This window comes from Podarcis liolepis (genome assembly GCF_965112155.1).
Source record: "Podarcis liolepis genome assembly, chromosome: 8".
Taxonomy (NCBI): Eukaryota; Metazoa; Chordata; class Lepidosauria; order Squamata; family Lacertidae; genus Podarcis; species Podarcis liolepis.
Window position 1 is genome coordinate 61,060,867 of NC_139560.1, and position 71,780 is coordinate 61,132,646.

The 71,780-nt window shown below is 42.5% G+C and overlaps 2 protein-coding genes and 1 long non-coding RNA gene across 44 annotated transcripts in view; 2 read left to right on the forward strand and 1 right to left on the reverse strand.

Annotated features, from left to right (window-relative positions):
• The first annotated feature begins 5,560 nt into the window (after positions 1–5,560).
• GMPR (guanosine monophosphate reductase) lies at positions 5,561–33,786 on the forward strand. 7 transcript variants are annotated; one of them, XR_014529620.1, is made up of 10 exons: positions 6,094–6,219; positions 12,868–12,987; positions 13,445–13,528; positions 15,516–15,689; positions 16,681–16,762; positions 18,720–18,826; positions 23,446–23,488; positions 25,552–25,711; positions 26,864–28,013; positions 28,146–33,786. XR_014529620.1 is itself a non-coding variant. In XM_083519613.1 (9 exons), exons 2-9 carry the CDS (start codon positions 12,877–12,879, stop codon positions 27,039–27,041), a joined length of 939 nt encoding a protein of 312 aa, XP_083375739.1. In that variant the 5' UTR covers positions 5,561–5,581; positions 12,868–12,876; the 3' UTR covers positions 27,042–33,786. The 7 variants fall into 7 exon arrangements, 5 of the variants coding, with proteins under 5 accessions (XP_083375739.1, XP_083375735.1, XP_083375736.1 ...); XR_014529621.1 differs by lacking the exon at positions 6,094–6,219 and adding an exon at positions 6,288–7,276; XM_083519613.1 differs by lacking the exon at positions 6,094–6,219 and adding an exon at positions 5,561–5,581 and having other exon boundaries at positions 26,864–33,786.
• A 1,355-nt stretch (positions 33,787–35,141) lies between these two features.
• ATXN1 (ataxin 1) overlaps positions 35,142–71,780 on the reverse strand; it is a 300,198-nt gene continuing 263,559 nt past the window's right edge. For 29 of the 36 annotated variants that reach the window (XM_083519211.1, XM_083519243.1, XM_083519240.1 and 26 more), the window contains 2 exons: positions 45,157–47,194; positions 35,142–41,140 (listed from right to left, as the gene is read on the reverse strand). In XM_083519211.1, the coding sequence (XP_083375337.1) occupies positions 40,610–41,140; positions 45,157–47,037 (2,412 nt within the window). In that variant the 5' untranslated portion in view covers positions 47,038–47,194 and the 3' untranslated portion in view covers positions 35,142–40,609. Of the gene's footprint in view, positions 41,141–45,156; positions 47,195–66,549; positions 66,942–71,780 lie in introns of those variants that run through there. The other 7 variants (XM_083519227.1, XM_083519219.1, XM_083519221.1 and 4 more) reach the window with 2 other exon arrangements.
• On the forward strand, positions 66,178–67,531 carry LOC310714421. The gene is made up of 2 exons (XR_014529737.1): positions 66,178–66,513; positions 67,426–67,531. It is a non-coding gene; the product is annotated as an uncharacterized lncRNA (long non-coding RNA).

Here is a 71,780-nt window from a genome sequence, read left to right on the forward strand (position 1 = left end):
TTACCTAGAAAAAAGAACCACAAGCTATATTTTCTGTCTCTCTTAGGCATAGCCAGTGTGGTCTCCTCCAGATGTTATGCATTACAATTTCCATCACCGCCACCATTGATCATAGTCCATAATGTCAAGAGTGCACCATGTTGACTACCTTTGTTCGCTTTGATAAAATAAAGTGGGTAGCCAATTTTGTGCTCTCCAGATGTTGCACCACAATTCCCACCTGCCCTAGTCAACATGGCCAATGGTTAGGAGTGATGGGAGTTGTAGGGTAACATCTGTAGGGCACCACATTGGTTATCCCTGAGATAAGGTATAGTGCATTGTTACAATAATGCAAAGCACAGGGACCTACAGTATATGCGATAAAATTTTAAGAAGTACAAGCACACTTTTTAAAGTCCATTAATTGTGCTTTTAAAACTGATGGCAGTGCTTGTAACCATGTTGCTACCACAAAATCAATAACAGGCAGGCACATAAGTTTGTTTATTGAACCCATTAATCGTCTAAGAGGCTGAAGCTATTGAGTTGCAGAAACAGTGGTGGTATAACTAACATTGCATCCTACTGAAAACCCAGGAAACAGAGCACCTTCCTGGTACCCAGAGCCCATTTAAGAGTTTAAATCCCACTCTTAGCTGATTCAGTCAAATAAAATCACTAACAATGTATAGGGAGCATTGTATTGACATTTTAGTGCAGATAATTCCAACAGAGCTCTCTGTTACTGTGGATCATTATTCCTACTTAAGTTTTAGCATGCCTCTGCTGCAGCATAACAAAAATTCTTACCAAAGTCACAAAAAATGATGGTAAAACTGAAATTTTAAACATACCCCCAATCCCACTAACAACACAATCCTTGCTACAATCACTCGGAAATCCTGTTAAAGTCAATGGGACTTACTCCCAGGTAAGTGGGCTTAGGATCACAGCCTTAAGCACCTTCTGTAACAACTTGAACACCAGGAAGAATGATACAAGAAGGAGCTCAAAAACTAGAATTTGTATCCTACTCATCCATTCAAAAGTACTACCTATGTAATCGAAATAATCAGTCCCTGGATTTCTCCAATAATGGGCACAATCAGTGTTGCTCTACTACTGCTGCTGAAGGCCCTCTTAGATTTAGATATGGAAATAGATAAATGTATCTATGGCATATCAGCAGATAGAGCCAAATTTATGGCATGGAATCAATTTGCTCACACATAATTACGTCTTAATTAATGGTAATTTCATTTGTCAAGCTTCATACCAGCAGATGGTGCTATTGGGCATGTAGAGGAATATTTTGTTGATCACTCAAACGGTAGCCTGTAAAACCAAGTACAGAGCTGTAGTGAATCACAGAATTGAAGAGTTGGAAGGGATCCCAAGGGTCATTTAGTCCAACCCCCTGCAATGCAGGAATGCTGCCCACAACCATCCCTGGGTGGGCACGAATTCACCTGGAATTCCATTGTGAAGGCCATGAGGTTGTGCCACAACAGCACTCTAGAAAATAATATATGTACTATATGAAACTGCTGAGAGATGTCATCAGAGGTTTTGGAGCACAGTTTCATCAGTATGTGGATGACACCCATGACCCAGCTCTATCTTTCCATTCCATTTGTGCTGTGCGAATGCTGAACTGGTTCTTGGAGGCAGTAACAGACTAAATGAGGGCCAGTAAACTGAAACTAAATCCCAACAAGGTGGAGGTACTCTTGGTAGGTGGTTTCCATGTCAAGGAGTTGCAAAGATGACATGTTCTGGAGTTTGGATCTGGTGTAATTTTACACCAGCTTGCTTTATGCCGGTTTCTTGTGCATAGGACTGTTCTCTTAATCTGTGCCCTGTTTCAGTGCTCCACATTCTAGTTCTGTCATCTTGGCCTTGGGGCGACTGGCATTAGTATATAAATATAATGTACATTGTGTCCCTTTCCAAATGTCATTTTGATGTTATTTCTCCCCCTCCCCAAAAAAGAAAACTGTTTGTCTCATCAGACAGCTGTTACTTGGCTCTCTATGATGCTGACAAATTCTACCCTATAGCCACTTAGGGAACCCAAAATATTTACACCATCATTCCTAAGGGATGCTATTGTGAATTGGGTACTTTTAAGCTTCTATCTCGATGTTGTTGTTGTTCATTCTTCTGTGTTAAATCACTTTTGATTAGGGAAAGGGGTCATTTTCCTACAAAACCGAAAAGCTGAAATCATATAAAATGGTTAAAAATATAGCATTATCCAACAAAGTTCTACTGAAAGTAGATATGTAAAAATTAATGGTCATGGTTAAAACATGCCAATTAATTTCAATGAGTTTGCTCTGAACATAGTTGGATATAATCCACAGCACATAAACAACTTGTGGAAGATACAGCAAAATTGTTGTTCACAAGAACAGTGCCGTAAGATTGAATAAAAAATAAAGGCAGCTAGACATTAGATTGCATCAGGATTCTTCATCTTCAACTCTGTAAAACTCATAATTAAAGCATAATGGATAGTTCAAGAAGTTGAACTAAAAATAAGGTGCTCAAATTATCAGGACAATGCCACAAGTTGCTGACAAAATAGGGTTGTGCCTACAATACTGCAAGGAAGGGACAGATAATGCCAGTACAGGGCATGACTACAGAAAATCAACGGCTTATCATTTATCTTCAGCTCTCTATGTCTGCAAAGGGGAGTCTTGCTCTGCTTCCCGGCTAGGAGCCTTGCCATTTTCCATGATGGAAAGTAAATGGCATCTTTACACTGTCTTTGAAGGAACCCAAAGGCATCACATTTATCCTTTTTTTAAAAAAATGCATAATGCAAGTTAGCAGAAAATGGAAAAGCAGCAATGAGAGGCATGTGAGTAGACTATCCCCCTGCTTCTTACCTGACCTTTGTTTTGCACTGTATCAGTTTATTGGATTTGTTTACTAAGAAAATTGAGTTATGTAAGATCAAAGTGGTGGTGGTGGGACAGGACTTTTTTGGCCTCCTTGCCCTGTTCTCAGCTCTCACAAGTGACTTTTCCTTTATGTAGGTCTGGACAGTGGACCTTTTAGATGTAGAACTATTTGTACTAGCTTTTACCCCCTTTCAAAAACTGTCTTTATTCTAGATTTCTGGTTGAGAATTACTACAACCAACAAAGGTTCTATTGCTATAGCGGAAGTGGGAAGGGAAACCCTAACTTTCTACAAAATTTCCCCTAGGATTCAGCTCCTGAGCTTTACATTTCTGGAAGATTATCCTTCTGGAATTTAGTTCTTAGTGCACAATGTACTTGTTGTTAGGGTTGCCATACTGCAGTTCCCAATATCCAAGTGACCTATTTGGCATATTATGTAAATTATTTGCCATTTATGCAAATCATATTCTAGGTTGGGAAGAAAGTTTAGCAACACCCCCTATCAAGTTTTAAGTTACCTCATTGCTTTTTTTGTTCCAGAAAATTCATATATTCATTTATTTTTATTTCTTAAACTTATACCCCCTTTTTGTGGTAGCAGCCAAGGTGGCTTGCAGCAGTACAAATAAAAATATACAACTAATATACAATCAAGATATACAATTTATAAACATACAAATAAAAAATAAGTAATAAAAAAACAATAAAATAAACCAAGAGCTAGTTAAGGCCATTTAAATGTACTACAACAGAAGAAAACTGGAGAACTCATAGACTAATGGCCCATTTACTGAAAAAGTGTTTGTCTATCTGCAGCCATCAGTAACAGGGCTAGACAGGCTCCCCATAGCCATAAAAACAATAAAGCTATTGGATATTATGAAATGTGTGAAGGACAAAATATTGTTCCTGAATTGATGGCAGGACAATATACCTTTCTTTGCAAAAAAATTACTTATTCAGATGGTAATGGAGGAAATTCTTGTAGACTTTATTAAGTTAGAATTTTGTACTGATGTAAAGTATTAGGTTACACAGAGGCATGCTGGGGTTAAAAGAGACAATGACATTAGAAAAATACTGTTGTTTTTGAGATAACTTCAGAGAAAAACCCAGTGAAACTTTTTTATGTCTCAGTGTAAGTCAGCAAAAGTGCATGGCTGAAAGTTGGTTCATCCAAAGGTTGGATGTCTCACACTTTCTAGCCAATGGGTTTCAAACCCTTGGTGAGTTAGGGACTTCCCCTGCAGGAGAAGACATGCTTGGGTAGATTGAGCAGATGAGACCAATAGGGGTCCAAGAAGGCAGCTTCTATTTCTGCTTAATCAGATAACTGCATCTTTTCCTAGGAGCAGAGCATGTATTGTATGCAGTGCTATTTTTCTGGAAAAAGAGGTGCCAGAATTCACTATGAACACCTCCCTTGTTCTCTTAGAATGGCAATGGTGCTCACCTGAGAAGTGCCGGAACAGAGTTCCTGTAAGTCCTGGGAAAATAGCCCTGGTTGTATGGAACTGCCACACCAAGCTGCCTGCGTTGTAGTCAAATCATGTCTGACTAAAGCTTTTACAGGTTGAGACACAGCATTAACTCAAAAGATCCTTCCTGAAACACAGCCTACTGTTTTCCTTCAGATATTCACTTTTGCCAGATACATAGCTGTCAACTTACAGATTTGAAAATAAGGGACCAGCAGCCTTGAAAATAAGGGACCAGCAGCCAAAATAAGGGACCTGCAGCCTCACCTGTTCCAGGCACTCCAGTCTTCCTGTCCTCCTGCAGTCTGGTCAAACTCATGCTGGTAGCTTCGAGAACACTGTCCAACCAACTTTGTAACCAGAGGTTCAACTGAATAGAATCTGAATCACATGCACCACAAGGCCTATGCAGCCTCAACTTAAGATGGCTCCCCGGCCTGACTTTGCACTGCAAAGTTTGCAGCAGCACGTGCAACAAAATGGCGTCCAGCATTCAAAAACCTCCTCAGCTTGCATTAACTAGCCACACACACACAGCCTCCCCCCCTCGCCACGAGATCGCCAGTCACCCACCATTTTAGTCAACCAGCTCCTTTCTTTTCCCCCAATAAGTCAATCGAAGGAGCCTCCAAAACAAATTCAAAAGCCCCCCTCCCACGAGATCTCCTTTCCTTTCCCCCCCACCATGTGCCCCCACTCCAGACAGACCTTTTCGCCGGCAAGGGTGAGTGGGCCGTTGATGACGTATCCACCTGATTCCGATCCGAGCACTCAGCACAGGTATGTTCAACTTCTGAGCCCCTCTGAGCCAAAGGCAGAAAGCCCAGGCAGCAGCCAAACGAAGCCTCAAGGAAAACCACCGTCACCTCTCCACTGGGAAGCGCTGAGCAAAGACGAGTCCCCAGGGAACGCAGCCGATTTGATCAGCACAAGGCATGCAAGCTCCACCCCCCAGTCGTTCTTAGACTTCTTATTGGGTGAGCAACACAGCCAAGCAACACAGTTGGAGCCTCCCTCCTCCCTGGCCAGCAAGGAGGGAGGGAGAGGAGCTGCTTCCTTTGAAATTTTAGGGACATAATTTAAGGGACATCTATCAATAAGGGACATGGCGCTAGAATAAGGGACTGTCCCTTCAAAAAAGGGACACTTGACAGCTATGGCCAGATAATTTCTTGGGGCCCAAGTTGCTGGAACTCTTAGCTTTAGGTAAGCCAGGCTTTTCAGTGACATAAACCTTGGTATGTAATTAATATGGCAAAATGTTATTAATCATATTCCACATACTACAGAAGTAGGTGTGAGCTCCCAAATGTGCAAAATAACCAGGGAAAATAATCTGTGTTTCTGCATTCTTGTCAGGGCGATGGTAGTGACTAGAACTCAGGTTCCCATTCACACCATACAGTTAAAGCACTATGATATCATTTTGATCAGTCATAAGAGCTGTTTGTTAAGGGTGCTGGGAGTTGGAAGGAGGTCCCTATTCCCCTCACAGAATGTCAATTCTGAGTGGTTTTTCTGGGGGGTACACATACCCCTAAACATTTAGTCAATCTAAGTTTGGCCTCATTGAGGGGCAGCATTTAAATATGAGCAGGAAAATGAGAGTACCCCTAAACATTTTTTTTTTTTTAGAAAAATGGGTTTAACAATCAATCCCTCTTTACAGCAACTCAAGAGTTGCAGCTCTGTTAAGTGCAAACGGGGCCTCCTGACAACGCTCAGCAACTATAATGAACTACAGCTCCCAGAATTCCTTGGGGGAAGCCATGAGTGCTAAAAGTGCTATCATAGTGTTTTTAAGTGAATGTGGCCTCAATAACCCTCACAGCCCACGAAGCTTGGTGAGTGGTGACAGAGTCAGTGTAACGTTCCTCACGTGCTCAATTGATAATACTGGGGTGGGGGAAACTAGTGTGCCTGTGGTTTTGCCTGCAACTGTGGTCTATTTCTTTAATGAATGAGAGAGAGAGAGAGAGAGAGAGAGACGCTGTTTCATAACTGACTGGCAGAGCAGCAAATGAAGAAAGCTGGAATTAGGGTGAGGGATCCCCCCAAGGAGCTAACACACAAGAAACTGGAGCAGGCTGAGGGTGGGCAAAAGAGAAAGGGAGGACGAAGCACAAGTGCATAAACGCAGAAGATTTGGGGAGGGTCACATGGCCGCGCGCTGTTTCCTCTGCCCTTGGGTTGCCCTTAATTCTCCTCCTCCTCCTCCAATTTGGAGCTGCGTTCGCCCACTCCGCTTCTGCCCCGGTGCCTGATTCCCTCGCCTGAAAGGTCCCTTCTCCCCCGGCCCCGGCCTTATCGATCACGTTAATGGTGCTGCTGCTGCAAGCTGCAGCTGCCGGCGCCTGGAAGTGCTGCAGCGTCTCCGGCTCGCCTCCCCTGGAGCTGCATTGCTGTAGCAGCGCGCAGGCACCCACAGAGTCACGGAGCAGCCGGCGAGCCGAGGGGGGAAAGGAGCCGGGCGGCGAGGCCACCTGACCTGCCCCGCGCCGCCTGTGCACATTCCAAAAGCAGCCCGTTCCTAATAAAGAAGCGATGGGGATCCGGCACCGTCTCGCGCGCCTTCGGCTCTCCCTATAAATACTCGCCCTGCAAAGAAAACAAGCTTCGGTTGCTTCTGTCCTGCCCGCCCCAGACTCGGGCTGACCGGCAAAAAACCCAAAGCAAACCTAGCCAAAGCAAAACAAACAAAAAGAGAGAGAGAGCCGTCGCCGCCGCCGCCGGAGGAAAGAGAAGCCAAAGCAACTGCAGCCCGAGAGCCTGAGGCGAGGAGCGCCCTTCCTGCACCCGAGCTGAACCGGCGAGATGCCCCGAGTAGATGCCGATCTCAAACTGGACTTTAAAGATGTCTTGGTTAGACCTAAGCGAAGCAGCCTCAAAAGCAGAGCAGAGGTGGGGGCCTTTCCAAACGAGCATGCTTTTTTCCCCTTAATACTTCGCATCTAACTCCGGTAGATAACCTCTTTTTCTCTTGGTTTTTGCATTTCCCAAGTTAACGGGTTAATGAGCTCTGTCTGTCTGCTTCTCTCCCGCCTCTTGTCTTTCCCGCTGCGGCCCCGAATAAAGCAATCCAGGAACCCCCCCCCCCATTTGTTACCTCACGGGTGAGGTTAGGTGGACTCTCGCGTACTAAGATAAAATCACACGGCAGGCAGCACCCCCCCTTCTCCTTTGCAAGAGCTTTTGCCTCCTTGCAAGGAAAGAGCCCTTGCAAACGTGAAACGTGAGCTCCTCGCTTCCCCCTAAGAACTGCTTGTGCTGTCCTGATAGGGGCATCTGCCTAAAACGGTTTTAATTATTATTGTTGTTGTTGTCCCTGCTGCTGCTGTTACTTTGCAAGAAAATACAGTGGATGGAAGAAGGTGACCTAGAGTTGGGAATTGTTTTGCAGAGAGGCGCGGAGAAACTGCCGGCGTGACACATCATTTGCTGGCTAATGGGTGAGCGGGAGGGGGGGCCCCGGTGACTCAAATTACAAGCCATGCATCGCAAGCCTGCAGTTTCCAGGGAAAGTAATATCAGGGAGAAGCTGTTTTGTGAGGACAAGGCAGGTCAGGACACACATACACAGCGGAGGGGAAGGCAAATACTTCTGTGTTTTTGTAAATTGACAGCCAAATTAAAAAAGCTTCCATTTTTATTTTTTGAAACTAGCTTGAACTTTTAGCTGTAGCTGTGTGTGTGTATGTGGTTGCAAAGCATCAGTTTATGGGATGTTCAACATCTAAAGCAGATTTAATTAACTTTTAAATATAAATTGACATTTAAGATCCCATATTAAATAAGACTTTGAAAAGGGTGTGGGTGGGTGGAGGGAGGGGAAGAATAGCTACATCCATGAAGAATAGGTCTGCAACGTAGATCTTGCCATGGTGGCTAAATGGAACTTCCATGCTCACAGAAGGAGTGTGCCACTCAATGCCAGTTCCTGGGGGGCAACAGCTAGAGAAGGCTGTTGTGCACCTGCCTTGTTTAGTTGCCCAGTTTGGGTAGCAGGATGCTAGGCTTTGATGATGTGCATTTGGTCTGATCCAACAGGTTTCTTAATGCACATGCATACAGTGGTATCTTGGGTTACATACGCTTCAGGTTACATACACTTCAGGTTACAGACTCCGCTAACCCAGAAATAGTACCTCGGGTTAAGAACTTTGCTTCAGGATGAGAACAGAAATTGTGCTCCGGCGGCGTGGAGGCAGCAGGAGGCCCCATTAGCTAAAGTGGTTCTTCAGGTTAAGAACAGACCTCTGGAACGAATTAAGTACTTAACCTGAGGTACCACTGTACTCAGGTTTTCTTCTGGGGGTGGGTGGGTGGGAATAGCTTGGTCAGCTGTCAATAAAAGCAGCAATCTTCTTCCTTGTGTTATTAAAATCCCTGAAATCTAGTTTGTGGTTGGATAATTCACACCATCATATTGGAACGAATGCTTTGTGACTGCAGGCTGTGTAGAGACATTTGTTCTCTGACCAGCAACCATTGCTACTGGTAAAGGCATTTTCAAAAAAATACTGCAGGCATTAAATCTCTGTAACCAGAATAGTATTGTAGGAAATCCCTCTGGAATGTGGAGTTGCATATCTGTTGACCCAATAGGCTTACCATGAACTACATGGTTTGATCTACCTATTAACTTGGAACAACATTCCAAAGATAAGTGGCACTTTTGTATTGCCTATTCTATGGGGTACTGTAAGGACTAAATAAAAGTACCCAGTTGTTTTTTAAATGAGAAAAATAGCTTTAATTTAAAACCAACTTTTTGTAGCTATCATTAACATAGATTTCAATGGAAGAAAGTTTAGGCTGCTTTAAGATCTACATGCCATCAGGTGTTTTGCATCTACACCCAAAGTGTTATATGTAATGTTTCCAGCTGCGTATAGCATACAAGTAAACGAGCCAACAGCATTTTCCTGCAAAACAAGGCCACATGCTTGTTTATTTTGGTGTAATGGGTAGAGCGGTTATTGCATCCAAGTAAGAATTCAGTCTGTACGTATTTACTTTAGAATAAGGCTTCAACCCAACCCCTGTTTAGGCCCTATTTCATTTAGGATTTTCTTCAGAGTAAACATGGTTAGGATTGTGCTGACTTACTTAGAGCAGATTCTCTGAAATAATTGGTGTAGGTTAGTCAAGACTTACAAGTCCATTGATTTTAATGGGTCTACTCAGTATGACTTAGTTGGCTACCAATCTATGGGTTGTAATTGTGTATAGAATTGGGTAGCATGTTTGTTTAGGATTGACTTCTGTTTTGCTTGCCACATTCCGTTCTGAAACAAAGGAGAATATTCTAAATTAAGGGATATTTGGCTGCCTAGTTTGACCCTACTGCTTATGGTAACATGCAAGTTGCTTTCTTAAACAATTTCACAATGGTAGAAGGTAGAGAAAATGTGGGAATTTAGCCACAGAAATTATGGGTAATTAGAGTAACTCTGAATATGCTGCTTCTCTCTCAGGAAAATGAATTTGTACAATTCATAGGAGATTCTTCATGGTCCACAAGCTAGCTCTCAGATGTATGGGATAAGAGTGGGGAAGGCAGGTGTGAGCCTGCTCTTAGATCAGGCATCCCCAAACTCGGCCCTCCAGATGTTTTGGGACTACAATTCCCATCATCCCTGACGACTGGTCCTGTTAGCTAGGGATGATGGGAGTTGTAGTCTTAGTTGTTGAGTTGAGGATATTAAAAGGGGAGAATGCTACAAAGCAGTGACCAAAGAACTTGTATATATATGTGCGTAACAAATATTTTAAACCTTTTCAACTCTTCCATTTATATTTGGTTGGCTATTGGATTAATTCTAGGTATCGCTTTACTCATGAGTTAAGAGGGAGGCAGACATTATGTCCCCCTCTGTGACTTCTGTTTTCTTTTAATTCCTGACTTGTAAGGATGAGTCTAGGTTGCTGCCAACAAAAAATCAGGGAGGTTGGGGAGACATTGGATACAGGTCCTGCTTGTAATGAATGAGGTCCAGCATTATACAATTACCTGTTAATTATTTATTTGGGAGATGCGTAGTCTGCTTATCAATACACTGCTTTTCAAGGTAGAGAACAGCAGTTAACAGAAAATATAATAGTGTTTTCACATCATCTTGGCTAATAGGCCGAGAAGCGATAACAATAAAACCACCCCAGAACTGAGGCAGAGAAACAAAACCATTAGGCATATTAAACAGCAAAAGCCCATTTAAAAAGACAAACCTATAAAGGTTGTTTAAAAGAGGCAATGTCTTGTATGGAACAGGCAGCTGATTCTATAATCTGTGGACCACCAGGCTAACTGATGATTAAACTGAGCTGGATTTTACTAAGTACATATGGAAAAGATGCTCTCTCAAGTTACCTGGTGGGTGGAGTATAAAGTGGGATAAAAGTAAAAATAGAATTTATCCTGATAGTAAACTGGCAGCCAGTGTAGCTCACATAAAATTAGTATTGCTTCCTGCATCTAACCCCTGTAATCGAACGTGGCTGTTGTATTGTGAGTTTGAAAGCACATCAAAGTGCAAGTAGATAAATAGGTACCACTCTGGCGGGAAGGTAAACAGCGTTTCCGTGCGCTGCTCTGGTTCGCCAGAAGCAGCTTAGTCATGCTGGCCACATGACCTGGAAGCTGTACGCCGGCTCCCTTGGCCAGTAAAGCGAGATGAGCACCGCAACCCCAGAGGCGGTCACGACTGGTCCTAACGGTCAGGGGTCCCTTTACCTTTACCACAACTTGTGAACAGGCTTGAAGTGTGGCTCTCTGTGTTGCAGTTTGGATGGAAGGTTATTAGGACATGCAGTATGAGGGTCAAACCATTCTCTTTCATGAATAAGGGTAAGCTATTGAAAAGGCCAAGGCTGATAAAATGCATTCCTGGCCAGTTTAAGCAACCAGAAGGAGACCTTGATCCCAAAGCACTCCCATGCAGCAAACAGTCCTAACTGGGGAATGCGAACCCTTTGGTAGCATTTGCTAAGACCCGTTGGTGTCTGTGTGTTGATGGTAGAGCTATGCATTAAAGGCCTTCGTTCAGCCCATTTGTGGGCAGGGAAATTGGGGGGCCGTTTCACCAAATTTCTATAGAGTGAAAAGAAATATTGCAACAATTATTGGGGATGGAGCTTACCATTAGTGGTGGTAGTAGCACAGCTTTTTTTTCCTTTTTTCCTAAAGGTTTCTTGCTGTTGCTACTTTTCGTGCTCCGTAATGACATTGGGCTGGTGATTCCAGCACATTGTGGTTGGAGTGCCAAGTCTCATTTTTTAAAAAAACGGTGAAGAATATTTGGCGAAAACTCTTCAAAGTGGGCATTTCCAACTCAGCTCTAAGTGACTTAGAATTTCAGCTCCTTAACTTACTTTGGATTGAAGTTGAATCCTGACAAGACAGAAGTACTGTTTTTGGGGGACAGGGGGCGGGCTGGTGTGGAGGACTCCCTGGTCCTGAATAGGGTAACTGTGCCCCTGAAGGACCAGGTGCGTAGCCTGGGAGTCATTTTGGACTCACAGCTGTCCATGGAGGCGCAGGTCAATTCTGTATCCAGGGCAGCTGTCTACCAACTCCACCTGGTACGCAGGCTGAGACCCTACCTGCCCGCTGATTGTCTGGCCAGAGTGGTGCATGCTCTAGTTATCTCCCGCTTGGACTACTGCAATGCGCTCTACGTGGGGCTACTTTTGAAGGTGACTCGGAAACTACAGCTAATCCAGAATGCGGCAGCTAGACTGGTGACTGGGGGCGGCCGCCGAGACTACATAACACCGGTCTTGAAAGACCTACATTGGCTCCCAGTACGTTTCCGAGCACAATTCAAAGTGCTGGTGTTGACCTTTAAAGCCCTAAACGGCTTCGGCCCAGTATACCTGAAGGAGCGTCTCCACCCCCATCGTTCTGCCCGGACACTGAGGTCCAGCGCCGAGGGCCTTCTAGCGGTTCCCTCATTGCGAGAAGCGAAGCTACAGGGAACCAGGCAGAGGGCCTTTTCGGTGGTGGCGCCCGCCCTGTGGAATGCCCTCCCATCGGATGTCAAGGTGATGGACAACTACCTGACATTCAGAAGACATCTTAAGGCGGCCCTATTCAGGGAAGCTTTTAATGTATGATATTTTAGTGTTTTTTGGTTTCTGTGGAAGCCGCCCAGAGTGGCTGGGGAAACCCAGCCAGATGGGCGGGGTACAAATAATAAATTATTATTATTATTATTATAACAGCCAACAGCTTAAATGAGATGTAGTAGAAAACTAGAAAAAAGGAAAATTATTTGAACATCTTGAGGACATGTTCCTTTTTGGATAAGCATTAAATCTGGGATTGGCTTACTTAGAAATACAATTTTGCATTTCCTTCCTTTTATGTTTACAATCTTAGGCCTCAATTCTACATTTAGTGAATCCCCCCCCCCCCCCTGAATAGCATATAAAAGCTGTATTTCTTTGCTGGTACAAAAGACTGATTAAAATATTCATTTATTTTTTTACAGGTGGATCTTATGCGTACTTTCACATTCCGTAATTCTAAGCAAACCTATACTGGGATCCCCATTATAGTAGCAAATATGGACACCGTAGGCACTTTTGAAATGGCACAGGTTATGACTAAAGTAAGTGCTTTTAATTCTCCTGCAAAACGGAAAGAAAAATAAAACCCTGAAGTGTGTTACCTGAGCTGGTCCATTGTTTCCAAAACATACAAAAAACACATTTGAAGCAAAATAACTTTAGATTCCAGTTTTCTTTTGACTTGCCTGTGTTGCAAACAGAGAAAGTAGGAGCAAAGTCAAGTACTTCTAAATACGTGTTAAATCATGGATATGACAACAGTGTCTCATACTGAATGTAAACAAATTGTGAAAAAGACTACAAATTGAAAGTGGAGGCACTATATGTACTTTTCTTTATTTCCTTGTTTTGTTACACAAGAAAATCTTTAGTAAAAACTAATTTAAATTAAAAAAAATAAGATCTCATAACATATTCTTGCTTTGTAGCCATGTAGTCTTTTTGTGCCCACGTTGCTGCCTGAGATTGTAGGGTAATGCCTGGTTTCTTTTTTTCTAGTATGCAATGTTCACTGCAATTCACAAGCATTACTCTCTGGAACAGTGGGAGCTGTTTGCAAGCAATCACCCAGAATGCCTAGAGGTATATTTTCACACTATTAATTATTAAGTGCATTTACTGCTTTCTAAACTTGGGAGTTTGGGGAAAAACTGCACACATACAAAATGGAAAAAGAAGAAAACAACATGTATTGGTTGCAAGAAATGGTTTTGTAAGGGGAGCAACGTCGTTCTTTAAATAATTGTGCTAAGTGGTTTATTCAGCATTCCTATGGGGAATATAATATATATAATAGAACCATTTGAAAGAAAGCTTAGCTGTAGCAAATGTTCATAGAAGTTAGGGAGAAAGTGTGTTAACAAAACTTTCTCCAGTAAACTAAGAATGAATGCATGGGCGTAGCCAGGATTTGTGTTGAGGAGGGGGCAGGACTTTTGTTAGGGGGGCAGGACCAACATGCTTGGTCAGTTAGTTAAGTATTTATATTGTTTTACTTGATGGGGGGACAACTGCCCCCATGCCCCCCTTGCCTACGCCCATGAATGAGCATCTTTCTTTGAATAACATTACAGCAAGGGGGAACAGTTATGAGATTTTTAATAGAATGTTGGCAGTGAAATTGAAATGGATGAAATAGGTATGGTTGCATTTCAACAAAATTAGACTGGAGCCAAGGAACAATTCTGTAAATTCAAACCAAGACTGGCAAACATATATTCGATGCAGTAGTTTTAATCAACCCAAATGTCATTATGATAGATTATGAAATTCTTTCTGAAACAGCATGCACTTTGAGAATTAGGGCCCAGGCAATAAGATAGAAAACAGATAACAGTGAGAAAGAAAGATCCCCTGAAAACTTTGGTAATACTTGTAATAAAATATTGGGGTGGGGGGTGGGGAGAATGGGATGTTCTGGGACATTTTTTTCAAAGCAGGAGTGAAGATACCATTTGCCAGGGCACCAGCATCACTGAAGTGAATGAGGTGATAATGAAGTTTTCAAGTTTGTGTCAGATTAGCATAGAGTAAGTTAGAGAGTGAGGAAAATAATCCAAGCAGAAATACAAGATATGTATTTCATTTTATTTGATGGCACTAGCCTAGTGAAGCTGCCTTATACTGAGACAGGCTGTTGTTCTATCTAGCTCAGTATTGTCTACCGTGAATGGTTCCACTCTTGTTTTACTTCAAGTTGTTTTTTCCAGTGAGTAGGAAATTCAATTCCAAGTTCAGTTTTGTGTGATGGTGTGTTGAGGAAATAAGAGGGCTTAGATCCTGTTGATCCATAGCTTCACCATCATATCCCAACACACCCTTGAAATGCCCAGTTTCCCCCAGTGCTAACAAATGAATATTTGTGGCAGGACTCCTTCTGAAGTCTTCTGCTAGGGAGACCTCCAGTGGTATGAATGCCATCCTACTGGTGGCCTCCCTCTGTCGTGGCAGAGCACCTGCTACCAGTGGCTCCATAGCTAGCCTTTGGCTGCCGTTTGGGTTGCTATGATACCCATCTTTAAACTGTGGCTTAATATCCTGGCTTTTTGGTATGCCGTTAACTGTAGTTCGCACATAATGTGAAGCTATGGCTAACTTATGAGCCAAATCCTGGCTTGTTTTGGAATGACAGAAGTGGCTAGAAAATATGCTTGTTTGCTGCAGAGGGAATATTAAAAACAGCTTGAAAAGAAAACTAAAACAAAACAGTGTACAGTATTCAAGACAATGTTGTAAAGGACCAGGGGAGTGGGAGATGAACTAAGAAAGAGTTTGGCTATGGGACAGAAGCAGAGGAATTAATATGCATAGGTTAGCAGACTGCATAACTAGGAATGGAAGATTTTGATTAATTCTCAGACCACAGTTCCAAGCCCCAGACACAAATTCCAACTTCTCTTTCACTGCACTCGATCTTCAGATTTGGCCAAATCTCTTCCCCCAGCCTGGAGGTATACGCTAATGTTTTATGGTCCCTGTTGGCTTCCTCTCTCAAATAGATGCACAGAAAATGCTCTTGACCTCGTTTCAATAAAAGCGGCTGATGATCCCTCCCTCCCTCTCTTTCCAGCATGTAGCTGTGAGCTCAGGCAGTGGCATGTCCGACTTTGAGAAGATGACCAGAATCATAGAGGCCATTCCCCTTATCAAGTACATTTGCCTGGATGTGGCCAATGGTTATTCAGAATACTTTGTGGAGTTCGTGAAAGCCGTCCGCATCAGATTCCCCAAGCACACAATCATGGTAGGTATGATGAGGAAAGTGGAGAGATGGATGGGTTTAATTCGGTGAGATGTTTTGTTGATTCAAATAAGCGTGTTTCATGGAGGATGGCCTGGTGAAGAAGAGGACAGGGTACCTGCATCTGTAATAGTTGTATAGAAGAAGAAATTTCAGCAGGTGTAGCTTGTCACCTGGCCACTCCAGTTTCAGGCCATGCAACTACTGCAGTCCCACTATTTCCACAGAATTGAATTCTTTATGCATCCTTCTATTAAATATCACTATTGCTGTCATTCCCATTCCCAAATGGGTTCCCAAGATTAGAGCGCAGTAGCTATGATCCAGCAATGTGACTTGGAGAAAAGGGGCTGTAGCTGGAGTGTTAGAGCAGAAGATCTGCATGAGGAAGCTCCCAGGTTCAATATCCAGTACAGACAGTACTAGGCTTGATGGACCAAGGATCTGGCTTCCTAGGCTGTTCAGCCGTGTTCCTTTTCAGCCCACGCCCCCTGTTCAATTGCAGAGCATTGTTAAACTCAAGGGATTTTTGAAAGGTGCTTCTTGGCAAGAGGATTTGGCAATGGGGGAATGCTACGTCAAACTGCAAAGTTTATGCATAGTTATGGATGATGTGTTGAAGGTTGCCTAGAGTGGAATTGCAGCATAGTGCTAAGGTGTTTCTGCTTGTGAAATGGAACATTCTCCCTTTCCCTTCTCCCCATGTGCCTCCTAAAACTGTTATAGGTGTCCCCCTCCCCCATTGTCCTCAAGGAGCAAAATGTCTTTGGTTGATCCAGGGCATAAGTTGGCACAAATATCCTATTACAGTAATCACACCCCCACACACTTTAAATTAGTATAGTTGTTTGAGAAATAAACTCACTTTCTTCATATAAACAAAACTGTATATGGAATTATTGAATAACAACACTAATAACAATAATCCCGTTAACCCAAGCATTTGTTCAGTGTTTCTTTCAGCTTTGGATTGATGTTCTTGCCTGTGTTTCAGGCAGGTAATGTGGTGACTGGAGAGATGGTGGAAGAACTTATTCTATCCGGAGCAGACATTATCAAAGTTGGAATTGGACCAGGTAAGCTGATTGGCAGTGCACAGTGAGAGAGCAGTTTTATATTTATGTGCCTGGGACACTTGTTTCTGCATTCATGTTGGGTATATTTATTCTCTGAGGATTTATTTATTTCCTATAATAATCCTGTGGACCGGGGTAGCCATGACTCACCATGATGCTGGTATAGTCTAATCTTACATTCCATAACCGAGTGCTCCTTTTTCCATTCGGATATGGGGTTCAGAGCAAAAATGATGATGCTACAGAGAGTTTGGGTTGAGGAGATTGTGTTCCCCCTGCTAAGTTGCCTTGATTGTCTCCTGCCAGAAGTCAGTGATTTGCCGAATAGCGCTTGGCAGATTGCATCTTCTGAGCCTTAGATCTCCATATGTGAAATGGGACCAGTAGCATCCTGTTTTGCTGGGTCACTAGAGGATGAATAAAACAAGGATTGCCATGTACTTTAAACACTAAAACTGCTATAGGAATGAATGAGAATAAATAAATCACCACCAGTGATTTATTTATTCTCATGTGCCCAGTGGTCAAGCTTTGCTATAGTGTTTCAATGCCATGAAATAAATTGCCCATCTTTCAAAATTAAAAACACCTTCAACCAGAGGTTTTCAACCTTTTTGATTCCACGCCTCCCATGGCCAACTACATTCTGGGCTCAGGAGCCCAGTTATGTCACCCCTTGCATAAAGAGCTGGCAGCCTCTCACCCTTTTTCAAACACCCTCCTTTGTGGTGTGTTCTCTCAGCCTCCTCTTCTCTTTCCTTGGGAGTCCTCTGGGCAGTTGCTGCTGCTGCCGCCCCTGGTCTCTGAGCTGCCCCCGCCCCAAAGAGTGGTGCCTCCTCACACTGCCTCACAGGGGCCTAGGACTTGTCTGACCATTCCCAACAGCAAGGTCTGGTGGACTGGCTGGCTTGGCTCCCTCGCATGCTTGCTTGCAAGCTCTGAGGGTTGCTCCAGCTCCTGGTAACCACAACTCCTGGCCAGCCCCAGAGGCACCATTCAGCTGCTGCAACAAAGAGCCCTGCAAGCCTTTGGGAGGCAGAGACATGAGGGGGCATCAGCGGAGGGAGGGAAGGAAAGAGGAACACAGGCCAGTGTTGCCTGTGGCACTCCTGACCATGCTTCAAGGCACACCAGGGTGCCATGGCACACTGGTTGAAAACCACTGGTTTTAGAAACCTTACTTCCTGACATCAATGTAAGCCAAGCATAGTTTGAGCTGATGTAGGCTTAACGCTTCCAATTTATTAACCATACATCAGGAGGAGGCTGCATCTTGGCCTGCCCCCCCCCCCCCGCATATCAATTTCCCTACCCTTCCATTGCCAGCTTTTACAAAAATCATGCGTTCTAATGGCACTTCCAGGATTAGCTATCACTGGTTTCAGATGTTGAATAAGAGGGAACTCTGGTTAGCGTTAACCACCGGTATTGCTGATGCAATGCTTAACTGTAGTAAAAGCTTGCAGAGGAAGGGCAGAGGGATTTTGTACAGAAGAAGGAAGGGGATGTGCAACATTGTGACCTCCTGTTCATTTCTTAAACATGGCTGAGACGTTGGGGGGGAGGGAATGCAAAGCATTTGGCAGGGTTCCCCGTTATATTTGGGTTAGTAACCTGTTTAAATGTAGGCTAGATGATGCCACGGTCAGGTGGATTAGCACCTGGTTGGCAAACTGTACATAAAGTGTGGTAATCGGTGGTTCCTCATAAAACCGGAGGAAGGTTTCAAGGGCCTTTTGAATTCTATTGGGCACCTTCTGTGGAGTCAGGTGCTTCTCCTGCAAGTAAAAATTTGGTGTGCCAGTTGAAAAGGAAAGAACCTTGCAGCTGGGTGGGCTGTCATTATGGCAGAGCTGCTCCCACAGGGTGCTCCCAAACAGGTGTTTTCACTTGCCCTAATCTACAAGATACCATAGCTTTGGTTTCATCTTTCCATCTGTTTGTTTTCAATGTCTAGGATCTGTGTGCACCACTCGGATAAAAACTGGTGTGGGTTATCCACAGCTGAGCGCAGTGATTGAATGTGCAGATTCTGCTCATGGACTGAAGGGGCATATAATATCCGTAAGTATGATCTGCAGGAAATGCCATAAATAAGGCAGGGTTATAGAATGAAATCCCAACAAGAAGATGTTAAGGAAACCCTTTCCGCAGTCATCTCTGACCTTTTGAGACCTCTTGAGCTCAGGGGTTTCAAAGGCGTGAATTAGAAACTCTGGCTCCTAACTACCAACTGCTCAGAAGTAGACCTTTGAGTCATGGCTTTGTGTCCAGTAGTTCACCCCCGTTTTGTGAACTGACTCCTTAGGTAGCAAAATACTCTGTGAAAGTATGCCTCTGCCTCTGTATCACCTGCCTCTGCCAGCACCACTGCTGCACCACTCGGTCTGCTGCTGTGCCACCCAGCCGGTGAAGTTGTATTGGCTCTGATTCCCTCTGAGATCTCATGAGATTTGGGCGAGATCTCACCGAAAATGGCACCAATGCTGGCGCTGCTTCTCCAGCAGAGCAGGGGAGGCACCTGCAGAAGCTCTGCCTTCTGTCACCTGAGGTGGCTGCGTCATTCCACGTCATGGCTGGCCCTGGCCACTCACAATTTGAATTTCATATGGAAAGAATGCTGTTTAACAAACACAGCACATTACACATTTTAAATAAGTTTTTCAGCCTTCTGTGAGATGTCTTTAGGAAGAACACCAATTTATACCTAGGTCTCCCAAAGGCCTTTTCCCCTCAGTTATCTGGTGTTTGCACTAGATGAAGCTCTGGTGGAGAGCCAGTGTGGTGTAGTGGTTAAGAGCGGTAGACTCGTAATCTGGGGAACCGGGTTCGTGTCTCCGCTCCTCCACATGCAGCTGCTGGGTGACCTTGGGCCAGTCACACTTCTTTGAAGTCTCTCAGCCCCACTCACCTCACAGAGTGTTTGTTGTGGGGGAGGAAGGGAAAGGAGAATGTTAGCCGCTTTGAGACTCCCTCGGGTAGTGATAAAGCGGGATATCAAATCCAAACTCTTCTTCTTCTTGTTTGGTTTCTTCCTGAAGTTATTTGTCCCTGTTAATGTGTGTGTGATTGAAATAAGACTAAACAACAACTGTCTCCTCTTAATTTTCTGCCGCTTTGAAGCAGACACAACTGAATCTTCTATTTCATAAACCCTGCTGGTTTTTAGGACACTATTTGCTTGACAACAAAAAATATTACTGGTATTTTTAACAAGTTCCTGTTTCACCTGAGCTAGTTTTCCATGTCAGTTCATATCTTTGCAGATAAATAATATAAGGGACTTCATACCCTTTTAAAATGCCAGATGAGAAGCCAAATCTTTTACGTATCTCTCAGAACTGTAATGATTGTCTCAAAAGAAGAATTGTTAACTCTATAGTTGCTTTTGTTGTAAGTGGTTGGATTCTGATGACTGCTTGGGGCATTCAGATCCCCTAACAGCCCACTGGTAGAATGCATGATCAATCCCTGGCATTTCTAGTTAAAAGAATCAGGTTGGAGATCATGGGAAACTAAGAGACCAGTCAGCTTTGGCTAGTCAACAGTTGAGAATACTAAACTAGTCAGGCAGATAATCTGGCCTAGTATAAGGCAGCTTCTTGACGTATGAGAGATATTTTCTTCTGTTACTGACTGTAATTTTTGCATCTCGTTGCTATTCAACTCCCACTTCATATTTTCTGTGTGTGCATGTGCGTCTGTATGCATTGTTACAAAAATCATGTTCCACCCCCACTCTCTGCAAGATTCCTGAGGGTTCCAGGCACTCACCCAGGGTCTGTGTTGTTTTAGAGAATAGAGACATGACGGAGACTGTTATAGCTTTAAGAAATATGATTTATTCACTTAGTTACACCTTTGGCGTGCGTGGAGGGAGTCCAGTTCTTACAGCATGGTCATTTCAAGAGGGTCTTGTCCCCTCAGTGGTGCAGCCCTGGAGTCCAAGGCATCTCTCCCAGCCAGCCTTCGCAAGATAGATCCCAGTCTTTCTTTTCCCTCTCTTCTTCCCAGCACACCATGCTCAAAACTCTCCTGTCGCTTCAAACCCGCACCCCACCACTGTGGCAAGTTGGCAACCTCTCTTCCCAGGCCCAGGCTCTCAGATGGGCTATCAACTCATTTTGTCATGTTAATGCCTCTATCTCAGGTGAGGCCCTGGCTTGGGAAGGAATCTTAGCCTGTACTTTTCCACTGACCTCCAATCTTCCCCTCAATACAGATAATCAAAATTCTACCATTTATTACTTTCTAGCATTTAGGAGGATCCCCTAAGTCTATAACAGTATATATTTCTGAATGAAGTAGGCTTTAGTTCTTGAAATATTTCACATGCCATAGGGCTCTTTGTGCCGCAGCAGACTAAGCCAGTTACCCTCTGAAAATGTTCTTCTGTGATGATCTGTTATTTGGTCCAAACCTGTAGCAAAAAGCCAGAGTGATGATGGAAAAGCTACCCGATTAGTTCTTACTTGGTTTCCTCCTATGGCAGCTCAGCAAAGAACCAAGTGGTCAGCCGTCATACTTTGTAGTGAGCCCCAGCTACTTAGGCTGAAAGGACAAATTGCTGGAGACGCGTGACCTGCTGTGGAAAAGAGGCAACCTCAGGGTCCCTGCATCTTCTAGTAACGTGTCTTAGAGCAAAATATGTTCATGTCATTGTACTCTAGTATTCACCATCTCTGCTCCACTTTCAGTGTTTGAAACTCCCATTGTTCTAGGCGCATTTTGTGACAGGGAATTTCATGAGGGCGAGCATTTTCTGAGCTCTGGGCACAGTACTGAGCCTAAGATTTCAGATTAAAACTGCAGAGTGGAAGGAAAGGAGGACCTTTTTCTGCCTTCCCACTCCCAGCTACTCTCTGAAGACTGGAGAAGAGACCCTCTTAAGAATATTAGCGGGGTGGGCAGGGGAAGGACTAGACCATGTGAAAAATGAACATAGTATTTTGCTGCAAGTTCATTCATTTTCATCTTTGTATTCCTGTTATAAAAAATCGTGCCTAGACATTCTATTGTTGCGCCCATAATCTAAGTTTAAGGTGCCACTTAGCTCCTAGCTTTCATATCTGTTTCTGACACTGTCCACTTTACAAGGAAAAGGAAACCTGAGGTGTAATGGTGTCGTATTACATGTTTTGCTTTACTATATATTATTAGGGAGTGAGGAACTGCTGCAAGGATGTTGGAGTAATGGCTAGGCTGGCTTTAGTTTAGAAAATGTGAGAGCCACTTCCTACATGTCTTTGAGGCCTACTAAAATCAACATGAGGCAACTGTGTCAGTTTGGGAGACTGAATATATTTTGAAGTGCCCTCTTGTGGCAAGAGCCAGTATTTATCATGCCAGACGGGAGTCCTAGCCAGCATTGCTTTGGAATAGGGTACATTCAAACAACCTGCCCTTCCAGCTGAAATCAATTTGATAACCATTTTGTGGAGGTTCCACAGTATCCAAAAGTAGCAAAGCCGGCTTCAGGGCTGGGGAATATTATAGAACCAAGAGATCCAAAGAGTTTAACTTCTGGCTCAGAAGTTGGAATTGACTCTGCATTCTGTTGATGGGTCACATTTAGTGGTCTAGTTTGGTCACCCCATTTTAAAGGATAGAAAAAATGAGTATTTAGAGGATTTGGTAGAATGCTTATCTGCTTCTTGTATGTCTCTGCATTAGTATTCAGATCACTGTCAGATATTGGTTAGATGATAGACTACGTTAAGAGCAGTGCCCCCTGCCATCACATCTCCAGACTGAGTATATATTCCTGCATTTTTCCTCCCTACAGTTGAAGAAATGAGAATTTTATGAAGGCTTTAGTTCTATGAATGTTGAATAAACTGAATAAAATCAACCTGCAATGGGACAGTAAAATTGTGCCTCCTCCCTCCCATGTAGTTTCTTTAACAAATATGCAACTACCTATGAGGAGGCAAATTAACCCGTGTCTGAAAAGCAAAGTATTCCATCCCTCCCTATTTGAGGGTTAAGTATCACATATTATGCATGTAGCAGCCTATGGATGGATGGATTAGCCGAGCAATTTGCCCAAGGAGATCTGTGCTCAACATGGGACATTTTCTTGGTCCCCTCCTCCAATAGCCCTCTCTGATGAAAAAAACCCCCAAAACCATTTATGTCTGAACATAGTGGCCTAAGCCACATCTTCTGGTAAACCATGGTTTATGGCTTAGTGTGAATGGGCAGTTTGCTAAGGCCACAACTGCCCAATCACTCCCAATTCACTTCTCTGGGGTGAGTGGAAGCAGCAAAGCCTGGGATGCCATGTCTGAATCTGGAATTGTGGTATCCGTCCCCAAAGAAACATTGATCCTAAAGTCAAAATCTGTTCTTTGCTTTCTGGTCATACTTAATTCAGGAGAAACAAACCACCGTCCTTCTAATATGGCTTGTTATTCCCACTTGTGCCAGAGGAAAAGTGAGGTGCCTGCCACAAAACCCTTCTCATTCATGGTGAGCCACAACAGGAGTGGGAGACCTTTTTGGCCTGGGTGGGCCAAATCTTTATCTCCCTGTTCCCATGGGCCAGCTTAGACAGGTGCAGGGTCATTTCATTCCAAACAGTTATCTATTGATATTGAACCGTTTGGGGTATCGTTGGATACAACTATTGGGCTACAACAAATGCAAACTTCGACACCGACTTCTCTCCCTCTTTTATGTAGGATGGAGGATGCAGCTGTCCAGGAGATGTTGCCAAAGCCTTTGGTGAGTATTGTTTGCTGCTTGAGAAATGTGAAGAGCATTAGGACCTACTGTCTTTCTGATTAAATATCTCATCTCCCATTTATCTTCCACATAAATCAGAGGAAGCAGATTGCAAACTACTTCACAGTCTGAAACTGGCCTAGTTCACATGTACTAATCTAAACCATGGCTTAGCTCAGAAGTGGGAAACTGCATCTGGCTAGTGAGCTGGGTCTAGAACTGCCCCCACCATTGTAGGCTAGAGCTGCCCACCTGTCATTCATCTGGCTTCATGTGACACCAGGTGATCACACTTCAAAGGAAAAATCAGGAGTGCATTCAGAAATTCTAATTAAAGCTGGGACTGCAAGTTCTTCCTTTGCAGCCACAAGCCACAGCTGCAAAAAAGGAATATTGCTTTCCTGGCCGAAAATGGGGAAGGTGGCAGATTAGCTTTGCTGGTGCGTTTCCACCATCCTGCTTTCCCCACCACCTTGCCCCTCCATGTAAGCAGCAGTGACTCAGCTGTCAGGTCAGGCAAGCGCCGCTGCTCCACCAAGCCACCTGCTGTTGGTTGACACAGGATACAAGCTACATGCAGTTACATGATCTTTGTGGAGGTGGGATAATGATGCTCACTTCTGAATCTGTTGAATGTGTGCCACCAAAGTGCTGATTCTGCACCCTGCTTTCTGGCTGCAGTCCTAACCCGCCTTATTTGGGAGTAAGCCTTAGTGAAATTCAATAGGACTTCTGAATACACATTGTTAGGTATTGCATTGTTAGGGTTTATTGACAGCTCTTGTCCCACTGCTTTTCCCTGGGGAAAACTGCTTTTTAGTGCTCAATTGGAGCAAATGACAATTCGGGTTTTCCCTGGATTAACGTTTCCTCCGATTTAGAGCTAAAGAGCTTTTCCCTGGGAAAGGTGTATGACAAGGGGGAAACCACCCAGACCCATGCTTTCTAGGCATGGGACAAGAGGAAATGAGGATGAGCCCGCAGTTTGGTTAAAATCCACCCATACCAGAATAATTCAATTTGGTGCTTCCCCCATGTTGACACCACCCATTTCCTTAAAGCTATAGCTAAGGCTATTCCAACTTCTCACTACATTTTAAGCAGGCAGGGGCAACACCTTGCCACTAGAAAAAATGGCTTTATTTCAGTAGGAACCTTTCCTGGAATTGGGCAAGCAAGAAACTACTTCAAGCGGTTCCACTGTTTTACTTTCTTAAGCTTTTTCCCCCGAAACATAATCTAATTTCATCTAAATGCAATAAAATTGTGCCACCTCCCAAAATGTATGGAAATACAGATATTAGATCTTGGCATTTGGCTACAGTAATAATAATAATAATCATCATCATCCAATAACAGACTTTGCCCTTGAAGGGGTCTAGCTGCAGAAAATGGGGAGAAATGCTAGAGGTTGGGATGATAGCTGTCTTTCATTGGCAGAAGGATTCTAGTTGAACATGAACCTTTATGCCTTTATGATGGTGGCATGGAAGTTATTTCCAAATGGTGAGGCAACCACATTTAGCTGCTGAGGTGGGAAGTTTTACTAGACCCTTATTTGGGCCAAGGAACACAGGATTCTCGTTTCTTCTGATCACGTTCTTATGTACATGCAGATACATGCCAGCAACATTTCATTAGTCTGGATAGCTCAGTTGGTAGAATGCTGCTGATAATGCCAAGGCTGCAGGTTCAATCCCCATATGGGGCAGCTGCATATTCTTGCATTGCAGGGGGTTGGACTAGATGATCCTCAGGGTCCCTTCCAACTCTCCAATTCTGTGATTCTCTACTCCTGGTTCTCAAAGTGTGAAGAAGGCCTTCCTTTGGAAGCAGTTGGGTAGAAAACATATATGAGAAAACATATTTCTGAACCAATTTCCATATGCCCTCCAATGTGTAATCCAAGTCCTACTTTTTTAAAAAGATAAAATTCCCATGAATGACTAGGTTTCTTTTATTGATACATCCTGGCCAGATAGGAATCGCATTTCAGCTATGCTCTCTTTTAGCTTTCTTTGCTGCACACTCAACTCTTAATACCCTCTTTCTTTCTATCACAGGAGCTGGTGCTGATTTTGTGATGCTCGGGGGCATGTTTGCAGGACATGACCAATGTGCTGGAGAGATTATTGAAAAAAACGGCAAGAAGGTGAAGCTCTTCTATGGAATGAGCTCTGACACAGCCATGAAGAAGCATGTGGGAGGTGTTGCAGAATACAGGTACCAGCTGCACTCAGAATTTTGGCACAGAATTAAGTTCCACTCTTCCAGCTCCCTCATTTTTGGATGTTGTCCCTGGCAGCAAATAGCTGAGATCTAAGTGCAACCTGTTATTGCCAGCAGGCGCCATGGCTGTATCCCTAACTCTCTAGTACAAGGGCAATGAATCCTCGCTGAGCAATCAGTCTGGAATTCAGACCAGTGTCTTGTAAATTGAGGCAGCCTGGTTATATGGAATGGCCAATCCAATGCAAGAGAAATGAATGCTTAAGCCTAATGGGTTTAGTTGTGCCTTTGTGTGGTATTGTGGCATCTGGCTTCTAGTTTATTACAGAATGGATTTATTTTTTTCACTAGCAACACACACCACACCCTGTGCAAAGCACAACTGTCGGACAGGAACCACGCACCCAGTTCTGTTTACTAAATGGCAATAATTTAAATCAGTATTCAGGAGATAGCATCCCCTGGTTTCTTTTGGATGGAATAGGGATCTCAGGGTGCAATAACATGTTTGGGCCATCAGTAAGCTGTGTATTTCCTTTCAAAGCTTGTCTTTCAAGCAAGTGAAAGAGCCCTTGTCAGATAGTCCAGACTGCCCTAGAAATTCAGACTATATAATTTTGCCTCCGTTTCAGATTAGTGTTTCATATTAACTATACTGAAGATGCATAATATTTTCCCCCACCTGACTGGAAGAAAGTACTTCAAGAGAGGCCATGATATGCTCCAGTAAATGTGATTTTCTTATCCTGGAGCTGTCAAGGAGATTGGATCAGCTAATAAGCATGTTATGAAGGTTTTCATAAGCATAAAAAACTTTGTACAGACTTAAAATTACTTTTTGACAGCATTTTTAGAAAATTGCATTATCAGTTTCAATTTTGTCTCCTCTCCCCACCCCTTTACACAACCACCACCAGCACAACACATTGCTAGGGTTGCCTTACCAATCTAATCTTATTTGGGCGGTGGGTCTTGTACAAGCAAAAATAACTGTTATGTGTTTGGAGGCAGCTTGTGCTGTTGAAAGGCCCACATCCAGTGCATGTCAAGGACAGCACTTTTTAAAAAATTGCTAGAGAAATTTGATTTTTGTTCATTGAAAAGAATGCCTCCTACTAGTGCAAATCAATCTGCCTTTACCTTCAGAGCGTCCGAGGGCAAAACGGTGGAGGTGCCTTACAGAGGGGACGTGGAAGATACCATTCGTGACATCCTGGGCGGCCTACGGTCTACCTGCACCTACGTGGGAGCTGCCAAACTCAAGGAGCTTAGTCGAAGGACAACTTTCATTCGGGTAACTCAGCAGCACAGCACAGCTTATTAGCCAAAGAGGAAAAAGCTGTGGGGCTGTAAAACGTGCTGTCTGTTCTCCCCCTCTTCCATTTTTGGGGGGGCAAGATGGCTTCTTGCTGGCATACTTCAAGCTAGAAGAGGAAGAAGGTTGATTGCCCCCCGCCCCCCAAAAAAGTTTGTTGTAGTGGTGGGGTTAAGCCTAAGGAGGTCAAGCCATACACTTCAGCTATGTCCATGATGATTTATTCTTTGTTCAAAATACAGTAGCACTCTATTTTATAGCCTTGTCTATTTAAATGAGAAATCTATAGTTTGATCTAGTCAGATCTTCATTCTGTTGGAGCAGTTGTTACCAATATGAGCAAACCCACCCCGCTTTATACAGTCAACTGACCAGTTTCTTCTGCTCCTTTAACATGGTGCAGAAGTCAGAAAAGCCAGGAGAGTAACTGTGAAAACTAGAAGGTGCTCATTGCCGGAGTGTGGCCCCAGCATGCCAACCTTCGGCCAACACCTCTAGAACTAAAAATAAATAAAATAAAATGCTGCTTTATTTTCTCTGTGACTTTAAGTACTTGATTTTTAATGCGTGCTGATATATTCATGTTCTTAAAATTGTTGATTAAATAGTTATATTAATTTTATTGCAATGCTTTGCTGGCAGAGACATTCAAACAAAGGAAATGGACATGTCTTTTATATTCATGTAGGATATTTCCAAGATAATGGTGGTTGCTATATTTCTCAAGATTCCTTTGGCTAAGGACAGAGGACAAACATCGGCTTCATATATATTTTTTGGTTCCTACTGCTCAGGGCCTGATTAAGCCACCTCATTCCATTTATCAAAGATCAAGTGTTTCCAGACACTACAGAATACTTGCGGGAAGTTGTAAGTGGAGTTCTGTAGTTTTAGGCACCAGTCAGGGCCATAGATCTTCAGCTCCACAGCTCCTCATAACCAAGGCCTTTCAGATAAGGGGCAGTATGGTTATGACCTTCAGTCTGGAACTTCATTTGTCAAAATGTCTATCATCACTGGTTGTTTGGGTCGGCAGGGCCAGAAATGTGGAAACTTATCTAAATGCAATAAGGGTTTCATTATCAGAAATGCTATGAATCCGAATAAACCTAGTCAAGTGACTGCGGGTTCACTGGCTAAGGTTTGTTTGTTTTTTGTCATGCAGGCCTTCTGCTGCTGTGACTTCCTTTTCCTCCAGTATAAGTGATGGCTGCCTGCCTCTAACGTTAAAGTGCTGGGCAGTGAAATTACCAAGTCCCAGGGTGCATCTGCTTCTCTTTCTTACATGAATATGAACGATTGCATTCATAGACAAAGGATTACCTGTTATGACACTAGTGTTAGACTGAGGGCAAAACCTGCCTTCCCTCCTGCACGGGGAGCTCAGAGGCGCTTACTGCTTCTGTCTCGGAGTTTTTGTAATCCACTTCCTCCCTTGGAGTCATTAGCAGCCTTCCTTTGAAAAGCCAGTTTAAGCTGGGGTGGGTAGAAATGTAGGAGTATGCCAATGAAGAAATGTAATCTACTCATCATTTGCTGATTATTTTACTTGCATAGATGATCTAATAAGTAAAGAGACAAGTGAGCATACAAATGTACACACTAATTTTTGAACTGGAACAGCGTCTTAAAACCACAGCAGAAAAAGATCGCAGCCTAATTTGCTAGCAGGTTTGAATTTTCTGGGATATTGAGAGCTACAGCATCACATCTCTGTTGTACTTTTAAAGTACTCATTCCCATCCTGGAAGACACTGCAACCAACTATACTGAAGGTGTGTGGTCTAATTATGTATTACATTTTAGGAACTTGCACTGGATTTAAAAAAAAAAAGTCTCTTCATTCTCTCCAGTATTTCTTTATCTTCTAATCTTGAGACTTTAAGGTGCAGACAAATGGTCCTTTAGCAGTTGAGACAGAAAATTTCATATTACAACAGGTCCTTCCCTGTCAGCCCTATGGACTTGGCTGCCGTCAAGTCTTTGATATAATAACTGGAGTAACGAAATTGACAGCTTGTACACGTGTGCTACACGAAACTTGACAGTGGATATGCGTAGTTGCTGGGCATTCACAACTATGACATTTCCAAAGCTGAACACATGCAAGTGATCTGAAAGCACAGTGGAAGTTATTTTTTAAAGGAATGGTTTTTAAACATCAAAACTGAAATCTTGAACCCACACTCACTAAAAAGTAAGTTCCACTGAGTACAGTGGGGCTTGCTTGTGAGTAGCCATTCATTGATTGTGTTTTGAAGAATAATTTTTCTCCTTTGGGTTGATTTAAATACGAAACAGGAATATGATTCTTTAAAACATACATTCTCTGTTTGAAACAAACTATTCCTAACATTCCCCCTAGAACAGAATCACCTTTCCCATTGCATGGCAAAGCTTTGCAACACTTGATACATTTGGATTTGGTTATGTTTCCACCATCATTCTAAAAGTGTTAAAAGTCTGCAGAATGGAAATTTGGGTACGCCTGCTCCCACCCTCAAATTGGCTGAACATCTGTCATGACCTTGCAATGCAATGGTATTTTAAAACCAACGTACCTGCTTAAGACACTTCTGGTTTCACATGAAAGAGAAGCAACAAGAGCAGCTGAAATGACAGCTGAAAAATTATTTAAACCTAATTGAATAGCATGTGGTGAGATTGTACTAGATGCCTGTGCAAGCAGAGAATGGATGCCTTACAAATAATGCATACATATCTGTTAGAAATGTGCAGGTAGAATATTGCACAGACAGGAAAAGCCACACCAGGGAGGCCAGTTCTTACATTATTACAGTGGTGTGGGAAGCAATTGCCTTAAGACACTCTGCCCTATCACTCATCATAACCTAAGAAAGGGAGAAGTTTCTGCTAGTAGTAATCTTTGGCCTTCCCAAATGTTGAAGACTCTACCTCCCATCATCCCTGGCCACCGCCATTGTTAACTAGGGTTGAGGCCCAATATCTGGAGAAGGTTTTGAATCCCTGTTTAGCAAGCACCAGCCTAAACCCCACATGAGGATATATTATTGCAGTATTATGTGGAAGGGTCCCCTTACCTTGTGAGCAGACCCCTAGGGAAGTTAACTGTGTCTTGTCTTCCTTCTTGGCATGGCAGCTGCAGATCCACACTGCACAGAAAGGTCTTGCCGGAAGTCATACTTGAAGCTCTGTGCTCTGCCAGTGACCCTACTGCTATAAACATCCTAAAGGAAATTGAACCATACAGCCCAACAATATCTTCACTCCCCTCCCCTTACCTCCATTCTTCCTTGATTTTAGGAAAGCAAGTTCTCAAGGTACATACAATTTGGATGCAGCCACTGAAATCACACACAACTGGATAAAATGTCAAAGTATCATATTCTTAAGGATGCATGAATACAAAGATAATTAATGGAACAGAATGAGCTCTAAATGAATTCAGAAGGCGCAATCATACTATGCATGCATTATATGACTAAAGTTCCAGTTTTTGAATTTGGGTGTGTGGCAGGGGACTGGACAATAGAATTGAACTGTGATTTATATAAAACAGAATGGCAATTATATGCAAGATGCATCACTTCTGTGTATATTTTATTATGGAAAAAAATAAATATGTTTTATTATTCTATTTTTTTTAAAAAACCCTCCTTGTCACAAAGATGAACCTCAGAGTAAACTTTCATATGGACAAACTGCTATTTAAAAAATGAAACAAACTGACTCCCACCTCTTAATTCATACACAACAAAGAACACTTATTTGCAATTGGCACTGTTATTTTTATTAGTACGAGTATACTGAAACAATAAACTTGTACTGGTATACAGACAATTTCTTTAAAACAATTTTGTTCAAATTTTGAATCAAACATTGTTTTATTATAATAATGAAATAATTTCTACCTAGAAAACCTGCAAGCACCATCAAAGAAAGGGACCATAAAATTCAATAAACAGACGCGAGTGTATCCTACAAATAGACACACCACGATTAGAAAATAGAATATGAATTCTTCCATTTTTTATATTTGTTTTAAAAAAGCTAGTGCAAGTACAATATTTTACACTGGAATTACAGAGAGTATGCACGCATATGGAAAAAGGTTCTCTTGTCACAATAAAAGCTCTTACCTATGTCTGTATGCACTTAAATTTTTTCTCCTCTTTTCTATAAGGTGCAAAACATTATTCCCTCCCCATTTCTCCTTTGTACTGGCCATTGCAGCCCAATATGACCTCAGCATAAAGCTATGATACCCCTTTTCCTATGCCAACACTAGGCAGGACATTGAAAGTGTATTTTTCAGTCATTTGAATAAGGGAAAGAAGCCAGTATGAACCACTACTGACTTTGCGATGCTTCTTTCCTCTAGAACTTGCTGGATGCTTATAATGTTGACAAGATTGCTACCAAATTGAAAGTAAGGGCCTCAAAGTTCCCTATTTAGATGCATCAGAAAGACAAGTATTTAGTGATGTTACGTATATTTTTTTTAAGGTATTTTTAGTATTAGCTGTTGGGAGTAACCAAATATAAGCTTCGTATCCTAATAGAATAATTTGAGAGGCAACAGTTCTGGAATACAATAGAAAACATGAGAACTCCAACCAGCTAAGTAAGTGCAGATATTTATTGCCCAGAAACAACATTTTGAGGCCTTTCAAGTACTTAAGGACTGCCTTCTGGGGTTAAACTTAAATAGACACAGAAGAGTTTGCAAGTAAATCTAAACTATCAATCTACTTCTCAAGTATGTAAGCCAAATTTACATCCAGATCAATCAATCAGAAGGTTTTATCTTCTGCCAGCTATACAGCCTTAAAATGTTCAACATGTATCAGAACTGTTATCACTTCTCTGGGCAATGAATATCTGTACTGATTTTGTTCCTCCTTTGGCTTCAGGTTGGTGGAGCTTTATTGGCAGCCATTTTGAAATGTAATTGCCCTCTCTATGGAGATAGCAATCTCAAGAGGAATTGCACATATATACACTGAAAGGCTTCTAATTTTCAGAGCAGTCTCTTGGTGGCCAGCTCTTCTGCTGGTATAAGTTGGTCTCCCTCTACTAGTTTTATAACTCAATAAAATCAACACATTTGAAGGATGATTGCAGCCCCAAAATTTCTTATGCTAAGCATTCAGTGGCTGTACAACAGTTCACTAGCCGCCACCCCCCCACCCCCTTGAAAGTGGCAAGTGCCTATGATCTGGACCTCTATAGCGTCACTTGTCACAGACCTCAGTGAAGGTGACTTGCAGTATTATACAGCAGTTCCAGCACCAGTGAGTTAAGTCCTATTGCAGACGACACCTCCAATGGCTGCCTATTGTATGGCTGAGGAAAAAGTGAACAAGAGCTTCAATCAAGCAAAAGGAAAATGAACAAACAAAAGCAACCTTGGGTGAAGCCTCTGATTCATTCTCAGTGGAAGACTCGAGTCCTTTCCGAGCACAATGAGAAAAACCACAGATTTTGCAATCCCCATTGTAGAAGCACCCCTTGACCAAATGCACTTCATTTTATTGTGTGAGAGGCCATCTTTCTGCACCTGAAGGGGCCATTTGAATATAGAATTATATCCCCCCTCCATATTTAATGCCAGAACAGAAACTTGGATTATTACTACAGACTGGAAGGGGGGAAGGGGAGAAGGATTCAGACAACTATCAATCAGACCCCAGCCCCTTTTAAGGACTCCCTATTATAAATTAATTTTACACCTTTACCCCAGAAATATTTATATTCCTAAATTCCCTTCGGGTTTTTGTGTGTGTGCTAGTGTGTGTGTGTGTGTGTGTATATATATATTATATACCAAACCAAATGAAAAAATTCAAAACTTTCTGCAAAACTGCTAGAGTAGCTTAAATCATGTCTTCAATACCTCCAGGCGCCACTGAGGTTTGTGTGCGTGCTCTGTGAGAGGTTATGTGGAATTATGGGACACAAATTGCTCATTCCTTCTTGCCTTTTTGTGGTTGCAAGAACCCCTGGTGACAAGCACTTCTTGTTCAGTATTAAATTCTTTGGGTTCTTTTTCTTAAAAATAAAAAAAATAAAGAACAGGAAGTGCAGAAGACATATAGATCACCATCCCTAGAAGGAGTTAAGACTTCCTAATCAAGTTCCAAATCAAAATTGAAAAGGGACAAATTGTAGCATGATGGTGAATCATTCTCCCCTTCCCCAACAATGGGATTCATGTAATACAAATACAAAAGTAAGCATAGTTGTCTTTGAAAAACCTGTTAATTAGCATTTCTTTCCAGCTAGAACCAATACAATCGGATCACCTAGACGTGAGAGTTTTCTATATACAAATAACATGTAACTTTCACCCTTTCTCGGCTTTTGTACTTTTATTTCATTTTTACAAACAACACACTATTTCAACATATCCATCGCTTTTCAAACACTGAATGAATCATTCCAACATTCATGTTTCTTTTGTGCAATTTTTTTTAAAAAACATTACCTGTACTCCTCTCAATGTGAGTGCTTCAAAAAAGTTTGTTTAAGCTTCTCATCAAATTAGGTTCACGTAAAAAAATATTCCCACAAGTTAATAGTGCTACAAGTAAAGATCCTATCAGTAAGGTAACACGTCTGAAGCGAGGTCGTCTATGTAAAAGAAATTGAACTCTGGAGTAGAAGTGTGCAACTTGTTTGGAATTTCCCTATCAACAGAAAAACAGAATACTGCTCTTGGAAACTACGAAAGAAATCAACAGAATAGTCCTGTGCTCTCAAAAAAAGACAAGTCACAATTTGGGACACTATTCACTTATCTTATTTTTCAGGAATTGCCAGGGTTAAACATAAAAAAAGCAAAAGCACTAACCACATTCTGCTTAAGAACATATAGAACAATTTCCCTTATTTTCACGCTATCACAGTGCCTGTCCCTAAGTTGGACAGCACTGCTACCTGTGGCGATGGGGGCAGAAAAAGAAAGTGCAGGTCACATATTGCTGTTAACAGAGTTCAGTTCATAGTGGATGTGACACAAGAGGACTCAGTTTTCTTAAAGCAGATAAAAATCAGGGGCGGGATCCAATGAACTGTGAGCAAAAAAAAGGAAGAGAGCCACTAGTTCACTTGTGCAAGCAATAGCAGAATTGTTCGTATGGGATGATAATAAGGTAGGTTCTATGGTCATTTGCATTCTTCTACTTGCATGAGAGCTGTAAAACAGCCCTTTCATGCACACACACAAAAAAACATCTTCCACACGCAGAAGGGTACTTTTGGATTTCAACCCATGGACGGATGCCACAAAGCCAACAGTGTCAATCCAGGCAGGCAATTACTAGTGTGTTCTGTTACCTTTGCAGTTTGGGTCACATAACGGCTGCTTTGGTTGCCCATTTCATTATTTCCGAACTGCTTGTGGGTAAGCCCACGCGGATCGTGAGTAATAATTTCTCTGAGGTGTTCTGAAAAAAATAAATGATAACCACCCTGTTGCCATTAAAGGTGAAATGACGTGCTTATGAGAACGTTAAAAGTCACAGGCACCCAAACACACCAAAGTTCGGTGGGTGGCAACATCTGAAATAATGCACCCCAAGTTACGATAGCTCCAATGCTGCAAAGTGAGAGGGAGAGAGGGCCTAGCCGTGAATTTAAAAGCATCATTTTTGAATGGACTGGCCTAAGAATATACAGTGGTGCCCCGCAAGACGAATGCCTCGCAAGACGGAAAACCCGCTAGACGAAAGGGTATTCCGTTTTGGAGGTGCTTCGCAAAACGAATCTCCTATGGGCTTCCTTCGCAAGACGACAATGTATTGCGAGTTCCTGCGGGTTTTTCCCCTCCCTCCCTTTTCTAAGCCGCTAAGCCGCTCATCAGCTGATCCGATTAGCAGATAAGCCACTAAAAGTGCTAATCTGCTAATCCGTCAATGGGCTTGCTTCGCAAGACAAAAAAACCGCTAGACAAAGAGAATCACAGAACGGATTCTTTTCGTCTTGCGAGGCACCACTGTATTGTTCAGCGCAGATAGATTCAGGATCTCAAAAAAGATGACCCTACATATTCAAAGAATTTGGAGAACCACAACTACTCCCTTGTAGGATTGAGTCTGACGGTGTAAAGATTTGCAACACTGTGGCCTGGATGTATATGGCATCGTTTTTATTTTTTAAAAAATGTTTAGAAACCAGTTTCTGGAAACAAGAATAAACATTATGCGATTGACTTCAAAATAGCACTCTCATTTCCTACTCAAACAATATCATTGTTGTGATCCCGCCCCACCCCCCAATTGCTTGGCAACATATCAAAGCAAAACAAGCCACTGTACATAGAGCAATTTTTTTTCCACAACTGAAAGCTACAGTTCACACTAGACCTGCTGCTTTATGTTGCAATCTACATGATAAACCTGGGAAGTTAATCCACGACCATGCAGGAAATCCAAACGTCTCCTTAGAATTGAACATCCCTACTCCAGAGCAGAAAAAGTGCTCCTTCTGGTCACCTCAGTGTACCACACGCCAGCCCCATCCCTGAGTAAGAGGTGTGAAAGGTTTCAAAATGTTCCTTGATTTAGGGAAACGAGTAGTGATGTCACTTCCTGGCTCAAAACTGCCCTCCTCCCACCAATTCAAAAGTGACACCAGGATTAAAATAGAGGGATAAGACATGCATTTTTTTCTTCTTCCAGGAAAGGGCAACGGGGGTGGGGAAGGAAGATGCATGGGAGGGAATAAAAAACACAACACAGAATAGTCCAGGTATAACTTACAGGATACGAGGTAAGTGACATCGCACTCTGAAACCCTCATGATGTAGCCCAAACAAACTGAAATGACATCTAAGTTAAACACTACAAGGAACAGTCATTTTATACATAGATATAGATATATAGATATAGATATATTTATTTAGAAATTCCTATAAAGAGGTTCTGGTTTTTTCTTTTTCTTTGCCCTGACTAATTTTATTGGTGATTGTATGAGTTTTGCTGTAAACTAAAACAGGTCTGGTACAAAAACAAAGAGGAAAGACTGGTGTCAGTTAATATTGCCATGTAGACACTGTACAGAGAGGCCTCTTACAACAAAATCAACCTTAACGTGTTCTCCGTGCCCGCCAATTGCTATTTAATCCGTGAGAAGGAAGTGGGAAGGGAGCGATTTTGTGAATGAGAGTTTATAGAAGCAGCCCAATGGGGTTAAAATAATTTTTCACTTGAAATTAGGTGCCTTTTCCAAAACAAACTAAGGCACTTTAGAAGCCCAAGACTCAAATCCTATTCCAATTGGTGAGGAGGACAGAGGACTCAACAGAGCCCTCACTGCAGACATCAGCAGGACCAGAACTCACCTCGAGTCATTTTCAAAAATGTGGCACATAAAAATGTCACAGAACTGGCCCATAAATTATCAGTTCCTTACCACAACCAAGAAATGCAACTTGGGGTGTTCCAGCCGCCAAATGAGCTTTTTCCTTGGTCACGGAGAGTTAAGAAGCAAAGTGTGCAGCATGTATTCTTCCTCCTCTGCACAGGGCTAAATTTTATCAACAATAAAGAAGATGGTTTAGTAATAGTTACGGGCATAAAAATACGACGTGGTGAGGCTGCAGAAGACTGCTGGCTCTCATCTAAGCAGTTTATAATTGCTTGTATTCACAGAATCTCTCCCACCCCAGGGCCATCCTCTCCACCTTTAAAGTCCTTCCAGGGAGGAATATTATCTATTTCCCACCCCCTCTATCTAGATTTCCCACCCTGCTTTGAATGTGGAGGCCAGGTAGAGTAGAATCAAGAGCTGTACAGAGCCCTTGCTCCATGTGTGCCAAACATATTTGCACCCAGAAAGGCTCTGTGCCTAACATGGAGGGAAGTGTAGGGCCCTAGATTTAAACACACACAAAAGGGGGGTGGGAAGGTCAAGCCATCACCATGTGGGTGAATCTTAAATTGGCACATAAAATATTGCACATGCTAAAAAAAGAAGAAGCAAACAACAAAGGGGAACAATGTTTGGAAGGAAGCAACAACTGCAGGATTCTAAGTCTGCAATGCAAGCAGTGAACAAAATACATTCCTATTGCTCCAACCTTTAATTATTATTATTACTGTTGTTGTTGATTTTTTTTTTTTACTTGTTAGTGTTAGTTTTATAGATACGGTCAGTTTCATGATCCCTGCTTCCTTTTATGTTTGATGCTCTCCGAGTACATGTGAAAATAGTGGTACGGAAGGGAACGAAATAGGGATTTTTTTGCCCCCTGTCTCTCTAGTCCTCTTGCCGTCAGAGGTTGAAACGAAAAACAAAACAACAAACAAACAAAAAAAGAAGCCAAAATAAAACTCCAATAAACAATAAATTGAAAGTGCCCTGAGCAGAGTTTATGGAAGATTAAGCAAGTTCTCTGAGCAGAAATGTTGAAAAAAAATAATTACAGCACTAAATAAGCAGTGTGATTGTGAGGAGGAACCTGCCCAGCTATTTGGTAAATTACTGAGAGGTTACAATTCAATTCAATTCAAGACAGATTTCAAGCTATTTTAAAACTTAAACACATTTTTGGTGCACCCCAGAAAATGGTACAAAAATGATTAGTTCTGGTGTGAGCTAAGGTTCAAGTAACAAACAAAGAGACATAAGAATTGAAGGGAAGGGTAGAATGGTAGTTATTTTTTCTCCTTAAAATGTATTATATTTAAGCAAAAGATGAGGAATGAACACTGGAGGAATCTGTTCATTCTGGGTTCTGTTCTGATATCTGTAATTTCGATTCTTGATCTGAAAGGGCCTCAGATTTGCAGAGGCCGAACGCAACCAGCAAAGCCACATTCACAGTCCAAGTATCGATCAAGGGAGATGAACTCCCGTTGGGCAAGTATCTCAACTAAATATTGGTTGAGCTGAGACTGAGGTCACACCTTACCCTTCACCTGAGTGCCAGGGGTGTTCGAATTGGCCTTTTCTGCTTCATTCATTCCCCGGACAAGGCCGCTTTGAGGATAGTGGCTACCCTAAGGCATGCGGAATGATAATGGAAAACAAATCAGGGGTAAGCAGCCTCTGTTTACCCAGGCAACATGCCCTGGCTTTGGATTGCGTCCAAGAATAATTGCAAGTGGGGAAAGAAGAAAACTCATGTCCACCCGCCCGCCCCTGATAAGAAGGATTGCATCCTAAAGTAATTGCAAGTGGCGGAAGAAGAGGATTCATACCCACCCCTGAAAAGGAGAAAGCAACTGATGTTAATAACTTCTTATGCCATTTTCATACACAATGCTAAGCCCGTATTTGAGCTCTCATATAATATCTGTACCACATGAGAACAATGTTAACATGGATAGAACGTGCCAACATCAATTTTAGATTCACATTGTAGACCAACTCAAGGAGAGCCCAAATTAAGCCTTGTGTGTGAAAATGCCCATAATATCTCATCAGGAGGTCCTAATCTTAAAGCTTCAAAAATTAATGCAGTATTTTAATTAACTGGACTTAGCTGTGTCTTTATTAATGTGAATTATTCATAGGCGGGTGTCATCAGATCACTTGTCTGTGAGTAGTCACTAGGGCATTAATGTGGCTCTGTCAGGAACTGGTTTCAAGATGGAAGCCACAGAAATCAGCAGGAGTTAGGACCTCTAGATCCACTCTTAAATTTGTTTCAGATTTGTGGGAACAGTAACACTGCCAAGAATAAAAGAGCTTAACTGGGTAAACTTTCTACCCATTGTCCTGTTTTGTACCAAACGTTTGACATCTACATTGTACTACTAATGGAAAAGAAGTTATTCAAAGTAACAAAGAGTAGTATTCACAATAATAAAATAACGAAGGATTAGAAGTAAAATGAAAAACCAAAACTTGCTTCTGTGTCAAAATCTCTCTTATGGAAACTGAGCAAATCTGAAGAGAAATTCTCAGACTTTGTCCTGGTTCAGGGTGACAGATGTGGTAAGAAAATAAAAAGGTTGAAAGGAAACCTAACCCTATAAAAATGGCCTAGAGTTTAGGCAGGTTAGTAAGTAATTGCTACATTTGTTTAAGCTTCTTCAGTCCCTCTCCCTTTCCCAAAAAATTATTAGGTAAAAACTGCAGGAATACCACACAAATGATAAACTCAAGATGTGCAAATTGCAAGATTCTTTAAAGTCCATCTTTTTCAAAAACACTGGACAATAATGATTTTTTTCTTCTCTTTCTTTTATACTCTCTCTTATTCATTTATTATCTGTCAGCTCGCATATGCCTTTAACTCTTTCACAAGCATTAAAGTTTTAAAAGTGCCTCCTATTAAGTAGTCCTCGTGGACAATGACTGTCACATACCAGTTCATAATTCACATTCATCCCTTTGAAACCACATGAAAAACTTTCAACATCTCGCTTGTGAAAAAAACAACAACCCTCTACATAGTTTGCATGTAGTTTAACAGTGTTGAAGAGATCGGTTTTCTTTTCTTTTCCTCTCTCTCTCTCATTGAAGAGATTAAAATGAGATACAGTACTTGCTGAGTGTTAAGCCAAGATGTTCGGCAACGAAAGTGTGAAACAGCATTTTAAGTGCTTAAAGACATTCTATGTTCATCTTCGACATCCACTTCCTTGTGTCACACTGAAATTTGAAAAAAAAGTGGCACTAGTTGTCCATAGTCAGGAACTAAAAACAGTACTAAAGTTAAAAGACAAGTATTTGCAACCTAAAATGCAAACTGTTATGTCCACTCTCCCAAAGGGGCAGTGCATATTTACCTTGTGGAAGCAAATGTCAGTGGCAAAACTCTCTCTCTGGCCCTGTACAGAAGCAATGATGATGAGCCCATGCAGGGGTCCCCCAGAGATTGCTAGGCCTATGGCAACAATGTCCTACTTTGAAGAAATTCCCAGTGTTAGCAAAGCAAGGAGCGTTCGCTGCGCCCTTGCAATGCAGCTGTACTAGCAAGTGGAGATGAAATGTCTGTATGGCAGCCTCTGAGAACGATAATAAAAAATAGTGCAGTCAGGCTCCTATTGTGGGGCAGAGGATGTAGTTGGGGGGTGGGGAGATGGGAAATACGTGGCAAACTTCAGAGGGGCAGGGAGGAATTTAAAAAGTGGTTTTATGGTACAAGCCTCAGAGTTTCTCTGATGTTTCTCTGATACTGCCTCTGGATTGGCCTCCCAACAGCTGCTAGCTGAGAGAATGACCAAGCCACGCTGCCATGGGACTTCCGCCCTCCCCATGAATCAGACATTAGTGTTTGTCTCTGGTGCACTTCCCTCCCTTCCCATCCCCTCGCCAAAGACAGCCAAGGCTTATTCTGCTTGAAGTGTTGGAAAGACAGGAGTCATGGCAACAACATTTGCTTCCACAAAGGGTGGGGATGAAGCAGATACTGCCCCTTTCTGTAGCTCCCGATAAAAATCATCACCAATGAACACTTGAGGGGCGAGGGGAGTATGCACCAGTCTCCTGCATAATACCAGCTGCAACTATAACAACAAGGTTATAACATAAACCTAAAATAAGATGATAACATGTAAATACTGGGTTATTTTGGCCTACAGTACAGTAATCTGGATAAAAATGACAAGGGGTAGCCTAATTTCCTTTTCCCTAAACAGACTTCACTTGCCTACATTGGATCGCCCTTCAATGCAAATCTTAACCTCCTGAGGAATAAAAGAAGGTTTGGGGAGAGTCAACGGTGGCTCCTCTTCGGACTTCTCTAATTTCCGTGTTTCGGGGGCAGACCACCTCCTCTTCCTCGTTGCCGTGGGCTTGCTGGGTTCTGATTTGGTGAGCAAAGATGCTGCAGGCAATCCTATTTTGTCTGGAAACTTCAGTTCACCATTCTCAGATGACATCTTTGCACTTCCCTGATCAATCCCGTTTTCCTGCTCTGCATACCTATGTCTACTACCAGTTAGACTGTCATTCTTAGAGTGCTTCAGCAAGATGCTTGTTGAGTCCATGGACTGGCCCTTTTTGACGGAGCCGTTCTTCAGATTCTTGAGTGTAAGTGATATGCAGACGTCCCCAACAGAGAGTTTGGAACATGGCAAATCAAAGAGCTGGCTTGTTCTCTCAGGGCAGCAAGATGACCAACCTTGTCCAAATACAAAAAAAGGATATTCTACCAAGACTTCAACACTGACCTGCAGGGATGAAGGAAATGAGGGTGGGAGGGGGAAGGAGGAGAGAAAAAGAAAGGGAGAGAAAACACATTAATCTGAAAATGTTCATCTGAATACCACAGCTGAGTTTGACCAAAGCAGAAGCCTCTTTTAATGAGAAGAGGGGTGGGCAGGGTTCAGAGAGAGTTGGGGGTTATTTCTATTACTGCAAAACAAGCTTTGCAGCCTAACCCAGCCTTGGCACTCCTCATACTAGACCGCAGCTCAAGTTGTGTTAAAGGTCCTAAAGAATTAATAGGTTTTCTTCTGACTGCGGCCCAGCAGTGGAAAAGTAAATCAGAACTACCCAGGAATCTACCATTTTAATGGTGGGTGGGATGTGGCCTTCTCAGAAAGACTTGCCTGCCCCACAAGATACTTCCAAAAGAGACAAGTCCAACATGGCGTAGCATCCATTTATTTCCCATGGAAGAGATTTCCCATTACCCACTACTCAAAAAGATCTTTGTAGAGGTTATCTAAATAATTTTCTAAAACTGAAATAAGGGAACTCTTAATTATGGAAAATATGTAATGCTATTACATGTTTTTGTTTTGTGAAAAAAATAAATTAAAATAAGCTTGAGGCCGGGTGGCGGGGAGAATGGCTGAAGTCACCTTTACATCAGTCTAGAAGGTAGTTGGGCATTTTTCTCCCAGCTGGCATAAAATATGGGCTCTGTGCCTTTTGGTATGCAGACGGGGACAGTGAAGAAGCTAGGGACCAAATTGCCAACTTTTGCTACTCCTCTTGGGGAGTTTTTAAAACACTTCATCTACCTCCCTTGCATTTTCTTCAGCAGAGCAGTATCCAGCCCAAGGTATTCCAGCACACCTCACTCCTCTGGGGTGAAAACAGCCCCCCCCCAGTTGCGCAGCACACAGCTGCAGAAGCTACAGACCTGCGGCTGCTTCCCATGCTAACCAACTGCATTCATTAAAAGCAATTTCATAAGCCGCTTCTGTTCCATAGGGATTAATCCCAAGAGAGATTCTCTGTAGGTTAATTAATACAAGCTGCGGCTAGGGGATAGTTCAGAAAGAAGCCTAATTCTTCGTCCTCTCCTGGGAAACACAAGCAGTTCCTCTCATCTAAAAGTGATTGTGTGGCAATGAACACAATATAGTCTTGGAACCTGAATAAAACCTCAGTCAATTCTGTAAACTCAAATGTGATTTTGGGGTTCTATTTATTTCAGCAACCAGTAAGCTAATGAAATCCTGGTATACATTTAGGTGGCAATCCTATACCCACTTACCTGGGACTTGGGAGTAAACCGCTTTGAACTCATTAATGAGTTGACATTCATTTAAATTCTTTATTTATTATTTTTTATTAATGAGTCAACATTCAAATAACTGCACTGCTCGCTCTATTAAAACACACAGGTTTTTAATTTTACTTTAAAAAATGCCCATAAGAAAGTGAATCTGCTATTACAGAACTGGAGAACAGGGGGTGAGGATGGGGCATTGGGCAACGTCCCCTTGCTCTAGAAATTCAGTTGCTTTTCCTATCCCTCTACATTTTTCATCCCACCTTTTAGCCTGCCTAGGCCCTAACTTCTTATTCATAGAATCATAGAGTTGGAAGAGACCACAAGGGCCATCGAGTCCAACCCCCTGCCAAGCAGGAAACACCATCAGAGCACTCCTGACATATGGTTGTTAAGCCTCTGCTTAAAGACCTCCAAAGAAGGAGACTCCACCACACTCCTTGGCAGCAAATTCCACTGTCGAACAGCTCTTACTGTCAGGAAGTTCTTCCTAATGTTCATATTCATAACAGCGTTCACCCAAAGTAGGTCAGGATACCATTTGTCTATGCCAGGGATAGCTAAGGTGGTTTTTGCTCTGGATGCTGTTAGGCTCCAACTCCCATTGGTCCTTGCCAGAATGGCCAAGACTCAGGAATTGTGGGACTTGAGATACAGCAACATCTGAAAGGTACCACGTTGGTCAGTCCTGGTACATGCTGACTAAAAGACTCAGTGCAGTCAAAATATGCCCCCTTTCAAAAACTGAATATATATTAAAAACCCCAGACATGTAATATATGAAACGCAGCATACTTTTAAAAGGAGGCTATCAAATAAATGGCTCCTGGGGAAAGTTTAATCATCAATGAATGTGAAAGGAGATATTCTGTTGTAGATATGATCAACAACGCTGCTCTCCCTCCTATACAACATATCAATAATGTGGAACATATGTATGCTTTAAAAACCTTTAGAACCACAAGCTCACAAGGGGGCAGAGAAGGAGGAAGGAAGAGAAATTCATGGTTTACAGTGCTACCTCAGGTTACAGACGCTTCAGGTTACAGACTCCGCTAACCCAGAAATAGTACCTTGGGTTAAGAACTTTGCTTCAGGATGAGAACAGAAATCGCGTGGCAGGGGCAGCGGGAGGCCCCATTAGCTAAAGTGGTACCTCAGGTTAAGAACAGTTTCAGGTTAAGAACAGACCTCCAGAACGAATTAAGTTCTTAACCCGAGGTACCACTGTACGGAAGTCGTATTTTGCTTCCTGTAACGGGCTGTTTGACATCAAACTTCCAGGATGTAAGGAACCTGGCATAAAACTGGCCAGTGAGGAGGGGAAGGACATTAATGGGCCATGATAAAGACTCCCAGGGAGAAATGGGGACGTAACACAGGCACAGCATCTGAGTGCTATTGCCCTGTAGGCATATGAGACTTGCTTAACATCTATAAGGCAGCAGCCATAGTTCCTGGTGGTACTCACTGGTATGCAGTACCGGCACTTTCCCCTCCAAATCCTGGCTTCTAAACTGAGAGTGTGAGGAGGGAACACCTTTTCTCTAAATTGCAGGTGGCAGGGGGAAGGCTAAGGCAAGACACACCTAGAAGGCCACCTTAAGGAGCTCCTGGGCTGCAGCAGCATTTGAAATGGGCTTCCCGGCTCACATCCTTAGCCATTATGCAACAAAAATGCTGTCTCTCTTAAACTGAAAAGGTTGTGCCAGACTATGCACTCAGCAGACATTTCAAATTCAAACACAAGACAAAATAGTGATCTACCAAGTCGAGATTTCAACTAGGTAATCAAACAGTCAAACAAAAACAAAACAAACCACATCCACCAGGAGACTAGCTGCTACTACAGAAAACATGACTGATACAGAAGGGACCCAAAGCCCTAGAATCTACAGGAAACGAAAATTAAACCCACATTTTAATCGTATCTCTCTACACAACTTGCTCTAAATTCTGGAAGCGTCCCTTGTGAGAAACACAGCTGGTGGAGTATTTTAAGTAAGATGATGTCAGCTAGATTTTGATAGGCTCCTGCATAAGGTGACACTTAAATGGAGGTCATCATCCTTTCTACCAGACGATGGCACTCTCCACTCCTGAAAGGAAAGCTTTCCTGACATGCCACTTTTACTGATGGTATTTGTGAGCATGAAGAGAATACACCGGCATCTGCCTCCCCACCTCTGCTGCTGCTGCAGAGGTGACAGCATCAGGATGCTAGTACAGCAACATTAAAAGACATGGAGGGGATGGGCTAGGCTGAAACTTATCGTATGGTTTTCCCAGATACGGCTGAATTTTTGGTTGTACATTTCTCTGTAAGTGAAAACACAACTTTCCATTGTACAGCTTATTATAGGTCCAGGAGAAGAATTTCATACGGCGGCATCCTCATGAGTGAACAGGGCAAGTTCTGCAGCTGCTAAAGGGAGAAGAACTTATCTCTTGGGAAAATGTTGACAATCCTAATTTAGAGGTCCATTGTTACATCCACACACATTAAGGAACCTTGAAACTTTTAGTCACTCGGCAACCACTTCTACTTTGCAACATATGTCATTGCTCTTCCTCAGTTATTAAGCCACTGGAATGCCATTTTGAAAATCTCTTCCACACTACCACGTGCTAGCCCTTCTGTGCTCCTAAGAGACTTAGACATTGTGAGAAAGGATATCCAGTCAACTGAATAGCCCCTCCTTTCCCCAGCCCATTTATTACCTGTGCTCGGTGCTCCCCAACTGCAAACTGTATCATGGCAATGCCTGGAGTATGGCTGTCATCAACCCTTTCCACGGTGCTGGAGTCTATTTTCAGGTCACTGCTAATTTCTGCACTCTGTATAAAGTCTTCTGTTTTCAAATCTTCTACCTTCTTCAGCTCTCCGTTGGCCAACTGAATGATAGACCCTTTCATGAAGTAAGGAGGCAGTGTAGAAGGAGCAGCTGCTGAAGAAGGTACAGGCTGGATCAGGGGGAGGTGGATCTGGGCCTGCACGACGGCTGCCTGGTAAGCTGTTTGACTTGCTAGCGACTCGGCGTTGAAATTCTCGCTTTTTGGAATGGCGGTTGTGACAAACGTGTGAGGCACTGCTGCCAACTGGGGAGATGAAGTGGCGATAGCAGGAGGAACCCCTGTTGAGTCGAGATCTGCATTGCCTACCGGTATTAGGAGGGGCTGAGTGCCTGGGATCACCAGGTGCTGTGGCAGATTTCCAGGATAGCCAAAGGCTTGCTGTTGACTGCTTAGGTAGCCAATTACCGGTGGCTGAGTCCCAGTGTAGAAGGCCGCAGCAGGCAACCCAACGGGGAGGTGCTCTGAGGCGCTGTGGGTGGTCTGAATGACTGTGTGAGGGGACAAAGTGGCAACTGCTTTCACCCCTTCGTGGCCCATAGTCTGTTGCGGAGATAAAGCATAGGATCGGTGGGCTGTTTTTCCTAAGTGCAAGCTTCCCTTTTCGTTGAGGGCCAAGGGAGGTGTTTCTCTATTGGTGGTTTGTTGGACCTCCATGTCTGCAGTAGGTGTGCTGCTATTGGGAACAACCATAACAGAGGACCGGACACCGGTGGAATCGCGTGCAATATAATCAGCAGGACCCGAATGGACCACCACGTGCCTGGCCTCATAATGATGAGGAGATGGTTTATTGCCTGATTTGACGAGACTCACTTCTGAGGATGGCGAGATGCCGTAACGCCTGCTCTTCTCTATTTCCCCGTTCAGTATTTCTTTTGCTTGCATAGCCTGCAGCCTGCCGCTCTCGGACTTCTTGGAGGACTCCCGAGTGACAAAATGGCTGCCAGAATCTGCATATTGCACCACCACCTGGGAGGAGGGGCCAAGGGCAAACGCATGAGGAATCACTGCCTGGTGTGGATGCAAATGGACTGGGATGGCTGGAGGAGAGACGTTCCTAACTGAGCCTTGTGGAGAGCTGGAAATGTGGACGTACTGGTTTTGCTGGGTCGGTGGAGGGGACCCTGCTGTGATCAACCCGGGCGCCCGAACGAGATGCGGCTCAACTTTGTGCCCTTGCTGGTTGAGGTTGCTCATGCTGGCCAGCAAAGTGGAATAAGCCTCCAGCTGAGAACGCTGGGATGGAGTGGTGGCAACAGCAGTGGCAGAGGCCGCCGTGCTGGTTGCAGAATTGGCTGTCGGGGAAATCAGTGGGGAGGGGATGAATCCGGCGTATGGTCCGCTATACGGGGGCCCTACAAACTGGAAAGTGTGCTGCAGGTGTGCGTACTGCACTGGGGAGACAGGTGTCCCTGCCTGAGAAAGTGCAGGCGGGTAAACTGTGGTGGTGGTGGCTGGAACAGACCTAGGGGCGCTAGGTGGGGAATAATCTACTCCTGCAGACAGCGATTTGTGTAAACCTATTCCATGTTGTGAACCAGCTTCCGCCGAGGTCCCTCCAGGCCTGCCTCTCCCACCCAGGCTGCTCTGGCTGCTGACTGTGCTGGAGAGCCATGTTAAGTTGTCCGCTCGGTGGTTTTCACTGGCCAGAACTAACGGCTTCACCTCAGAAGGCAGGCTGGTGGCAGGGATCTCTCGCTTCTTGGGCGGCAGGCTTTCGTTGCTCCTCTCCTGGTTGGATTTCATTTTTCACCGGCCCCTGCCCTCCGCTTCTGTGGCTTCACTGCCTGGCTGGCTCCGATTTCAGTCTGCTAAGTGGAAAGTCACATTTGATTTCTGAAGGGGATCCAGAGACTTCATGAGGAATCATCTCCCTGTGAGCACACTCCGCCAACAAGCTGCTCTGGAGGGAGAGGGAGAGGAAGAGAGAAAAAGGAAGGGAGAAGGGTAAATCAAAACATTAGCAGTAAGGGAAAAATAAAAGAAAATGAATATTAAAATCAGGAGCAGTGCATTTGTTCAGAATTTCAACTAGTAGGTCTACAGCCATGCCGTAAAAAACAAAACAAAAAAACAAGAGGATGCTGTATGCTGCAATTAAGACACTAGGTTAATCAAAATTTATTTCCCCCCTCAACACATACCTGGAGGCAGAATTTTCAAGGGTGAATCCCTTAGGATGCTATCCCAGGCACATTTACAGTAAACATAATATACTATCAGGTTATTGTTCTCTTCCTCATAAGAGCATAAGGCTATCAATGGCTACTAATATTGGTGTTGATGTATTAATTACAGCAGTGTTTCCCAAACTTGGGTCTCCAGCTGTTTTTGGACAACAACTTCCATCATCCTTGACCACTGGTCCTGCTAGCTAGGGATGATGGGAGTTGTAGTCCAAAAACAACTGGAGACCCAAGTTTGGAAAGCACTGACCTACACAGTCATAGGCAGTTTGCCTCTGAAGACTAGCTGCTGGGGATCATGTGGGGAGAGAGTGCTGCTGCACCTGTATCCTGCTTGCGGGCTTCCCACAGACACCTGGCAGGCCACTGGGAACACAGGATGCTGAACTAGGTGGGCCTTTGGTCAGATCCAGAAGTCCTTTTCCATTTTCACTCTCAGGAAATCATTATATACTCAACAAAGCATGTAGCCTAAATCTCTGGATTGCAGCATTATTCACATACTACATGAAGTGCATTAACGGATAAAACATGCACAGTACACAAACAACTATGGCTTTTAGTGTACGATATATACAAACAGATTTAGGGTAATTGGCATAATTTCATATTGAGGCACAGAGATGATGAAGGTAGTGAAAGGAGTAAGGATGTACTCTGTAAAAAGAAAAGAAAAAGTACCTCTCCTCAAACAATAAGACAGGTTCATCTTTGTGAAATTACCACAGAAAGCAGAGAAATATGATGCAAACACCTGAAAGATCACAGCATTGTGCTTGAGTTAGAATTGCAAGTTTGCCATTTCTCTTTCCCTACAAACCTCCCCATTCAAATTGATTCCAGGATTCTTTTGGGCGGGGAGTGTTGAATAACACAGTGTGCTTCTGAAGTGGCACTGAACAGTCAGTATTCTACCATTCCTTCTGTTTTCATTAGTAGGTTTTGATTACTGTACATGCACAGTTAGCAGTCGTTTTCAAGAAACGTCTCTCCCTGTCCCCCCCCATTCCACAGTTTTACCAATGTGCAGAGGCACACAGGGACACTGATTTAAGAATGGCGGAAAATGAATCCTGATGTGATCATACAATAGCACGAAGATTCCTTTTTATGCAGTGTATGATGCACATGAAACTGATTCAAAAAATATTAATTTTTCATTTAGTAGACTTATTTCCTGCTCCCTCCCCAAGAGTACATATTTTTAAAATTCACAGCTTTAAACTGGAAGACAGGCAGAACCAACCCATGTAGCAACAAAGTGAGAGAATTACTCTTATGAGCAGATAGCAAATATTATTATATAGCATAAAGTCAAGGGTAGGTCTTTATTTCTCAATATTTCAAATACTGGCTGCTACAGGTGCTGAAATGTCTCCTCCTCTTCCCCCACCTCTTTGGCATATTCACAGGAGAAGGCCCCTTACAGGAGCTTACTTTTGGATCCCTACAATCTGCATCAAACTCCACCTGCATGGTTAAAATTACATAATATGACAAACTCCCACGTCCTGTTCCCTTATATCTTAGTAACAAATGAACTGTGCGCTACAGATGCTGTGTGGATTGTGCTCTGCATAGGAGCAGGGCACTTACAAGGGACCGGGAACTGCTCTGCCCAAGGAAGAAGATCCAACAAATTTCAAGGGGTAAAACCACGTGATGCATTAGGACTAAAACAGCAGCTGTAAAATTCAGATCTGAATGTTCGCAGTTAGGCTGGCATCCTCCCTTACAGGATGATTCTGTTTTCCATACTGTGACAGATTTGAAGTGTGGGATGGCAGAGAAAGACTGCCTGCCTCTGTGTGTGTGTTGGTATGAGTATCTTTCTGTTCCTGTGTACGACAGGCAAGCTGTAGTACATGGGTCAGACAAGTATGTCATAAGAAAGGAGGCCCCTTTCTCTCAAGATCTCCTTCTCAGGGTTGCTTGCATATTGAGACCTGGCTTAGACTCAAGAAGCAGTGCTTGAATTACAGGAGGACAGAGGGGTTCTTACTCTCTTAAGTTAAGCATTTTAGAAGAACACAAGGAGAGCATAATCTGGATAAAATTGAGGAGAGGACAACCCTTACTTCCCCCCTCATAATTTGAACACTGCCCAAAAGGACAGAGGGAAACACCCCGATAGTGATAAGTGGCAAAACTGGGGGGGGGGGGGAATACCTACCTGGGGTAATGTTCCAAAGTGCAAATACATTATTTTGCTTCTTCTTCTTTTGAATAAGCATTTTAATCACTTTTTCAACTCAGAAGATTACTTCCCCTGTGTGCCCTTTAGATAACATAAGCTTCATTCATTCTTTAATTTCCGAACAAAATACATTCTGGTCCAATAACATAAATTCATATGATTTTTCTTTGGGTGGCAGTGTGTATGTACAATGCCTGTACCTGGAAGTTTATCCTTGTGGTGATCCCTGCTTACTTAAAATTGAGGACCAAGATATTAAACCAGGTAATCATAGTTGACACTAGTACAGATAGTACACTAGTACAGAACTAGTACACTAGTACAGAACTGAAGCATAATCCCTCCCTGTACATACACATAGACACAGCACTCAAGCTTGGGTATGATTTATCATTTCAGCTTAGCATTAAACTAGAAAACGTGTTTCAGGAAGGATATTCCATGTTACTGTCCTAAGTAACCTAGCATCATACGAAGACATCCATTCCAGTCTCAAGTCCACAGAAAAAAATATACAGCTGATAGTTAAAGCATTCCAGATGACTGGATGTTAGGCTAACCTCAACTTGCTCATTATGGGTTTTTGCATGACTCAACAACTCTATGCTTTATGTTCACGGGGTGGGATTCACCTAATCAGTGGAAGTCCCGCACAAAGATTTCTGCTTGCACAACAGGGCTTGGCCCCCTTCCCCATGCCCCCTCTAAATTCATTCTGGGGAGGCTGGGAGAACCCCCAGAACAGTGGGGGGGGGGAGGAGAGGAGAGGAGAGGAGAACTGGTCCATCTAGCAAAGGTTGCAATGCTTGCACAGATGGAACCATTGGAAGGGTGCAATGCTGAATTCCTCTCGTGATTTATGAGAGAGGCGTAATGTTCCCTATTTCTAAGTGACCTTGTAGGCAAGTCAGGGCTCCTCAATCATCAAAGGTTTACTGAACTGTCACTCTTGGAATACACGAGGCATTGCTCAGCCCAACCTAACCACATCTGCTGTTGCCACAAGTCTTACAATCAGTCTGCAATAAGCCTTTTGCAGTAGATTATGATAATCTACCGGGAAGAAAAAAAGACAGTTAAGGGTAGATAAAGGTTATAAGAATGGAGTAGGGTAACACAATGAGGCTGAATAGTTAAAGAAACATGCTAAAAATAAACCTTGGGATCAAGTATTTCAGACCATTTCTTGCTTGCTTCAGCAAATTACTGCTCTAGAAAAGCTTGTTTTAGTAAGCATGGGAAATCTATTACTACTGCTTCCTGCATTAAAAAAGAAAAGAAACCAGCCAAGGTAGTAAAGAGTATTTTCACATTATTTTGCTAACCCTCTGTTGACATGTATGGTTAAACGGCCCCCAAGAGTGCTGAAAATAAAATGAATAAAACTTTTGTTTATCAGTCTCTCACAACTCCATGTTCCAGATATTCCTCAATCATGACAGGGACCAAACTAACCTGTTGTGTTGTTGTTTTTTTAAGAGGAAAGGACCTCCTAAATTTATTGAAAATTTGATATTATTTTTGCAAAATTTGGGTTCAGTTCTACTCCTATTGAAGTTATGGAGAAAACTGAAAAAAGCTTAAGAATAAAGGTGCTGGGTCAAAGAGACCTTGCAAAGTGCTGTTTAATTTTTTTTAGTTTTTCCTTGTGTAAAGATGTCTACCCCAAAGCTGTTATTCCATCATTTTGTGCCATGCTTACTAGTTTGACTTTTGGATTCACTGTGCCCCAAAACTGCATCTGCAAATGTTTGCAAGCGATCTGCGCCCTCATCTCAGGAGGTGACCAAGGTCAGTGGCTATCTTTAATCAAGGACTTTTAGATAACTGTATTGCTCTGTTCACAGAAAGGTATTTACAAAATGCATTGTTGAGTGTTTTCCACCCTTAGCTATAATTGCAACCAGACAGTTCCAGCAACTCAAAATCTAGGCCCAACAGTGGTTGAGAAGCTAACAACATATTTGCATGGTTCCAGACAGAACCTAACAACTAGTTACAGGATTAGCTAATGAAAAAAAATCCTGACTGCCGTTGCACATTGCAAAAAGTAAACTAGAAATTCCTCAATGCGTTCCTTTCCCACAAATCCAGAAATGTAAGCAGGAAGATTTAATACTTGTATAATATGTGTGAAAAGTAGGATTGACAATACCTCTTCTTTGTTCAGTGCACAGCAATCTCAGTCTAGAATTTGAAGTCTCAAAGCACTCTTTATATAATAAAACTAAAAATGGCATAGACATCTGTGATCTGATGGTCTTCCAAATGCATGGTCAATGGCATTTCCCCCCTCCCAAAAAAGGATAGTGGGCAATGCCCATTTAAAAGCCTAAGTTTTTGCAACCAGAACAACCCACAACAGATAGAGCATCCCAAATAGACCTGGATCTGGAGTTGATCAAACTCTGGGTTGAATCTAGAAACATAGCTACCTTGCCTTGGGTGTGAATAGGGTTAGTCTCTGAACTGATAGGGCATGCCACACCAGGAAAAGAAGAAAGTATCTTGCAGAAAATTCCAGCAACATTGTGCTCTATGTAATAGTTTGTTTGACCTACGCAAGAGTTGTGAAGTGCGGCGATTCTGCATGGGCTGCCTAAATAGCAAGTGCTATGTGTGTAAAGTCAAGTGAGATTTTTGTTGCTGTTACTTATTTAAGTGTTTTAAAAATGTTATATGTATGCATGTCAGAGGTACAACATTTTATCTTATGTTTAAAGAACTGTGTGGTCATCCTATACCCTGTTCTTGGAGGTTTATGTACTTTACATTGTTGTTGTTTAGTCGTTCAGTCGTGTCCGACTCTTCGTGACCCCATGAACCAGAGCACGCCAGGCACTTCTGTCTTCCACTGCCTCCCGCAGTTTGGTCAAACTCATGCTGGTAGCTTCGAGAACACTATCCAACCATCTCGTCCTCTGTCGTCCCCTTCTCCTTGTGCCCTCCATCTTTCCCAACATCAGGATCTTTTCCAGGGAGTCTTCTCTTCTCATGAGGTGGCCAAAGTACTGGAGCCTCAGCTTCAGGATCTGTCCTTCCAGTCAGCACTCAGGGCTGATTTCCTTAAGAATGGATAGGTTTGATCTTCTTGCAGTCCACGGGACTCTCAAGAGTCTCCTCCAGCACCATAATTCAAAAGCATCAATTCTTCGGCGATCAGCCTTCTTTATGGTCCAGCTTTTACTTCCATATTTTACATAGTAGATTCCAATTAGTTGTGTACAACTTTATTGCATACTGGAAAAGTTTTCAATGAAGGTATGGCTTGTTTTTTACCTGCAAATTCTACCACACTTAATATATTCCTCTAGATGTTTCATTTTTATTGGTTCAAATATAGTAAATATGATTCTAAAATCAGATAGATATAGTCAAGTTTTCTATCAACACAGGGTTCACAAGACCAGTCCATTCACTCTTATATTTGATGTCTGGGTTTTTATTTTTATGTTGTGCTAAAAATAAAAATTGCTAAGCTACATTTGTACAATCACTGGTAGTAAACTTTAGACCATCACAGGCTTTCTATTCTTGGCACCATATTTTGGCACATAACACAAGATACCTCTCAGGCTCAGAGAGAGGCATCTTGTGTAATGTGCCAAATGAAGGCAACAGGATGGAATAGTTTTACAGGTACGTTTGCTTGAATATCCTGGGTGGCACATTGACATAAATAATCTAGAGCCTGATATTTTAGAGAAATGAAATACAGCATTCAAGTAAGGGGGGAATTAAGAAGCATTGGTGATTCAAAGGCATGATTTATGATGTAATAGTCACGCAGTGTCTCAGAATATGAGTTATGAGATTTTAGTAAAGCTGCACCTACAGACCTTCTTCTTACAATCTGATCCTATCTTCTTGAAAACCTGTGTAAAGACACAATGGCACATTAAATGCCCTTGTGTCAATGTAATGCAGTTTGTGCCATGTTACAGCCGTGCAATTCAAGTATCTTGCACTGGCTCAGTAATTGATTCATCTAGCCTATTACTGACTGTGATTGTCTCTCTCCGGTCTCTGAAGTAAGCCCAGCCTAGCCATCTGGCATCCTCAGACTACAGACGTCAAAAACCGAACATTGGACTTCAGTAGTGTAAAAATGTGCTCTAGTCCTGAACTTGTAATGATCTCAACAAAAACTGCCCAACATGCACCCATGTTAGTCAATGAGACCAAACTGGTAGAAAACAGAGAAAGTGGTATTGTGGGCCAACAAATCCCTACATTTTCCATATACTTCTGGAAAGCAAAAAGAAGAGCAGGGGGAAGAGAGTTAAAATGGGAACTGTCATCATTTGAGCCTGCAGTGGTCCCAAACAGAAGTCAGAATATAAGGAAAGACCAATGTTTTTTCAACATGATTCTGAAGTATGAAATATTAAGATTTTATTTATTTATTTTTAAATATGAGCTGAAGTGTGACAAGAATACATAACGTGCCCTTAGCTCTTGCAACAAGACATATGGGAAACAGGCAAAACTACCTAAGTAAATTTGGGAAATTCATTTTTTTAAAAAAAATGTTTTATTAAGATTTGTCCTTTTAAATGCAGAAACAACTTTTTTGTTTTGTTTTAAGTACAATATTTACCTAAAACAAAAGCAAATTAAATTATTCCACCACCAGGCAGTTAAATTTATTCTACAGGGGGGAAACAACAAAACAACCACTGATTTTATTTTATTTTTAAGACAGTAAGTTGTGACTTTTTCTTCCTTGATACCATATCCATCTTGTAAAAACTGCTTTGGAAATCTAGCAAAGTTACAAAATGGAATACAAAAGTTACAAAAGTTAAAGGGAAAGACAAGTAACTTTCCACTTGCAGCAATTTTCAACTGAATAATCAAATAATTCCTGCAGCCTTCACTTATGGCTCAAAGCAGCAGAGTCTGGGTTTGAAAAAGTATAAGGCAAGTCTCATCATTTGCCAGACCTCCTGGAGCTCTCAGCAGCCAAGTAATTCCTCCCACTACTGGCCAAGCTTCATTAAGTTAATCAGGTGTTCATTCATTCAGTCATTCATTGAAGAAGAAAAGATGTATTTTTAAAAATACTTGTACCAGCTAGCAGCCACCAAAATGCACCAGCAAGGAGTGTGCCACACCAAGTCAACGCTGAGAGATTAATTTGCAGAGGCCTTTGAGGCTGTCAAATAGGAATTCATTTCATATTTCCCCCCAGGGTTTTTATTCTGCACACATACTTCTTGCTACGTATAGCCTGCCAAAAGGTAACAATACAACAGGAAAATTGGGGTGCTGGTGGGTGGGAAATTAACGTTCTGAATGTCATGAGCAAGTTAAAACACACTGCCATTGTCCATCCTGTTGTTGCACACCCCCCCCCAATCTCTTCAGTGCTGAGAAGCTCCAGGGGTTCCAATGCTCACCCAGGGGTCAGTTTCCTTGGAAGGCCAATGGTGACTGTGGTGTCTTTAAGCTATATGGTTTTATTAACACCTACATACAATCTGAAGGCAGGAGGGAGGTGTTAACACACCAAAAGAATTTAATTATCCACTAGTCACAGCTTTGGATCCAGGACAGAGCTAGACATGTCTCTGCCCCCCCCAAAGATATTTATTAAAGTTTTTAAAATATAACAATGAAACTGAAAAATAAAAAGAAACAAAATACAAAATACAACATAAAAACAGTTAAAAAACAAATAGTTTTCCATAACATATCTTCCTTACGCTTATTTCCCCAGACCTCCTCATACCTCCCTTCTTTGTATTCCACTTCAATTTGTTAGTTCAGCAAATCCTTACCATTAAGCGTTTACCCATTTGTAAACCTTTTTTTCGTATCTCCTAAATGAGCTAGACATGTCTCTGAACCCACCTCTCACTGAGTCATCTCCCTGGCTTCCAGCTCTCTCTCAGACAGCAACTCCCCCCCCAACCCCCCCCCCCCCGCCTTGCCCTTATGGTTGTTTCTCACTTAGATGTAACTACAGTGGTACCTCGGGTTACATACGCTTCAGGTTACAGACTCCGCTAACCCAGAAATAGTACCTGGGATTAAGAACTTTGCTTCAGGATGAGAACAGAAACCGCGCGGCGGCAGCGTGGCAGCAGCGTGAGGCCCCATTAGCTAAAGTGGTGCTTCAGGTCAAGAACAGTTTCAGGTTAAGAACAGACCTCCGGAACGAATGAAGTACGTAACCAGAGGTACCGCCTCGGTAAACGGCCTCGGTCCTGTATACTTGAAGGAGCGTCTCCACCCCCATTGTTCAGCCCGGACACTGAGATCCAGCGCCGAGGGCCTTCTGGCGGTTCCCTCATTGCGAGAAGTGAGGCTACAGGGAACCAGGCACAGGGCCTTCTCGGTAGTGGCGCCTTCCCTGTGGAACACCCTCCCACCAGATGTCAAAGAGAACAACAACTACCAGGCTTTCAGAAGACATCTGAAGGCAGCCCTGTTTCGGGAAGCTTTTAATGTTTGATGTATTATAGTATTTTAATATTCTTTTGGAAGCCACCCAGAGTGGCTGGGGAAGCCCAGCCAGATGGGCGGGGTATAAATAATAAATTATTATTATTATACCACTGTACTGCAACTCAGCTCATTCATTTCAAGTTCTCAGATGAGCACTAAAGTGGCCAGCTGGTCATCATCTTTGAAGAATCTTGCCTGGCCAGTTCCCCAACCTCCCCCAAACTCAAAACATTACTATTAGTGGTAGAAAATCAAAAAACAAAATGAAGTGTGTCTTTTTATTTTTTAACACATTATTTATTGCAGTAACCTTCAACCTTTTCAGACAGGGGACCCACCAAACATGTACTTGGGGCCCCATTTCTTCATTTTTTAAACCATATATGGGATAGTGACAGTGCTGCTGTTGAAACCCACCTTAGATCACTGGCACGGTAGTGCTTCTGAGCTCACCAGCTGAAGACCCATGTTTCATTGAGACATACAAAATCAAGGCTTAAACCTCGTGCAATTTAAAACAGTCAGCTCTGATCTCCCAGGGTGGAGGGTTTCCATTGGCTTCAGTGATTTAAAGAGACAACCAAGCATGTGCACGCACACAAAAACACACAGTCCAAGTACACATATGAAGCATGTGGTTCATGGATTGGTGGTGAGCTGTGAGACCACCATTAAAAACAGAGACAAATGTTGAAGGTCACTTCTAGAGCAAACAGAGAAGCATGCTGAATTAAAGCTCAGGTGCTTCTGCATGCCAATGCAGCGATACTCAATATGCAGGGGGAAAGGGACGGGGAAGCATTATTAAGCAGCAAGTAAGTGTTGCTAGGTTTCCTCACACTCCATGTCACCGAGGCATTTGTCAGTCAAGAGACATTACTGCTTCACAGTGGTAAAAGGCTGGAGAAAGCCCAATCTCAGTAAGTGCTCATATATTCTTGAGTTGTCTTCATACACCCATTAAAGCTTAAAGCTATTAATTGCCTTACTAAAAATGTACCATTAAACATCTCACTTTACAACGGGGATAATCCTTTGCTTGGATCAATGCAACAGAATGTCTCCCCCAACCCCTGTTCTTCTTGTCTCAGAAGTTCAGTTTAGAAAAATGAGGTTAATAAACATTTGAAGTCACTGTAGTAAAATCGTACACAATTAAAATCCCCTGTTGTATCTTATAAAGCCTGTGTGTGTGTGTGTGTGTGTGTGTGTGTTGCATGCAGTTTACACACATGCATTATGGGTGTCAACCGACTAAATTCTCTAACCGAAAACATGGTCATCTCAGTAGATTTTAAATATCTAAATGACTCCCAAAGGGTACAACTTTGAAATTTGTACTAGATAGGTATTTCAAAAAATGAGGGTGCGATATCTCTCTACTGAAAGGCTGGCGACCGCACTGCATGAACACATTGATGGCTTTCAAGAGGGACTATGTATATTTTTAGGAGATCACATCATCTCCTGCCAGAGTTAATTTGATAAAATACTGAGCTCTTTCAACATGCCATGGAAGATGGAAGACTGATGTATTAGCAAAGAGCTGGTCCCAAGCTATAATGAGCGCTTTACATTAGTATAAAAGCAAGATGATCTAACTGTTTCCTGGGAAACAGGCCTTCTTGATATATAGTGGTAAACCTTCTGGGAATAGAACTGCAGGTTTTCTTCTAGCAAAAGCTTCCAGCATTACTTATTCAGCACCACTTCATGCAATACCATTATTCCAGTTGCAATTGTATAGGTAATAAAAGGAGGGAAAAATCACCGAGTGTGCTCATGACTTCTTGCCGCTTGTCAAAAAAGAAAAAAGGGAAAAAAAGAAAAAGAAAAGCATACATACTAATTGCATTTATCTTTGTGGCTGCACAGTCTTGCCAAATCTATAAAAATCCAAACCAAAACGCTTTGACGGCAGGGTGGGGGGTAGTACCCGAGGAATCGATGGACAGGAACAGACTTTGAAAACTATCTGATTTATTAGCTTTCCTCATGCTTTAAAATTTGAAAGAAAAATGTAAACTTGGGATGAGTCCTGATAGCTGCGGGACACAAGCACCCAAAGCAGAATGTGCAATGGTTACAGTTAACACACAGGTGGATATTCAAAGCATACCCAAGAGACTCCTACAGTGGTAGCTCGGGTTACAAACAGCTAACAAACTTTTTGGATTACGAACACTTCAAACCCGCAAATTAGTGTTCTGGGTTGCGTATTTTTTTGGGTTTACGAACCTACTTCATTCAGGGGTGCACTTCCGTTTTGAGTACCACACTTCCGTTGTCCAGCAACGGAGAAGGGGGTTGTCACAGCGTTTCCCAGAGCCGTGAGGGAGTGAAGCTGCGTGCCTGTCTGCCATCTGGTTGGCAGGCGCGCAACTCCCCCCCCCATGCCACTGCAGGAGGCACGAGCGCTCTAGGGAGCATTTCCCGCAGCAGCATGGGGAGGGATCTGTGTGGATCCCAGTTCAGCTACTGATTGATTGATTGACTGATTAATTGATTGATTGATTGATTGATTGTGTGACTGCCGAGATGGATAAAAGCCCCCCACATCCAAACAATGACAATCATCAGTGCAGGTAAGCAATTTTTTAAGTTTCTATTTTGATCATCTACAATACTGTTTTATCTATTTTATAGTACAGTACATTGATTATTGCTTTCATTTTATGAATCAATGGTCTTGTTAGATATTAAAATTCATGTTAAATTGCTGATTTAGGGGTTGTTTTTAAAAGTCTGGAACGGATTAATCCATTTTGAATTAATTTCTATAGGAAAGTGCGCCTTGGTTTAAGAATGCTTTGGTTTAAGAATGGATTTCCGGAACGGATTAAGTTCATAAACCAAGGTACCACTGTACTTTTTCCTACTATCTGAACATCTTTCATACACGTGCTATGCCCCAAAGCTCATCTCTTCCCATAGATCTAAGCAACCCTTCAGTATCTTTGCACATTGAAGCTGCCCTTAGTCTACCGGATCTCTAGAAGAAAGGAGTTAGTTCCTTCTCACATGTGGTTGCAGCCGGAAACGATTTTGCTTACCAACTTGCCATGCTCTGTGCTCCAGGGAAAAAGAGGCCTATGGCTCCACACCAACCTGATGGCTAAAAACAAGGTTTGGGCGATGGGCAAAGGTAACCCTTGCTCTGATAACTGCTGCTGTTCCCCTCTGGCTTGGCTGCAAAGAAAAGGATGTTTTGTATGGAAACTTTCCAGGCTTGTATCTGCTCAGATATGACCAATGTGCTGCACTAAAAGCCTAAGAGACACAGACAGAGCTCTTTGCAAAGTCTAGAGAACTAAATTCATCAGCTGCAAAGAGCCAAATCTTACCCAGTTCAGTTAACACGGCACATGATGATCGCACATAATTCAGAGTCAGAGTTCAATTGACTCTAACAAGTAACTCGAGGAAAGGAAAGTATATGTTAATGTGCCATTGCTAGCGTATAGTTTATCATAATCTCAGTGATGTCTCCTCATGACCACTCAGTAGAAAAGCTTTCACATTTTCTAGACCAAGCTGAAATAATATTTCAACTTAATTCAAAGGGAAGACTTCTCCCTTTCCACTGCTTACTGATGCTTGTGAAGATGAGTCCACTAAGCAGCTCCTTACCCATTGTAAATTATTCCAAATTACAATCTAGAAAATAAAAGAGAAAGAAAAACTTTTTTCAAAACTAGGGACTTATTTCAGCATAAAAATGCACAGGAGTGCACTGTAATCACTTAAAACGCCACAAAAAGGGGGGGGGACACAAATAAATAAAAATACATGGAGGCTGCTGTTTTGAAGCACAAGCTATCTACACACACTCTCACTCCTGATTTGTACTACCTAAACCAAACGTAAAAAGTGTGTTGTTTCATCTGGGACACACACTGTATAACACCAACACACACAAAGGCATTACAAACAATTACCAGCAGTTTTGCTATCCTTATATGACCTTGGCAAGTGGGTTACTCTTGTGGGGAACACACACTTCTCTTTCTCTATTAATAAAGCGTAAGTGTGAACAGCATGTGTGTATTATGTGTGTGAGAGCGTTCACTTGCAAGGAGCATAAATTATAGTTACTAGATTTTTAGCAATCACCCCTTGCAGCTGTGATAAAATACAGGAAAAACAAGGAACTTTGTCAAAGAACAAAAATGTTATATACAAAGGGTGTTAAAAACCCTGGCACAGGATAGCAATGGCCCTTAATGAGATATGAACAATGTACAAAAAAGGCCCGAGAATGCAGATGTTCTCACTGGTCCTGTTAGCTAGGGATGATGGGAGTTCTAGTCCCAAAAACACCTGGAGGGCTGAGTTTGGCTATGCCTGAAGTAGAACGAGGATGGAGAATCTTTCTTCTACCATGGGTTTTTTTTAAAAAAAATTATTTTATTCAGGATTTTCTTGTTTTACAGAAGTGTAGTGCCTCGTATTTTTTTTTATGTAACATTTTTACAAATCCGTTTCATTTGTTGAGGCATTAGGGGGAGAAGAAAAGAAAAAAAGAAAAAAGAAAGGGGGGTGGAGAGGGGGAAGATGGATAGGGGTGGGGTCGGGTGGCGGTGTTTCTATTATGTTTAATGTATGTAGAGTTTGGTGTCAGCATTGCTTGTGTTGTTCACTTGTGTTCCTTTGGTGGTGAGAGGTTGGGGTTGGCCTAGGGTGTGATTGTTTGCTTGTGATTGGCTGTGGTGATCTTTGTTTTCGTGCGTGGGTGAGGTGGGTGGGTGTTTTGGATCAGCTTAGCCATATTGATTTGTATGCTGTTGGTGGATTATTGTCACTGTCCTGTTGGGCTGTGTATGTGATAAAGGGGAGCCATACCGGGGTGAAGGCGTCTTCTTCTGTTTGTCCCCGTGTCAGTTTCAGTTTATTAGTTAATTTTTCTAGTAGGGCTGTTTCCCATACTATTTGGTACCATTGGTCCATGCTTACTCCTGACAGGTCTCTCCAGTGTCTGGTTATGGTGTTTCTGGCTGCTGAGAGCAGGTGGGTTATGAGTTCTTTGTGGTGTAAATGGGCATTGTTGTCTTGGAAGATGTTTAGCAGGGCCAATTCTGGGGTGATGTCTATTACTTGCTTTGTTATTTTACATATTTCTTGTATGGCTGTTGTCCAGAATAGTTGGATTTTGGGACACTCCCACCACATGTGGAGGTATGTGCCTGTGGAGGTGCACCCTTGTTGAACTACAGAAAAATCAAGCAGGTTCCTCAGATCTCTCCCATCTAAGTAAGGCTTTGAATTCTTGGATAAAGTTAGCTATCAGGCACCCCTCCTTGAGGGAAGGGGTCTTCTGGCGCTGACTGGCCTTGCGCATGAGGGGATATGTATCAGGCATCTCCAAAGAGAGCACTTGGAAGATGTAAATTGAGCTAGCTATCAGCTGTCCAGTGCTGGGCAGCCTCTTGTAGGAGGTGGGACCCTGCAGACCAGGCAGCTGCCAGGTGGCTCAACCTGCGCCTTCAAAGTTCTTCTCAGGTGGGATGAATGAAATTCAGCAACTGGATGGAGCAGACTGAGTCTGTGATGTTTCCGCACCTATAAAGAAGGGCGGGATATAAACTTAAGAAATATCTGCCGTCACTAGTGTGGTTTATTGGTTGCATTACTGTGCGCCTTCGCATTTCTCTGTGGAAATTAAACATCAGAAGCTGTTTGTTGTTCAGACCAAATTGTGAGAGGGGAAGGTAATCTGCTAGCAATTTCCCCCCCTTATTGTTCTTGAGAATGCTATAAAAGTATTGTTTTCAATCTGAAATTTCTATACTGTGATATGTGCAGCTAAACAAAGACCTCGGGGAGACGATGCACCCTTCTTTTGCACAGCCACAATCCATTCAGAGAAAAACTGATTCGTCTAACTTTGTGGGTGGTTAATATATCCAGGACCCTTTCCCCCCAACCGGAACTCAGTTCTTGCACCTCTTAGATGGGCACCATTGCCATTATCAAAGAACAAGGGTGAGTTCACGATGGGTTCCAGAATCTCTTTTTCTAGAAGAATAGCACTGAATATATCTAATAAAGTTTTACATGGATCACAACTTTTTAAAGCTCTCATTTAACATTCAGTGCTGGCTTCTATACAAGCTGCTATATTTTAATCATTAATCTAAAATGTTTCCGTCGGGACTTACTTTCCACCACAAGGTAATTTAAAAAGATCACCTCTCTTTTGCAAGTATGTGGATGGTGGTCTTGGGAGTGGGCCAGGACCATGTGTTCAGCAAAAACTAAGCTGTACAGTGGTACCTCGGGTTACAGACGCTTCAGGTTACAGACTCCGCTAACCCAGAAATAGTACCTTGGGTTAAGAATTTTGCTTCAGGATGAGAAGAGAAATCACGCGGCGGCGGCAGTGGGAGGCCCCATTAGCTAAAGTGGTGCTTCAGGTTAAGAACAGTTTCAGGTTAAGAATGGATCTCCAGAATGAATTAAGTTCTTAACCCAAGGTACCACTGTGCAGGTATTTGCAGGGCGGGAAAGAGAAGAGAAGGGATACAAGTTAGACCGGTTAACTGTAGACCAATCTCCAACTTGATCTCACCCCAAGAAACTGTGAAGAGCAGGAATTAACTATAAAGTGAAAAGCAGCGGTAGCGGGAAAGTCAAAGTGTTTCTTAAGAACTGGTAGGCATGCTGTACTGTACTGTTTCTGTCATTTATGATCCACATACTACAGTAAGATTTTGCATTATTATTATTATTAGGTTCTAAAGGACACGCCTTGCCATCACTTAAATTAATCACTTTATGAACATTTTGAAAGAGCTTTTAGAATAAGCAGGAGAAATAGGACATTATGAAGATGCAAAGATTTCAGAATACAAAACAAAGGCTGCAGACCAAGCCCCTGGCTGCAAGTGACAGTGCCCGATGGACAAGCTCTGCCCTCGCTGTATCTACAGACCTGCCCCTGCTAGCCAGGTTGTGAAGTGTGGGAGAGGTATGAAAAATATGTTCCTTCATTGCATCAGCTCCCAGGTCAGTGCAGTCAAGAGGCCCATATTGGGCCCACTGCCATCATGCAACAGCAGTGGGGCTGGCTAAAGAGGCTGAGGACCCTGTCCTAGTCCACCCCTTCCCCCAAACGCCCCATTTCAGAGGTTTCTGCTAGCTACCATGAGTGGGGATACCTTGGACAGTAGCGTCTACCTTCCTGCACGTTGGGAAGCTTCTTGGTATTGGGAGTTGGCAGGAATGGACACAGGAATTCCCCCCCCCTCCCAACGCCATCCAATATGGTAGGTCACACTTTGGACCAATCTGTAAGTGTTGTCTGAGGTTTAACTTGGCACAAGCCAATTTAGTCCTGGGGCTGATACAATCTTTGACCCCAATGTCCGTGCACATTAACAACCTAAGTGGGTTCTTATTCGCTCCCCTCTTCATTATCATTGTTATGTATTGAAGTTCTCACCCTGGCCACCAGGGGGTATTGTGTATGTAGTTTTCACTCAGGTCCACGTCAGTTAATTTAGGCGGGAAACCCTGGGCTGTTGTTGTTACAATGCTGACAGCCGGCTGCCTATAAAAGCAGGCCGGCTGAGCTGTTTGCTGTTCAGTTCAGTTCCAGCTTACTTATTAAGAACTACTTGGAGAAATCTCTGTGTCGTCTGGCTATGTCCACCCACTACCTAATAGTCATCATTCACATGGCAAGTCATCATCTTCTCCCTCCTCCAGGCTTCTGAAAGAGTCAAGCGTGGAATGGGGGGTCTATAGAGTCTGTGGCCTGCAAATCCTTCTGCTTCCAAGGTCTTAAATTGGCATTAAAGGACGACATGCCAAGTCCTGTGCCAATGAGATGAACTGGGGAAACTGATGAGAACAACTTTCATAGTGGGTATGGGTATAAAGCTGTGTAACAAAGCCTAGTTTAAAAAGGCGGCAATAGGCTTTTGCATGCCCCAAATCTGTCACATAAGGCCTCATGTCGGAAACTGGAGTGATGCTGTAGGTCCACTCTGTGCCAGTTTTACTCCACTTTCTAGGAGGAAAGTTGCTAGTGGTGGGAAAGACCTCCAGAACAGACTCCTCCATTATGGCCTGGGGCTTCTGATATAACCTTTGGGGTGCAGGAAAGAACTAAGCTAAGGTGCAAACAAAAATGATATGAGAAGGGCCCCTGAGGCCCTGATTTCACTGTGCTCTCTTAATTGTTTATTTACTTCTGCTTTTATTTACTACTTTTATTTACAAGAGGTGGCAAACACAACAAACGCACAGCCGATACTAAGGAGAACTAAGGCATGTAGAGAAGGGGAAAGTGGTAGCCAACTTCTTGTCTTTCTTTGCAACATCATCTTTTAAAGACCTCTGTTATATCACATGTCGAAAACAAAATACAGATAACAAATAATAATAATAATAATAATAATAATAATTATTATTATTATTATTATTATTATTATTATTATTATTATTATTATTTATACCCTGCCCTCCCCAGCCAAGGCCAGGCTCAGAGTGGCTTACAAGCAATAATAAGAAGGAGAAGGAAAAGAAAAAACAAAGAGAGGGAGGGAATCAAATTGGCTCCAAGCCAAAGGCCAGGCGGAACAACTCTGTCTTACAGTCCCTGCGGAAAGAAATCAGATCCTGCAAGGCCCTGGTCTCGTGAGGCAGAGCGTTCCACCAGACCGGAGCCAGAGTTGAAAAGGCCCTAGCTCTGGTTGAAGCCAATCTAACTTCCTTAGGGCCCGGGACCACTAGGGTGTTGTTATTTATGGACCTTGAGGCTCTCCGTGGGAGAGGCGGTCCTGTAGGTACGAGGGTCCTAGGCCGTGATAAGAGAGAGCAGTACTAACACAATGTTGGTTGTTATCAAACTTCAAGCTCCCCCAAACTATCAATTAGTAGCTATCAGCTTCTTAGCACCACAGCTCCTCTCAGGTTCAGAAATAGCACCCTTCGTTTCCCAATGTACTTTATTAACAAAGTCAACCTATAGCAAACAATTTATAATCTCTGCAAATCCCTTGATAACACATTTCACATCCTCATTCACAGCTTTTAAATGATCAGTTACGTAAGAACTTTGATGCTGTTGGAGATGTTAAGTGCACCTGTAGCACATAATCATCATCATATCATATCATATCATATCATATCATATCATATCATATCATATCATATCATATCATATCATATCACAGCTAACAGGCCAGGAATCAGAGAGAAAGATTTGTGAAATCTTATGATGAAGGGTGGTACATAAGTCTAATAAATAAGTACAAAATAAATTAATCAAAACTCAAGGAAAACATCTTCCTGGTGCAAATCACAGGCAGAAACACGGTGGCCATATTTGGATGACCACCCAAGGCTTCATCAACCATGGACAAATACTCCTCCCTCACCACTCTCCCCTCCCCATCGCACAGATCCTGGCTCACATTTAACCAGAGTTCCCAATTATGTCAAAATAGGGTTTCTCTAGCTTAGTGTTGGTTAACAAACCTGGAAAATGAGTCAGGGTAGTTTTTTGGGTTTGTTCACTAACATTAAGCCAGACTTCCCTGGGTCAGATGTAACAGGAAACTCTCGACTTAATGTGAGCCAAGATCTCCATGTATGTGCAGAATGTGAGGGGAGGAGCACATGGCTATGCTGCTCATCCGTAGCAGTTTTAAAAGCTGCGGAGAACTGACTGAACACAGCCACCAGACACTAGGCCTCAGAATGTTTTCTTGCTGTATTATAAAACCTGTCTTTGAATAATATATTCCTCCCCCTACCCAAAACAAGCAGTCAAAAGAAAATCTTGCTCTTAATAACCAAGACAGATTATTTCTGAGTTTGTTTGCTGTGAAACATTTCCCTTCAAACCCACTGGGCTGGCGAGCTACACAGAATCCTTAATTTCTAGGATATTTTTTTCCTAGGAGGATTAGTTAAACCATGGTTTTAAGAGGCAAATGAAGTTTTTGAAGCATTTGCCCTGGACACAGGATCCAAAACTTGGAGAAGCAGCCCATCCTTCATGTCCCTTTCGAAGTGGGAGAAAATATAATGTTTAGGGTGAGGATTTGGGCTGGGGCAGCTGTTGGTGGGCTGGAGTTCTTATCAGGGCTGTCTTAAGCATATGCGGCGCCGGGGTGCGAAGTTCCGCCTGGCACCCGCCCCCCTGGTTGCCCAGTCCCAGGCGTGCAGGAGGGCAGAGCCAGCTGGCTGCCTCAGTGTCTCGCTGGCTCGGCTGCCCCCAAACTTGCGGTGCATAGCTGCCCACAGTAGAAGAGCCCGTCGCGGCGCTCTGACCGACAGACGGGCTCTTCCTTGGACTCAACTCTCGGGCCTCGGACTCTCGGCCTGGCACCCCTGAGAGCCCAGCACCCGGGTGCCCCGCACCCCTAGCGCCTATGGGTAAGACGGCCCTGGTTCTTATGATACTAGATTTACCTGTGTTTTATTTTATAAATGTGATCTTGTGATGCTTTGTGCTTTTATTTATATACTATTATAAGTTTTCGGAAAAGTAGGCTATCTGTGGGATATAAAGCTGTCAGTCAAGTCCAACATCCCAAGAGAGGACTAACTGCCTCTATGTGGCAGGCAGTTTTGTCGGTTGGTTGGTCGGTTACTGCAAGGAGTGTTAACTGGTAACTGCTCGGATGCAGTCTTCTCATGACTCACTACTATCTAGTATATAGTTTATCTGTTATGTAACCTAAGCCTGCCTTCAGGAACAACTTTGTAAACCTGAATGAATCTGATAGTAAAGTAGTTTATGTTAATATGATTCAGATTCATGTGTGTTGTCTTTAAGAGGGACAGAAAGGGATTATCAACCAGGTATCAACCAGCGCTGGCTCCCGGCCTCTAGAGTGAGATGAGCGCACAACCCTAGAGTCTCAAGACTGGCCCGTACGGGCAGGGGTACCTTTACCTTTACCTATAATTATTGATAGGACTCAAACGAGCTAGCAACCCGTTTGTCATTGCGTTAACTAAAACAGGGGATCGTTTAAACGCTACTAAATTATATAAACGTTTCCGCACTATCTAGAATAAAAAGGGCCCTTCTAGTTTAAAGAATGACACTAACGGTAGACATTGTGCAATTTCTACTATACCAACAGAATGCTGAAAACTACATTTTTTAATTTTAAAAAATAAGGGAAGTCTCTAGTAATGACAATTTGGTATGAATAGATAATTTGGTATGAATAGACAATAGATTCCAATACCCTTAGGCAAATCAGTATATAATGGATGATGTGGTGTAGCCCCTCTCCTACTGTTTATTTTCTAATGAGTATTTTTATTCATTTTTAGGTCAACAGGAGTATATAACCAACCAAGAACATCACACTGTATTGGTCTTTACAACCTCTTCAATGTCCGCATTGGCTCAGTTCAATAAATCATTCCACAGGCTCAACTCCTCTCCTGTTGTTAAGGGTGGCTGATCCTGCTTTAGGCGGTCCGCCTGCTCTTAGGGCTATGCATTAGATTGGAATTTAGAAAGCTGAGAGAGATGATACCCAGGTTCTTGGCACTTATGATACTGGGTGGCCAAAGCTCCTCACTTTCAGTCAATGACAAAAGGAGAACAAACTTTCTTTTCCTGATGAAGGCAGTAAATGGATAAGAGAGGACAGCACCAGCTTACCTGGGCATCATTCTCTTCATCAATCCCAAATATAAACAGATTATTTGTTTCTTTGGAGGGGAAATGAGGGATGGGGAAAGGGATGTTTTCTCTGACACCACACAAGGTCTTCAGGTTCACACGACCTTAGGTAGTAGCTGGCACTGCCATCTCTTCAAGTTGCCAATTTGCACACACAAATTTATGGCAACAGTAGAGATGAAGCACCTGAAATAAATTACCCTATTTGGGCGAGCAGGGAAGGAGAAGAAAAATGGTGAACTGTATACAGTATGCATAGTATAAAGTTTATCTTGCCCAGATTGTTGGTTCTCAGATATGGCAATTTTAAACTGTCACCTAAAACATAAGGATTCTTATTGCTTCCTCCTTGCTTTGGAATAAAACACCAAAGTGCAAGAAAGTGAGGGCTTCACAGTTCTGGCTCCAACCAGCAAATCTAGATTTCTGCATATCAAAGCCACTTCTAGCTCACTGAACAAAGGCAGCCTGTAATGTTCCCTTTAGTGGCTATGAAGCAGAAGGAAGGAACAAGGGAGAAAGATGGTTCAATTAGGCTTCAGAACTTTAGACAAAGGTTACTCAAATAAGCAATGTACTGAAACTATGAGTAGCATTTCTGCTCTGTAATTTGTAATAACATGACACCTCAGCTTGCGCAAAAGCACCACAGTGTATACTAATAGCACCCTTATTATTAGATTTTCTGCATGGTTACATAAGCCCATAAAAAGAAGAAAAAAATGTAAATGATTCAAGAAGATAGTGTTGCAGTTTTCATGAAGTCTTTAATAATCTGAGGCCTGAGAAAGATCCCTGCTGGCAAGAAACTATCAATTTTAATGCTTCATTAAAACTGTTCTTTTGAGTATTTTAAAAAGAAAATGCTGATAGGCAAATGAAGCAAACACATTTTTTAAAATAAGGGTTTTGTGCTAATTTCTGCCATTAGATCTTTCATGCTTATCCTGAAAAACTGTATGCATAATTCTTTGTCTTCCCAATAGGTCTACTTTGCCCTATAGGATAGCAAGTTGTGTGTGTGTGTGTGTGTGTGTGTGTGTGTGTGTACACACATAATGTATATATGGGCCAAGTAAGGGCAAAAGAAAGGAGGATTATGCAGAGATTCTGATGATCAGAAAAAGCTAATTCCTTGCTGCATTGCAAATTCTAATCATTGTGATTCTTTCCTACAAACTGCTATGAAAATCTAGTTAATATTCTTTAGACAAGAGTTATCTTCTAAAAAGTGCAGCAAAGAATACTCATAATCCTGAAACATTGTTAAGCCCCACAGAATCATAGAATTGTAGAGTTGGAAGGGACCCTGAGACCCCTTTACTTGTAAAATGGTAGTGTCAATTTATTTACTTTTGAAAACAAGCATTAATATCAAGTTAATTTTGTCTAGACTGAAATGTCACCCTTGGAATTACATTTTATCTGCCACCTCTGCTGGGGAGGTGGCAGCTGTTAATACTGGCTGCTGTGCAGTTGTATGTGTTAATTTAAATACATGCAGATTTACCATAGTACCATGGCATGAAAAGTACCTTTGCTTCAACCACAGAGTGCACAGGGTATGCTCTATAAGAGACAAAAATATGTTTGTGATGGCATGTCACCTTGGCCAATGACTGGTCCCTGACAGATATGTATGTCTTCAACGTCAGTTTACAGAGCTCACAAAGTGCCATATTTTTTGCTCTATAAGACGCACCAGACCACAAGACGCACCTAGTTTTTGGAGGAGGAAAACAAGGGGGAAATTTTTTTGAATCTCAGAAGCCAGAACAGCAAGAGGGATCGCTGCGCAGTGAAAGCAGCAATCCCGCTTGCTGTTCTGGCCTCTGGGATAGCTGTGCAGCCTGCATTCGCTCCATAAGACGCACACACAATTCCCCTTACTTTTTAGGACTGAAAAAGTGAGTCTTATAGAGCAAAAAATATGGTATGCTTGTCTTCCCCCTACAGTACATTTTGAGAGTGTGCACATTAAATGTAACATGTAAAGTAACCTCTGATCTGATTATCTGGTGCAAATCGACGGGCATCTAGGTGGAAGCTTACAGCAGATTGACACAGAAGGAAAGGCGAATTGAGGTATGTGATTGAACTTCCTAGGGATAAGGCCTCCATGAGGAATCATCCCTGGCTTGCCCTGCCATTCCATTAGAATGTAGTTCCTTGCTCCTACGGTATTTACCATCTCATTTGCACTCAATTATCACTCTCCACTTTCTGATATATGCAGGACGTCTCTGCATATTTGTGCGCATGCCACTATGTTGAATGACCACAGTTGAGGCAGCAATTGTTGAGTCCCAACAGCAGGAGAAGGCTATTGTCCTCGCGTCCTGCTTGTGGGCCTCCCATAGACACCTGGTTTATCATTGTGACAAACAGGTTGATGGACTAGACAGGCTTTTGGCTGGAACCGGCAGGATTCTTAATGCTCGTACGCATTATTTTGCGATTGATTCAATACAAAATGGGGAAAAAAGTTGTTAGAAAGGTAAAGGTAAATGCTGAGAAAAGTTATCAGTTGATAAAGTGTACACAAGTAAGAACAAGGGTCACTTTGCAAAAAAAGAAAAAGAAAAAAGAAGAAGTGGTTAAATATTTCAAGATGCTAAACTTGAAAGATTCATAGATCTGTTTTGTAACAAATGCCAGTTCATTCCACCCTGAATGAAATCTGATACCCAATGTAAACACAGATGAGTATCTTGCACACCCAATTAATCTTCCCTGCAAGTTCCCACAAAGATGAATCTGACTGGTTTCATTATTACCACAACTCTTCAATGGCACTTAATAATACTGTATTAGACTGGATTCAATTGTAATTTCTTGTGCCCTACCCACTCACAAAAAACAGTCTCTTCTGTCACTGCTCAGGGCTGCTCCACACACAACTAACTTTCCTACATGTATGTAATTTCCACATGGGAACATGCATTAACTTGCATGCACTGCCACATGAAGAATGCACACATCTATTGTCCCATGTGCATACAGAGAAAGAAGCTGTAGTTGGCAATATGTTCCCACAGTAAAATAAGGAGATATAAATTTGTGACATTGTCACTATAGGCATGCATAATTTACATATGATTTGGTTTCAAGCAGGTACTTGAGAATATACTAAACTTTATGTTGAGGACAGTTTGGAAACTGCAGCTAGACAAGAACTGCAGCTAGACTGGGTGAAAAGTTCTTACCTTGCCTGCACTGAAACAACTACAATTCTTCCCAGTGAGCATGACAGGCCAATTTGAAGTGCTGGTCTTAACCTTTCAAGCCCTACATGACTTAAGACCTAGATATTTGATGGATCAATTTCTCATATCCATCCACCACTGAGATCATTATCTGAGACCTTTCTCCAGATGTCCTCAGCATCTAAAGTGACCCTTTTCTGTGGTGGTTGCTCACCTTTCAAATGACCTCGTGAGCAGGCCAGCCTAAAAACATCACTGCTATAACATTTCCATTTCCCCAGGCTTTTAGGAACTGTTAATGGAAGCATTCTTTAACTTGAACAGTTTGATTTTACTGTCTATTAAATTGGTCACTGCAGTTCTAGTTTTGTTTCAATTTGCTGTATTAGTGCGTAATTATAATAATAATGTTGTTATTATTTTTAAATGGTAGTTTTGTTCCTTACCACTCGTTAGCTGCCCTGGGAACATAAATCTATGTTGAGGGCTTGAGATATAAATTATGTACACAAACCAACAACGGGTTAGACCTCCATATTAGTATAGAAAGTGGATAACAGAGTTCAGGTCTACTAGACTGTATAAATGTAGACGGTTGATTCAGGATAACAACCCTGAATCAACAATATCCGTTGTCACCAATTATATAAACAAACTTTGTATATGATTCAGAATGTGAGAAGCTGTGGCTTGCTGCCATATAATGTAGGAAGAGGTTTGTCTGAGCCCACAACTATATCTTCATATGGATAGTTCTAAACAAAGAAAAATACATTTTCAATTGTATTTTT

What these genes read in the sequence shown, in the direction of transcription:
- GMPR (XM_083519609.1), top strand. Translation starts at nt 6,109, where the DNA reads ATGAACTACAGCTCCCAGAATTCCTTGGGGGAAGCCATGAGTGCTAAA. An exon ending in ATCACCCAGAATGCCTAGAG is followed by an intron (nt 13,529 to 15,515) that starts GTATATTTTCAC and finishes CTCTCTTTCCAG; the next exon opens with CATGTAGCTGTGAGCTCAGG. An exon ending in CAAAGTTGGAATTGGACCAG is followed by an intron (nt 16,763 to 18,719) that starts GTAAGCTGATTG and finishes TTCAATGTCTAG; the next exon opens with GATCTGTGTGCACCACTCGG.